Source organism: Leucoraja erinacea, chromosome 8 (genome assembly GCF_028641065.1).
Source record: "Leucoraja erinacea ecotype New England chromosome 8, Leri_hhj_1, whole genome shotgun sequence".
Classification (NCBI taxonomy): Eukaryota; Metazoa; Chordata; class Chondrichthyes; order Rajiformes; family Rajidae; genus Leucoraja; species Leucoraja erinaceus.
The window spans coordinates 24316425-24377372 of record NC_073384.1 but is presented as its reverse complement, the minus strand read 5'-3'; the positions used below and the strand labels follow the sequence as shown (position 1 = coordinate 24377372).

The following is a 60948-nucleotide window of genomic DNA, read 5'->3' as shown; positions in this document are numbered from 1 at the left end:
CCTTTTTCAGACTGATTGCAGGAGGAGGAGAAAGCTGGAAGAGAGATGAGGGCAGGACAAAGACTGGGCAGTAATAGATTAATTCTTCTAGCCGATAAAAAGGGGTGAAAGTGGGGGCGGATGAGTGAGCCAGAGCTGCCAAGCAGTAGGGCGAGGGGAGGTTTATTGGCAGATAGGTGGGATTCAAAAGGAGGGGGGATGTTGTTTGCAGGTTAGTTACCACCAACATTTGGAGAATTCAATACTCATACCATTGGGCTGTGAGCTACCCAAGCGGATTGATGTGCTGTTCTGACCACCCCTGTCCTATCTCTTAGTTCTATGTCTTCCCAGCCATTGTGACGCTCCACTAAGGTCAGCCATTGTCCTCCACCTGTTCCACCGTTGAGGTCTTGTTTGGATTGCTCTTTGTCAGAGACCTCCCCCTCGACCTTACCATCATGGGTGGCCCTGCCAGGAGCATAGCTCCAGACGGCATCGCTCTCAGGATCTCAGGTCCACACAAGCTTCTCCACCACAATAAGGTGACAATCAATGGAGAAGTCACGCTCATCTACATAAATCCACGCCTATCTACATATCAAAATGATACAGCTAGAAATATAGAGACAAAATACTATAATATACTAACAGTAACGAACTTTAGCATAAATGGCTCCTACACCTTCTTTACCGCCATATCTACTTATGCTGCCACCCTCAGTGGTCTATGGACTTGGACTCCAAGATCGCTCTGCACATCAAAAACGTTAAGGACCTTGCCTTTAACTGTATACTCCTTACATTGAACCTCGCAAAGTGAAATACCTCACACTTGCTCAGATTAAACTCCGCCTTTTCTCCACCCATTTATGGAGCTGATCACTATCCCGCTGTGTCTTCTGACAGTGATCCTTATTGTCTGCTTTTCCTCCAATTTTGGTGTCGCTATATATAGATATATATATATCTATATCTATCACAAACAGCAGAGGTCCCAGCTCAGATCCCTGCGGAACTCTTCTGGTCACAGACCTCCAGCCAGAATATCTACCTTCCACCACAACCTCTGTCTTCTATGAATAAGCCGGTTCTGAATCCATATCACAAAGTCATTGTGAATCCAGTATATCTGGATCACAACCTGTTGATATCTGTGAAGAGGAGAATATGCTATTACACCTTAGAGATGCCATAATAATGATCACATTCAAAAAAGGAGACAAAGCTAAAGTTTACCACAGGAAATGGATCGCGTGCAGGCTGGTTAACTTCATCATGTTTGGCAAAGATATTGTGAGCAAAGGTCTTGTTCCTGTGCTGTGCTCTTTCTATAGGGGGGTTGCACGTAAGGTCACTGGGTCAGAGGGCTCAACGCACGGAGCCGCTAAATCCAACTGGAAGACACCCGTCACTTCCGGTATATGTTATTAATGCTGGAAACGCGTACTTTCCTACCTGTTAAAAACCGCCAAAATGGTGAATTTATGCGCTGAAAAAATTTGTGGGAGTTGGGGTAAGTGTGAGAGGCATGTACCCAACTTTAGAATTCCAAACGTGAAGCGAAATGAAGGTATAGAGAAGCGAGAACTGAAGGGACTACAGCAGCTAAAAGTGCTTGGTAAACATTGAAAATATTGGGAATTATCGCGTTTGCTCACTGCATTTCATCAGGCAAGGCATTATTTGTGTTTTTTCTTGATTCCTTTGGTATCTAAAAATTCTCAGGTGATAAATCTGGCTGTAAATTTTTGTTCAGATGCGTTTTCATTTTGCATGTATAAACCCACGAGAGCCATGGGCGATTTAAAAAAATTACAGCCAGATTTATCACTTCTGAAACTTTTTAGATGCCAAAGGAATCAAGAAAAAACATAAAATAATGCCTTACAGTTGATGAAATGCAGTGAGCAAATAGCCAATGTTCGCCAAGCACTCTGGCTGTTGTTGTCCCTTCAGCTCTCGTTTCTATCTACCATAATTTCTCCTCACTTTTGGAATTCGGAAATATGCTAAATGTCTCACACGCTTATCCCGATTTCCATAATTATTTACAGCGCAAAAATGGACAATTTCAGCGGGTTTTAACGGGCCCGCTATGCTGGAAACAATGGTAAGTGCCTACCTGCAGTTCATCGCGTGTAATCCATTTGGAGTAGCGTAGCAACAGTACGGGTCATGGGTCGTGACCCGACTGCCGTGAAACCTCCCTATGGTCACAAAATGCTGGAGTAACTCAGCGGGACAGGGTCCCGACCCGAAACGTCATCCGTTCTTTCTATCCAGAGATGCTGGCTGTCCCGCTGAGTTACTCCAGCATTTTTTGTTTATCTTCGGTTTAAACCAGCATCTGCAGTCCCTTCCTACAACTATGCTGTTCTTTGTTCAAACTCAGCAGGCCAGACAGCAACTGTGGATGGAAAGGAACAGACGACGTGTCTCGACCCAAAACGTCACCTATTCTGCAAAGATACCTGTTAAGTTACTCATGCATTTTGTATCTATCTGCAGTTTCGTCCGACACATTTCAGTCGGGATCCTTCTTCAGTGAAAGAGGGGAGAAAGCTGGGAGAGACCTGGTGGACCCAATTGAGGCGGGATGATTTGCAGACAGCTGGTAATAGCAAACAGACTTAAGGTGGCGGAAGAACACAAATGCTGGAGAAATTCAGCGGCTCAGATCCACTGAATTAACCTACAGTTCATTCGGTCGACAAACAATGTGGGATCTGCTGAGTGAAAAGACGGAGAATGAAATCTGGAAACGGGGAGGAGAAAGTGCTTGGAGGAGAACGGAAGTTGGGAGAGGTGTCGTGGAAAAATAAATAGGCTCGGGATAAGGAGGGGAAAGCAAAGATCTTATATCGGAGTAAGATAACTGTGCCTCACGGTCACCCCGACTGGCACTCATTATTTACAGCTCAAAAACGGGCCGTTTTCGCGGTTTTTAACGGGTTTGAAAGTACGCGTTTTCAGCATCAATAACATGTACTGGAAGTGACGTTTGTACCCCAGTTAAATGTTGCGGTCACGTGGATGAGGATCTATGCTCCAGTGACCTTTCGTGAAATCACCCTATAGGATCTTTGGGGGAAAGGACATGGGCGATTTGCACCTTTGATGGCAAAATGTGGCGAGGTGTTTGACAGCTGTATTATCGAAATACCGGTTCCACCTATATGTTAAGGCAGATGGACAAATGTTTGCTTTTGAAGCAGAGTTTAAAGGACACGAGGTGTAATTTCGGGAGTGCACTTGATTCCTGGATTTGTAAGAGTGCAGCTATCTCCCTATATTTAATGCAAATATATTTTAACATGCCTCACTCTTGAAAATACACCTATGTGAAAACAAATAAGTTTGCGTTCACCTAATTGCCCTTTTTAATTCCAAATTAAAGCAGGGGACATTTTCAATTTTGGACCCAAGGGGTGGGAACAGATGGTGACTAGTGGGCCGACCATGATTGAGGTGCCCAAGCTCTGTCGCCCAGGGTATGGCTAATGGTCGGCCCACGAAATGTAAAAACAGTGCGGTAAAAATGGCTGCTGCGGTATCGTCGAGCCGTCTGTGTGACAGCAACCCGGCAACTCCAGGCGCGCAGTCCAGGTCCAGTCGGGTGAGTGGCGAGGGAAACGGTGCTGAGATCTCTTTGTTTTCCTCTTACTTCTTGGTCCGGACTTCTCCGTGACCTAGGCCAGTGGCCGTGACTCTATCCCGCTCTCGAACGGAGGCGAAGGTTATTGGGCGCCTGCCCACCTTCGGGAAGAAGAGCTGGATTGATTTCGTGTGTGGGCTCAACGAATCCGCCTGAAAACGACACGGGCGGTACAATACTTAACAAACCACTGGACATTAACGACCTGAAACATTAATTGTCTCCAACCACAGGGACCGTATGATTCACAAACTGCTTGTGGCATTCGCTACATTTCCATTCGCGTTTTTGTTTAGTAAAACAGAAGGAAGTCCATTCCAGCCACTATTTCCAACCATATCCGTATATTAAATGTTTTTTTTACCGGTATGACTAGAGAAAGAACTGTATTTGATTGTTTTGCTGGATGACCTAAAGTTTTGTACCCAATGCTATAATTTGAGGCGTATCACTCTTTGTATAGAGCAAGCTCTCACAGATGGTAATGTACCGACAGGAGGAAGAAATAGCGACGAGGGTAATGAAACCAATAATTAGGAAACAATTTAAGCGGTTTATCCCAAAAAGGATGAACAAGATAGCCTATTGAGGGGTTTTAATAATTTACATTTGTAATTGGTAGAAGAGTTTGAGATGTTGATTAGCATTTGAACGTAGATGCAACAGATCGCAGGCTCGAAGTGGGATTAGCCAAACCCTAAATAACACTTTTAAAAATCTTGGATATGTTGGACTTAATAGCTTTCCATGGTACATGCATAGAAAATTTATACTTGTATAGAATTACTAATAGAAGTAATTCATAACTTGTACGAGTTAATAACTTTCTCGCAACACAATATTTGGTGTCACGTTAAATACCTCAAAGTGATAACAGCAGCAACCAGCATATATGCAGCAATTTAGTAGTAATATGTTCGGAGGTATTTTACAAGAACATTTTCAACTATAATTTCAGAGCTGAAACCTTAGTCACAGAGGTTGACTTTCAAGGAATGTTAAAAAAAAACAAGGTTGAGAGAAATTCTAGAGCATTGTGCTCTTAGCAGTTGAAGCAACTCCTAATAGTGGAGTTGTTGGGCGGTATGTCTATCTGGGAAAATTCAGTGCTGGAGGAGCTTATGGAGTTGGGGAGCAATTACATTTTTAGTGATTACTATCTATACTAGAGAGATTTTAAAATGCTCTGGAATAGCAAGGAGCAGGTTAGGCGATGGGAGAACAGTGCAGCAGAGTTTTCTATGTGTTCTCCCATTCTTCTCTGCAGATCCTCTCAAGCTCAGTCAGGTTGGATGGGGAGTGTCGATGCACAGTTATTTTCAGGTCCCTCCAGAGATGTTCGATCGGGTACAAGTCCAGGCTCTGGCTGGGCCACTAACATTCACAGACTTGTCAGGAAGCCACTCCTGCATTGTCTTGGCTGTGTGCTTAGGGTGAACCTCCACCCCAGTCTGAGGTCCAGAGCGCTCTGGAGCAGGTTTTCCTCAAGGATCTCTCTGTACTTTGCTCCATTCATCTTTACCTCAATCCTGATTAGTATCCCAGTTCCTGCCGCTGAAAAACATCCCGACAGCATGATGCTGCCACCACCATGCTTCACCGTAGGTATGGTATTGGCCAGGTGATGAGCGGTGCCTCGTTTCCTCCAGACATGACGCTTGGCATTCAGGCCAAAAAGTTCAATCTTGGTTTCATCAGACCAGATAATCTTGTTTCTCATGGTCCGAGAATCCTTTAGATGCCTTTTGGCAAACTCCAAGTGGGCTGTCAGGTGCCTTTTACTGAGGAGTGGCTTCTGTCTGGCCACTCTACCATCAAGGCCTGATTGGTGGAGTGCTGCAGATATAGTTGTCCTTCTGGAAGGTTCTCCGATCTCTACAAAGGAACCCTGGAGCTCTGTCAGAGTGACCATCGAGTTCTTGGTCACCCCCCTGACCAAGGCCCTTCTCCCCCGATTGCTCAGTTTGGCCGAGCGGCCAGCTCTATGAAGGGTCCTGGTGGTTCCAGAGTTCTTCCATTTAAGAACAACAGAGGCCACTGTGCTCTGTCTCGTCTGGTCTACAGACAATTCCTTTGTCTTCATGGCTTGGTTTTTGCTCTGACATGCACTGTCAACTGTGGGACCTTATATAGGCAGGTGTGTGCCTTTCCAAATCATGTCCAATCAATTTAATTTACCACTGGTGAACCTAAGCTCAAGAGTAAAGTCAAGAGTGTTTTATTGTCATATGTCCCGGACGGGACAATGAAATTCATACTTGCTGCAGCACAACAGCTCATTTTTGAGTGTCATAGCAAAGGGTCTGAATAATGTAAATGTGATATTTCAGTTATTTCTTGTTAATTATTTTGCAAAAATTTCTAAACACCTGTTTTCGCTTCTTCATTCTGGGGTATTGTGTGTAGATTGATGATTTAAAAAAAAAAGAATTTAATCCATTATAAAATAAGGCTGTAAAATAACAAAATGTGGAAAAAGTGAAGGGGTCTGAATACTTTCTGAATGCACTGTAAATTGTCATTAGTGACTTCAATAAGAGTCAAAATGTCTTTGCACTGTATCTCAAAAACTAAATTTCTGTACAGTGCCAGGAATGAAATATGGCAAGAAGGGCTTTCAAACATGAGGCCTTGTACCCATGAGGACTACATCCCAGTAACAAATCAATTCTTTGAGCAGGAGTTGAAAAATGATGAAGAAGCAAGGAACTGCAGATGTTGGCCTTCAAATTAAGACACTGCTGGAGTAACTCAGCCAGTCGGGTAGCATCTCTGGCGAACATCGATAGGTGATGTTTTGGGTCAGGACCTTCTTCTGACTACTGAAGAAGGGTCCCAACCCAAAAGGTTACCTATACATGTTGAGTTACTCCAACACTTTGTATAAATGACAAACTAGACCTAACCATAATTCTTCTGAATTGGTTTTTGCAACTGAAGTCCCCCTTTTGGTGGAAACAGATCAATATTTCCGATGTGCAACTTGGAGTGTAACTTTGGACATAGTTAAAAAAAACACTTTGCCATTTTATTAAAATTAATCTATTAAAGAGGAATATTGAAATACAACAGTGAATGTAAGAAAACTAGTGTTCTCCATGCAACTCCACCACATATTTTTATAGCATAGTTAAGGTCGGTTTACATATATGCTTGATAAGCAGTGGGGAGCTGGGTAAAACATTACTACAGATGGAGCAGGAATGCAAAATTGAGCATGCATCCAGAAAGGAGGCAAATGACTGAGGTCATGGATAAGAGGTAAATGTTAAGCAGCGTCTTAAGAGGATTCTTAAATATACGATTGAGTTTGTGCGGTGTTTTATATTTGTATTCCTTGGTCCAGGAGGATGCAGAAGAGACTTCAAATGATGATGCCAGTCAGCCTGCCAAGCGGCGACGCATGGGATCTGGGGATAGTTCAAAAAGTAGCGACACCACACAAGACTTCAGGTACAGCATGAAAGAGATGTGAAAAATATGAAATTCCCACATCTTTCCCATGCCTCTTAGAAAAATCGAGTTGTTAATATTACATAAACTATCTATCAGAGTTTTGTCCAATAAAGTTAGGAACTGCATTTCAAGAGTTAAGTCAAGAGTGTTTTATTGTCATACGGCCTGGAACTGAACAATAATATTCTTACTTGCAGCAGCACAACATATATGTAAACATAGTACTCGGTAAACTCCATAATAAACAGCAAAAGTAAAGTTCAGTGCATTAAAAAACCCCCAATAATAATGCAGACAAAAACAATGTCCCCAAGTCTATGTTGGAGGTTGTAGTGATTAATGGCTTGGTGGTTATTGGGAAGAAGTTGCTCCTGACCCTGAACGTTAGTTTTCAGACTCCTATACCTTCTTCCCAATGGCATGAGTGAAATGAGAGCGTGGCCAGCGTGGTATGGGTTTTTGATGATGCTGGCTGCCATCTTGAGGTAGTGACGCCTGTAGATAGCCTTCAATGGTGGAGAGGTCAATACCTGGGGTGGATTGTATTCAGTCATTATTACTGAATACATACGGTCAGTGACGCAGCAGTTGAGTTGCTGCCTTACAGCGCCAGAGACCCGGGCTTGTTTCCGACTACGGGAGCTGTCTGTACAGAGTTTATACATTCTCCCCATGGGTTTTCTCCGAGATCTTTGGTTTTCTCCAACACTCCAAAGACATACAGACGTAATTGTCTTTTTATAAATGTAAATTGTCCCTAGTGTGTCGGATAGGGTTAATGTGTGGGGGTGTGGACCCGGTGGGCTGATGGGCCTGTTTCCGCGACGTGTCTCCAAACTGAACTAAACCAAACTAAATTACCTCTGAACTTCGTGTTTGTTTTCAATGGCCAGTTCCTGTAGGCTTCAAAGATCCCCAGCACTTCAGGCCTCCTGAGCATCTCTGATTTTAATAATTCTACTGTTGGTATTTACATCTTCAGATGCCAAATCCTAAGCATTGGCATAAACCTTTCTGTCTCTGTTTCCTTGTACTGTCTAAACCTTCCACTCTGACCATACTTTTGGCTGTTCTGATATTGTTTTAAATAATGGTATCATATTTTGTTTGACAATGCTCCCTGTAAAGTCCCTTGCAATATTGATGGTACTATTTAAAAAGATTGCAACAACAAACTTAAAGATTAATATTTGAACTATAATCAGTTGACCTATTAGAAGATTTGCTGTTTAAACTAAAAATCAACTGCACCAGAGGGATTTAAAATATTTTTTCTTCTCAGCTCAACCTATTTTCCAGCAGAAATGTTGACGGAGTATAAATGGCCAGGTGATGATACAGGGGAGTATTACATGCTACAGGAACAAGTTAGTGAATACTTGGGTGTGACTTCATTCAAGCGTAAATATCCAGGTAGGCTTTCTTGCTCGGCAATTTTTATTGTGCACTTCAATAATTTTTGTTTATTGAATTACATTTAATTGCTATTCCTAATTTTGAAAGTACCCAAATATTCAGTGCCAATCTGTAATGCCCTGGATTCTGCCAAGAAATGTCACCAATTTACCATTGCATGTGCATTTGATTTTAGTTTTAGAGAGAGCGCGCGGAAATAGGCCCTTCGGCTCATCGGGTCCACACCGGCCAGGGATCCCTGCATATTAACACTATCCTACACACACTAGGGCAATTTACACTTATACCAAACCAATTAACCTACAAAACTGTACGTCTTTGGAGTGTGGGAGGAAACCGAAGATCTGGGAGAAAACCCACGCAGGTCACGGGGAGAACGTCCAAACTCCGTATGGACAACACCCGTAGTTAGGATCGAACCATGGTCTCCGGCGCTGCAAGCACTGTAAGGCAGCAACTACAGCTGCGCCACAGTGCCGCCTTGGCCCTGGATTTCTTGAATTGCAAAGTTATGCTATGCTGTATGGCATCATTTTTCTGAATGCACGGTATTGGCTACTTGTGCAGACTGGACAGTGCAGGAAGTACACCAAGGCAAATTCCTTGTATGTGAATACTTGGCCATTAAACTTACTTACTTAATTTGAAAGGAGGCGACCAATTGCGAGTGGCTTAATTTACATCTTTGCATCTTTAAATTTCCAGTTATTTGGAACATTTTAACTGTTTTTAAATGTGAGATTTTGTTAATTTAATTTTGTGTTCTATTAATTTATTTATTTTATAATTTACGATAATTTAAATTGTTTTAAAATGCTGGAGACATTGGAGTGTTTGACAGCTTTGTCAGTTCTGCTAAGTTTGTGGTTTCCGCTTTGCCAGATGTCGACGGTTTAAATTTCTCTTTTTTTGTGGCTGGGGTTTGTTCTGTCCAGGGCAATCCGGTTACAGCATGGAAAGTCCTTGCTTTGCAACGAGGCCTTTGACCTTCTCTCCACAGCAGGGTGCAACTGTCTAGATTCTTCTTCGTAACCTTAGGATAAGTCGGAAGTCAGCAGCAAGTTATCTGCTGTCCTGGCCTGATGACATGCACCACATATTTGGCTGTTAACACACCATGATACAGTCATATATCTCAACTACACATTTTTACTAATGATTGTCCTTCATCATTTTCAATAACCCTACTAATAGTGTTACACATTCATTCAAATCACATTCCGTTATTTTTCTGAGTTCAATTTCTGTGTCATGGATTTGTCAGGTGCTAATGTAACAACCGAATTTGGGTACAGCATTGTTATACTGCTGTAGCTCTGAAATCCCTCTATGCTTTCCTCGCACCTCAAATCTTGAGCTCTGCAACACTAAATCTATATCTGTTTAGTCACAGGAGTTATACAGCATGGAAGCAGGCTCTCCAACCCAACTCATCCATACCAACCGTTGCCTAACCGAGCTAGTCCCATTCGCCTCCTTTTGGCTATAAACCTTTACTATTCATGTATCTGTCTAAGCCTCTGTGTGGAAAAAGTTCCCCTCAGGTTTTTTTTTTTAATCTTTCCCCTCTCACTCTTTGACCTCTAGTTCTTCACTATTCCAACCGTTGGAGGGGGGATGATCTTTACACTTCTCCAAATACCTCTGTACGGTCATTTTGTATTTTCATTCTGGGTATTGTGCAAAGTATATTCTGGCGGTGAGGATAAGACTCACCATCCAACTTTACACTTCTCATGGTTTTAAATACCTCTGTACGGTCATTTTGTATTTTCATTCTGGTTATTGTGCAAAGTATATTCTGTTGACCTCTAAAAGCATAACTACTAAAATAAGTGATATTGCAGACAAAGAAGATTGTTATCAAAAATTACAGTCGGATCTTGATCAGCTGGGCAGGTGGACCAAGGAATGACAGATGGAGTTTAATTCAGATAAATGTGAGGTATTGCAAGTCAAATGAGGGCAGGGCCTTCACAGAGCAGTAGGGGCCTGCAGAGAATTGTGAAGCAGACAGTTCTAGGAATACAAGTACAAAGTTCCTCGAAAGTGGTGTCGCAGGTAGATAGGGTAGTGAAAAAGACTTTTGGCATCCTTGTCTTCATCGGGCAGGGAACTGAATATAGAAGTTGTAGGTGTACAAAATGTTGGTGTGGCCACACCTTTGAACTATTGTGTTCAGCTTTGGTCACCCTGCTATGGGAAAGATGCCAAGATGGAAAGGGTTACATGGAAGATTTACGAGAATGTTGTCATTCACGAGGAGGGCTTGAGCCATAGGGAGAGGTTAGGCAGGCTGGCAATTTATTCCTTGGAGCATAGGAGGGTGATTATATAGCGGCACAAAATCATGTGGAGAACACATAGAGTAAATGCACAATGTGTTTTTCCCAGGGTTGGGAAATCAAGAACTAGAGTGTATAGGTTAAAAGTGAGAGGGGAAAGATTTAACAGGAACCAGAGGAGCAACTTTTTCACACAGAGGGTAGTGGGTATAGGGACTGGACATTTGGACAGGCATGGATTGGAAATGTTTAGAGGGATATGGGCCAACTGTGGGCAAACAGGACTGGTTTCGATGGGGCAAGGACATATTTCTGTATTCTGTTTCTTTTTTGAAAAGAAACAGTTTTTTAACTTGGAATGCTAGAAAGAGGTCAACCAAAAAGCAACAGTTTAACTCGGGAGATTGGTACTGGTTTATTATTGTCACATGTACTGAAATACAGTGAAGAAGTTTATTTTGCATGCTAACCAGTTAAATCATACCATATAAGAGTACAGCCATAAGAAAAGCAGAATGCAAAATACAGTAAAACCCTTGTTTTAATGGACCCCTTTGTTGCGGATTTTGGTTACAGCAGACGGACCTGCCGACAAACCGTCTCCCCGGCTGCCTTGAACCCCAGCTTCTGCACTGTAGCTCAAGTTGTAGCTCCTGGCGATAGCGCTTACTTCAGGCCGCCACAACTGACGGGCTTGTTCACCGTAGGGCTCTCTACCTTGGAATCGATGGGTGGGTGGGACCAAGTTGACCGAGCACATCCTGTCAGTGACAGCGGCCTGAAGAAAGCGCTGTCCCCAGGGGCTACAACATAACGCACAACAACAGCTGTGACAACTTGATTGAGCAGCAGCTGGTGAAGAAGGGCTCACTGGTGCAGACTGGTGACATTGGCACACATTTTAAGGTGAAACGACTCAGTGCTGGAGTAACTCAGCAGACTGAATCAATCTGAAGAAAGTCCCGACGTTACTTAGAAACATAGAAATTAGGTGCAGGAGTAGGCCATTCGGCCCTTCGAGCCTGCACCGCCATTCAATATGATCATGGCTGATCATCCAACTCAGTATCCCGTACCTGCCTTCTCTCCATACCCCCCTGATCCCCTTAGCCACAAGGGCCACATCTAACTCCCTCTTAAATATAGCCAATGAACTGGCCTCAACTACCCTCTGCGGCAGAGAGTTCCAGAGATTCACCACTCTTTGTGTGAAAAAAGTTCTTCTCATCTCAGTTTTAAAGGATTTCCCCCTTATCCTTAAGCTGTGACCCCTTGTCCTGGACTTCCCCAACATTTGGAGCAATCTTCCTGCATCTAGCCTGTCCAACCCCTTAAGAATTTTGTAAGTTTCTATAAGGTCCCCTCTCAATCTCCTAAATTCTAGAGAGTATAAACTTATTCATGTTCTCCAGCAATGCTGCCTGACCAGCCGAGTTACTCCAGCATTTTGTGTCCTTTTGTGTATTAACCACCATCTGCAGTTCTCTGTTTCAACTACATACAATGATAATACCTTACACGGTTATAAAAGAAAGTCGACAATAACGGACACCATTCTTCCACCCCATGGTCCTTTATAATGAGGGTTTACAGCTTTAATGAGGGTTTACTGTTACAGCTGCGGACAAATGCAGGTTAAAAAAGGTGCAGGTTTTACAACAAGATTTGTTTAGGCCCTTGGTTTATAAAAAGTCCATTCATTATTCTGATAACAGAAGAGAAGAAGCTGTCCTTGAATCTGGTGGTACAAGCCTTCAAGCATTTTACGCTTAAAATAAAGAGTTCTGGTCTTTTGTAGCGAGGATCCATGATGTTGTTAGCTTTTGCAGTTATTGTGAATCAATTCCATGGTCTTTCTTAAGTCCTTCGGCATTCTGATTTGAATACTCCCTTCTATGTTGAACAGCAATGTTTGCCTTTGATATCTCAAATCCCTGAATCAAAGTTGGATATCCTCCGATATTTTAATTCAGCATGGATGGAATGCGTTATTGACATTTCCAGCCTGGAACCCTAATTGACTATGGTGCCCCAACATTAAAACTTTTATTTTTGGCCCATTAGAAGTGACGAATGTCAAAGAGAGCACAACATGTTTGATCAATAACAACTCATTCTTGAGCTGTCAAGTGGCATGGAGTTGTTTATTATCTATTGCCAGCTTTTGTAGTTTAAAATATTCTGTGATTTATATGCAATAAACCATCTCCAAGTGCACATACGAATACTGATGTGAAAGGCTTTGATTATTGTCTGATTTGTTATTCATATTTTGATCTAAACTCAGCTAAATTTATTTGCATGTATTTAATAGATTTTGTTTCTCAAAGGTCACAATAACTTTCAAAATAATGATGAAACATTATTAACAAAATAATAATGATGGTGCTTTGACAGATCTGGAACGGCGTGATTTATCACACAAAGAGAAGCTTTATCTCAGAGAGATGAATGTTATCACTGAAACACAGTGCACCTTGGGTAAGCTGCCCCCCACCCTCTTGATGCTATTCAGTTTGTATGGATGTGACAGGAGGGGAGGTGGAGGGAGGGGGAGTGGGGCGTGGACGGGAGGATTGTGTGGGCGGGGGGGGGGGGGGGGAGTCTGGCGTTGTGGAGGGGCGCTTTGACGGGTGTATGGGAGGGGTATGTGTGGGCAGGTGGGGTTTTTGGGAGAGGGGCGTGTGGACAGGGGGAGGGTTGTGTGTGGGGGCAGAGAGCTCTGTGAAGAGACGGGGGAGAGTGCGGTATTACGGTGGAGGGGGGCATGAGCCAGCGAAGGGGACCAGAGGGGAAAGGGTTGGGGGTGCGATGGGGGACTCTCAGTGGGCACTGGTCGCTTTGCTGGCCACTTCGCTGGCCATTCTTTGCCGGGAGTCTCCGCTTTCCGTATGGCGACATCACCGTCATCTCCGACTGCGCTGGCTGGGCTGGGTCGGGCCATCCGGAGCCTCCCACAGCTGCAGTAAATGGGGGGGGGGGGTAAGAGATCTCTGGGTGTGTGTGGGCAGGGGGACAGTTGTGAGGGAAGTGTGGAAGGGAGGTGTGTGTGGGGGGGCAGTTGGTGTGTGGGGCAGGGGGGGGGGAGGAGAGAGAGCTCGGAGAATAGATGGGGAAGAGCCACGGGGGAGTGTGCAGTATTACGGGGGAGGGGGGCAGGATCCAGCAAGGGGGACCAGAGGGGAAGGGGTTGGGGGTGCGATGGGGACTCGCAGTTGGGCGCTGGTCACTTTGCTGGCCGCTTCGCTGGTCGTTCTCCTCCGCACGGCTTGCGGACTCAGTCAGCATGGCTTGAATACTCCCTTCGATGTTGAATAGCAATCTTTGCCTTTGATATCTCAAATCCCTGAATCAAAGTTGGATATCCTCCAATATTTTAATTCAGCATGGATGGAATGCGTTATTGACATTTCTAGCCTGGAACCCTAATTGATCTTCGCTCTTAGTGATCACACTAAGATCCCACGAAGATCTTATGAAGATCACACGAAGATCACAATTCGGAATGTCTGTTTTTATTATATTGTTAATTTTAGGTCTACTTTCAGTTTTAGACATGGTAATTTTAATTTGTTTTTAAAGCTCTATGTATTTTTATCCTTTTTTAAAAAATTTATACACTGAATGGAAACCGATCGAGCAACGTTTTTTTGTTTCCTCTGTGTATGCGAGTACTCAGTGAAAATTATATTAAAGAAATACTGAATATTGAATACAAGGCACAACAAATTTAAACAAGCTGTAGTTTTGTTTTAAAGCCATGTCCATCACAAAATGCAGTCCATATGTTAAAAAGTTTTAGAGCTGAGACTTGAATATAGAACTTACTATATTCACCCTGCTTCCTGTAAAGACTCTATCCCCTACTCCCAATTCCAAAAGCAAAAGCGGAAATGTTTGCGAAGTAATTAAAAATAAATAATAACTGAAATATCACATTTACATAAGTATTCAGACCCTTTACTCATGACTTTGTTGAGGCCCCTTTGGCAGCGATTATAGCCTCAAGTATTCTTGGGTATGACGCTACAAACTTGGCACACCTGTATTTTGGTAATTTCTCCCATTCTCTGCAGATCGTCTCAAGCTCTGTCAGGTTGGATGAGGAGCGTCGATGTACAGCTATTTTCAGGTCCCTCCAGAGATGTTCGATCGGGTTCAAGTCCGGGCTCTGGCTGGACCACTGAAGGACATTCACAGACTTCTCACAAAGCCACTTCTGGGTTATCTTTGCTGTGTGCTTAGGGTCGCTGTCCTGTTGGAAGGTGAACCTCCGCCCCAGTCTGAGGTCCAGAACGCTCTGGAGCAGGTTTTCATCAAGGATCTCGCTGTACTTTGTTCTGTTCATCTTTCCCTCGATCCTGACTAGTCTCACAGTTCCTGCCACTGAAAAACATCCCCACAGCATGATGCTGCCAACACCATGCTTCACCGTAGGTATGGTATTGGCCAGGTGATGAGCGGTGCCTGGTTTCCTCAAGACGTGACGCTTGGAAATCAGGCCAAAGAGTTCAATCTTAGTTTCATCAGACCAGCGAATCTTGTTTAGGTGCCTTTTGGCAAACCCCAAGCGGGCTGTCATGTGCCTTTTACTGCGGAATGGCTTCCATCTGGCGACTCTATCATAAAGGTCTGATTGGTGGAGTGCTGAAGATATAGTTGTCCTGGAAGGTTCTCCCATCTTCACAGAGGAACTCTGAAGCTCTGTCGGAGTGACCATCGGGTTCTTGGTTACCTACCTGACCAAGACCCTTCCCCGATTGCTCAGTTTGACCAGGCGGCCAGCTCTATGAAGAGTCCTTGTGATTTCAAAGTTCTTCCATTTAAGAATGACAGAGGCCACTGTCCTCTTCAGGCCCTGGAATGCTGCAGAAATTGTTTTATACCCTTCCCCGGATATGTGTCTCGACACAATCCTGTCTTGGAAGTCTAGGGACAATTCCTTTGTCTTCTTGGCTTGGTTTTTGCTCCGACAAATGTGGGACCTTATATAGACAAGTGTGTGCCTTTCCAAATCATGTCCAATCAATTTAATTTACCGCTGGAGGACTCCAATCAAGTTGTAGAAACATCTCAAGAATAATCAATGGAAACTAGGATGAACCCGTTCAATTTTGAGTGTCATAGCAAAGGGTCTGAATACATGTAAATATGTGATAACCACATAACAATTACAGCACGGAAACAGGCCATCTCGGCCCTACAAGTCCATGCCGAACAACTTTTTTTTCCCTTAGTCCCACCTGCCTGCACTCATACCATAACCCTCCATCCCCTTCTCATCCATATGCCTATCCAATTTATTTTTAAATGATACCAACGAACCTGCCTCCAACACCTTCCACTGGAGGCTCATTCCACACCGCTACCACTCTCTGAGTAAAAAAGTTCCCCCTCATGTTACCCCTAAACTTCTGTCCCTTAATTCTGAAGTCATGTCCTCTTGTTTGAATCTTCCCTATTCTCAAAGGGAAAAGCTTGTCCACATCAACTCTGTCTATCCCTCTCATCATTTTAAAGACCTCTATCGTCCCCCCTTAACCTTCTGCGCTCCAGAGAATAAAGACCTAACTTATTCAACCTATCTCTGTAACTTAGTTGTTGAAACCCAGGCAACATTCTAGTAAATCTCCTCTGTACTCTCTCTACTTTGTTGACATTCTTCCTATAATTGGGCGACCAAAATTGTACACCATACTCCAGATTTGGTCTCACCAATGCCTTGTACAATTTTAACATTACATCCCAGCTTCTATACTCAATGCTCTGATTTATGAAGGCTAGCATACCAAAAGCTTTCTTTACCACCCTATCTATATGAGATTGCACCTTCAAGGAACTATGCACGGTTATTCCCAGATCCCTCTGTTCAACTGTATTCTTCAATTCCCTACCATTTACCATGTACGTCCTATTTTGATTTGTCCTGCCAAGGTGTAGCACCTCACATTTATCAGCATTAAACTCCATCTGCCATCTTTCAGCCCATTTTTCCAAATGACCTAAATCACTCTGTAGACTTTGGAAATCCTCTTCATTATCCACAACACCCCCTATCTTGGTATCATCTGCATACTTACTAATCCAATTTACCACGCCTTCATCCAGATCATTGATGTACATGACAAACAACAAAGTACCCAACACAGATCCCTGAGGCACCCCACTAGTCACCTGCCTCCAACCCGATAAACAGCCATCCACCATTACCCTCTGGCTTCTCCCATTCAGCCACTGTTGAATCCATCTTGCTATTCCTGCATTTATACCCAACAGTTGAAACTTCTTAACCAACCTTCCATGAGGAACCTTGTCAAAGGCCTTACTAAAGTCCATATAGACAACATCCACTGCTTTACCCTAGTCAATTTCCCTAGTAACCTCTTCAAAAAATTCAAGAAGATTAGTCAAACATGACCTTCCAGGCACAAATCCATGTTGACTGTTCCTAATCAGACCCTGTTTATCCAGATGCTTATATATATTATCTCTAAGTATCTTTTCCATTAATTTGCCCACCACTGAAGTCAAACTAACAGGTCTATAATTGCTAGGTTTACTCTTAGAACCCTTTTTAAACAATGGAACAACATACGCAGTACGCCAATCCTCGGGGACTATTCCCGTTTCTAATGACATTTGAAATATTTCTGTCATAGCCCCGGCTATTTCCACACTAACTTCCCTCAATGTCCTAGGGAATATCCTGTCAGGACCTGGAGACTTATTCACTTTTATATTTTTCAAAAGTGTCAGTACTTCTTTTACTTTGAACCTCATAGTATCCATAGCTACTCTACTAGTTTCCCTTACCTTGCATAATTCAATATCCTTCGCCTTGGTGAATACCGAAGAAAAAAAATTGTTCAATATCTCCCCCATCTCTTTTGGCTCTGCAGATAGCTGTCCATTCTGTCTCTCCAATGGACCAATTTTATCCCTGGTTATCCTTTTGCTATTAATATAGCTGTAGAAACCCTTTGGATTTACTTTCAGTTATTTCAGGATATTTCAGTTATTTATTTTTAATTACTTAGCAAACATTTCTTAACACCAATTTTCGCTTCTTCACTCTGGGGTATTGTGTTTAGATTGATGATTGAAAAAAATAATAATTTATCCATTTTAAGCCACTTCTTAAAGATAGAAGACTGCTCTTCAGCAGGGAAACTGACAAACATTTTTTTGTACAAACCCAGAGCTCTTTTCCTCATCAAAGCTGTAATTATTAAGTCATTTGTAATTTTATTCGGTAATGCTAGCAAAGGAAATAAAGCAAAAGTATAGATCAATCATGGCGAACTGGTCTTGATGAATGACTATGTCATTGCCACGTGTAGTTAAATGTATGACAGGAAATGATTAGGAATCGTATACCATGAGCAAAAAATAATAAATTCCTGTTTCTAAGGATATTTAAATTGTAGGATCTGTTCATTCAATTATCAGTGAAGAGTTTGACATTTTTGTGGGAAAGCATCGGTTGAATGAGCATCCCTTGAGCAGAGGAATAAATTATATATAAAAGTTAGAAAGAATATCTTAGCAATAAACTAGATTTCTCTCCATTTAAAGCATAGTAGATTGGACTGTTCCACACTCTCCCCTCTGCTATACCTGCGGTGACACTAACCTTCAGTGGGCCTGCAGGTCAAATCGTGCTCCATGACAGCCAAGGCTGTCCTGCAAAAAACTTTGGTTGGCAAATCCTGAGGCCTTGCCCTTAATTGATGTCGCTGTCAAATCTTTTTTAACTGTTTCTCAATATCTTGAGGGTGTGGAAGTCGAGAATCAGCTGGGCTGTGCAGTGCAATTCACTACAAACCACTGGCTATTGTTCAGAACCATCTTGGCCATTGCCTACTGATTGTTGTACCGCTTAGAAAATTGGCTTAATATTTTAACCACAAAGTTATAACTGTGATAGAGAGGCATAGAATAACTTATATTTGACTGGACCTGCTTTGAAATGGTTATCCAGGCCTCAAATTAATATATATGTTCTTGAAGATATGGGGTGCTTGCTTTTGAGAATGATCTCGGGTTCAAGTGCTGGGGAATATCTCAAAAAGTGTGAGAAGACCTGCAATGGCCAATTTTGTTTGGATTTTCAATTGGTATGGGACCAGCAAGCCAGTCACGCTGTTAATTTGTATGGATTTATGACATTAAAATTCTTGTTTTAGGCTTAACTGCTCTAAGAAGTGATGAAGTTATTGATCTGATGATTAAAGAATATCCAACAAAGTATGCTGAATATGCAGTGGTTCTGCAGGAAAGGGAGCGGCAACAGATCACCGACCGATACAAGGAATATTCGGTCAGTACTGGGGGCAGAGTGACATTATAACTGGAGTTTCATTGTATTTTGTATATAGTTCTTTGTATATTACGCTTTATTCATTATCTGCTCCACCATGAGTTCATGATAAAAATATTTCTGTAATTAAATAAAAAATGGTGGAAGTACTGGACAAGTTAGACAGCATCTGCGGAGAGAGAAATCGAGCTAAGGTTTCAGGTCAAAGACCATTCATTAAATTACTTGAAAAATATGCATTACAAGAGAGGGTAGACCCTTCTTCAGACAACCTTAGATTTTTCCAGGATCTGCAGTTCTTTCTTAAGCATTACAAGAGAGGGATCTTTTGGTTACTCGTGTCTTTGCCGGTTCTTTGGCAAGTCCATTTGCAACCCCCGGCTTAGAATCCTGGAACAAGTATACATTAAACTTCCCTGCGACAGTTAACAGTATGGTCTGGAAATTCCAATGCCCTCTAAAGAGTGTGCAGGAATTATTTTAACTATTTTGATCACAATCCTGCAGCACAAATATATATTTTTTAATTAATCTATAGTTCTCATTCCTCGGCCTTACCTGGCCTTGATGTACACATTGGCAAGGGCATTGCAAGGGTTGGGGAAGAGGGGAGGGAATGGGGCTTGCATTGATGTGGTGGGAAGGGTATTTTTGTTTTATTCAAATTTTTGAGAGGTAGGTATCACGGGTAAGGCAAGTGATTTTTGCCCATCTCTAACTGTTACTAAATAGGGTGTCTCCTTGGCCATTTAGAATACATTTAAAAATCAACCACATCGCTCATTGTGCAACATTAGAGAAAATGTAGTTTGCAAATCAATTTCTAGGCACATATCTGTGATCTATTTTATCTATAAATTGCCCACTCTTAAATTTTAAACTCTGATTTCAAAATGTGTATACTTTCAAATCAGGGTTTGTATTGTTGCCAGGTAATTATCACTGCTGGGTAACAGAATATGAGAGTTGCTCCTTAGAGTGAGATTGCTAGTTTAAACTGAATTGTTGCCATGACTATATGGATTTGGGTTCAGTCACCGCTATCACCAAAATAACCTCAATCAGGATACTTGTAGAATGCTCCCATCCCTAAGTATTTGACATAAGCTACATATCTTTATTTTTTTAAATGGCTCTAATCTCAAAAAGCCTATAAAAGTAACAGAAAACTTGTGTCTTTTTCCTTCGCTCAGGAATGCTTGAAATACGAGGCCTGGTTTTACATGCGTTAGTCGTCATTTGCACTTGTGGCCAAGATCCACGATTGGCCTGCACTTGCCCTCTGTGTATTTGTAAAGAGGGATATGTTGGGGGTGAGGACCCTGGACACAATTGGTGAGGCTCTGAACTGAACCAGGGCCTCATCCAATGTAATCAACTCATATGATCAGAACAGGCCTTGCCCAAGGAGCTGCTAAGCAAACACTTGCTGGGTGACAAAGCTACACCCCGTTTGCCCACTGATCTGACTAGTGGGAGCATTGGGAAAACAGTTGGAAAACGAGAAAACATTTATTTTTAAAAGGCAAAAAAAACAAAATAATATGAAATGTCACTTTAAACATGGATAATTGAAAGATTTTAACTGCTGTGGTAATGACGTGGTTACATTACTGGGCGAGCATCCAGAATTATGGACCATTAATCAGAGTCTGTGGGGGAAATTATATTCTAGTAATTAAAATTTTACAATTGGAATTGAAAACTAGTAATGGTTATTATGAAGCAACTAGATTATTATAAAGCGCTTGGTACATTGCTGCTAATGCTAGGGCTGTTAGTAAATTTTGGATCCTATGAACAAATGAGAGAAAAAGCACATTATTACTTTTGTCCAACATAGCTTCTGAGCAGGGTCCATGAACAGATTCCGGAGCTGAGTTCATGGAATTCCCCAATACTTATGCACTCCATTGAATAGTGATAGTTTCACGAGCAAGAATCTATCGGCTGTGTTAATGAATCATCCAGTGCAGAAACAGACCCTTCGACCCACCATATCCATGCCAATTATTGTACTGATCTATACGAGTCCCATCCACCTGCATTTGGTGTGTTGCTTTCTATGGAAATGTTCTGGATGTATAGTCTCAAACCGGCCAGTAAATTGTGTAAATACCTTGTGATTCTTTATGCAGCAATTACAGTTACAGAACACACAAAAGGTTGAGCCCAGTAAAGTTCCCGAGTACATCAAAAAAGCTGCTAAGAAAGCCGCAGAGTTCAACAGCAATTTCAACAGAGAGCGGATGGAGGAAAGGCGGGCTTACTTTGACTTGCAGACACAGGTAAGGTTGATTCTGTACTTGTCATGGTCAGAGGTAATTATAAATGCTAAGTGTGATTTTTAAAATGCAACAGTGACAAACCAGACAACTTATTACACATTTATTTATCAACGCTTTAACTTCGTTGATCTGCATGTTAGTTGAATGATTGGAAGTTGCTTGCGAGACACAAGTACATAATTTAGTAACATTCTTTTCCCTGGAACACAGTACCAATGATGAAGCATTTATTGCTCACAAATACAGTAATCTGGGTTTGATCATGACCTTGGGTGCCATCTGCGTGGAGTTTGCACATTTTCCCTGTGACTGCATGGATTTCCTCCCAGTTTCTTAGATTATTCTCAAATGAACCAAAATATGTGCCCGTTGGGAGGTTAACTGGCTGCTGTTAAGTGCTCCTAATGTAGGGGGATAATAATGTTCATTTGGAAGAGAAACGATTACAGGGAATCAGTGGAAGAATGGTATTGCTTTTAAAGTCGGAATAGACTTGATGGGCCAAATGGCTTATGTCAATAGGAAATATAAAAATACGAGAGAAGAAATACATTTTCTGCAATGGTATACATTTATTGTAGATTATCTTTTAGATGAAGTAGGATAGAGACTACAGAAGATGAGGATTTTCACTCAGACCTTAAGTCTTAAAGCTTTTAAATTGAGATTCCATTCTGGTTGAAATATCCATACCTTTAATGTTGGCAAATAGTGGGGAGTGATTTGTCTTGTTGATCATCAGTAATTGGATTATGGGGCCTGGAAAAATCTGAGGCCTATACTCTTAAGTCTTTTATATGAATAACTTGTGGGGGCACAATGTTATTTTGGATCTGTGACCAAATGCGCAATTGCTAATAAACGAGGACTATGGTTTTGAGAGCAAAACAGAAAGTACTGGAGGAACTCAGTGGGTCAGGCAACATCTGTGAAGGGAATGGACAGACTAGGTTTTTGATTGGGATCTTTGTTCAGATTGAGTCTCTCTTCACACCTGGATGGTGCTGCCTGAGAGAGTGGTTGAAGCTGGGTTTCTGACAGCATTAAAAAGGTGCCTTGATGAGTTCTTATGGACCAAGTGCTGAGTGATAGGATTAATACAGAAGGATAGCCACTGGTTGTGTGGATATATGATTTGCATGTTGTATAATTCCTGCTCTGCTCTTCTACCAATCCCCCAACCACTGTGGCCCTCCCTTTAATGCCCTCTGGCCTTTATACCACTACCATTTTTGGAAATTGCCTCTTGGTTCACACATCAACGTCTGTATGATGTATGCCCACATTGCAAGCTACACCTAGCATATTTTATTATCCACAGAAATTGTTCTTAAATCAGCCCTTTTCTCTTGTATCATGTAAGTATTTATTTGATTCACAACTTATGTTCAAAGTTGCTGACATCATGGAAAAGGGAGTCATACTTCCATACTTTTCTTATTGCACTGCCCTCCTGTGCATAGCTTTAATTTGTTTTGCCTTTCTCTTCATTCAGCTAGGTGAGTGGCACCAGTGCATGCAAGACTGGACTGTTGTAACTTGGTTGTGAAATGTGAGCCTCCCTCCTCTGATAAACTTATATTGTGCAGAAAAATCTGAAAAATGAAAGAAATGCTTTACACATCTCTTTCGGGACATTCTAAAATGTGTTTATAACTTTAAGTGTAGTGACTGGAACAAACATTTAAGTGTAGTGACAGGAACAAACATCGGGCAACAAATTTACCTTTTGAAACCAGTAAGTGCTCCTGCTATCAGTGTTATATCTGTTTGGAATTTGTATTCCCTGTGTAAAAAAAACTTTTTTCCTATTCTGAGTGACACATAGAAAAGATTCTGCATATCTGCTATGTCTCTTTTTTTGTTTGTTGTTTTGGTGTCTCCTAATTCAGGTAATCCAAGTGCCACAGGGGAAATACAAAATTCTTCCCCCAGAGCGAACGAAGGTTGGTGCTTATCCTGTTGCTCTCATACCAGGCCAGTTTCAAGAATATTACAAAAGGTAAAAAGAGAACCAAAAAAAAACCCTCTGCCAATGAATGTATGGCAACTAAAACACTTTTTATTTCTAGTTGTACAACAGTGTCAAAAGTAAATAATATATGAAAAGTAAATAATATAGAAAAATAATATAATATCAGAGAACAATGGACTTGGACCCCAAGATCACTGTGTACATCAATGCTGCTAAGTCTCCTGCCAATAACTGTATAAAGTAGCCTCCAAGACCCATCGTTTATTTATTTGCCTCTGTATTCCACAATTTGGGATTTGTAATTTAAAAAAAATCACATGTGGTTAAAGTGCACATGAAGTTTTTATTAAAGGGTATTTGTATCCATCTTGTAGAAATTACAGTTGTCTTTATACAAAGTCCCACTGTTTCAGGGCACCATAATGTTTGAAACCCATGGCTTCACAGGTGTTTGTAATTGCTCAGGTGTGTTTAAATGCCTCCTTAATGCTGGTATAAGAGAGTTCTCAGCACCTAGTCTTTCATCCAGTCTTTCCATCACCTTTGGAAATTTTTATTGCTGTTTATCAACATGAGGACCAAAGTTGTGCCAATGAAAGTCAAAGAAGCCATTATGAGACTGAGAAACAAGAATAAAACTGTTAGAGATGTCAACCAAACCTTAGGATTACCAAAATCAACTGTTTGGAACATCTTTAAGAAGAAAGAGAGCACTAGTGAACTTACTAATTGCAAAAGGACAGGCAGACCAAGGAAGACCTCCACAGCTGATGACAGAAGAATTCTCTCTATAATAAAGAAAAATCCCCAAACATCTGTCCGACAGATCAAAAACACTCTTCAGGAGTCGGGTGAGGATTTATTCACGACCACTGTCCACAGAAGACTTCATGAACAGAAATACAGAGGCTACACTGCAAGATGCAAACCACTGGGTAGCCGCAAAAATAGGATAGTCAGGTTACAGTTTGCCAAGAAGTACTTAAAAGAGCAACCACAGTTCTGGAAAAGGGTCTTGTGGACAGATGAGACGAAGGTTAACATATCAGAGTGATGGCAAGAGCAAAGTATGGAGGAGAGAAGTAACTGCCCAAGATCCGAAGCATACCACCTCATCTGTGAAACATGGTGGTGGGGGTGTTATGGCCTGGGCATGTATGGCTGCTGAAGGCACTGGCTCACTTATCTTCATTGATGACAACTGCTGATGGTAGTAGCATAGTGGATTCTGAAGTGTATAGACACATCCTATCTGCTCAAGTTCAAACAAATGCCTCAAACCTCATTGACCGACGGTTCATTCTACAGCAAGACAATAATCCCAAACATACTGCTAAAGTAACAAAGCTAAAAAATGGTAAATTCTTGAGTGGCCAAGTCAATCACCCGATGTGAACCCAATTGAGCATGCCTTTTATATGCTGAGGAGAAAACTGAAGGGGACTAGCCCCCAAAACAAGCGTAAGCTAAAGATGGCTGCAATACAGGCCTGGCAGAGCATCACCAGAGAAGACACCCAGCAACTGTTGATGTCCATGAATCACAGACTTCAAGCATTCATTGCCTTCAAAGGATATGCAGCAAAATACTGCGCATAACTACTTTCATTTACATGACACTCCTGTGTCCCAAACATTATGGTGCTCTGAAATGGGGGGACTATGTATAAACACTGCTGTAATTTCTATACCGTGAAACCAAAATGTATAAAAACACTCTTTATTAAACTCTGGTAATGTGCGCTTTAACCACAAGTGATTTTTTTTTTCTATTACAAATCACAAATTGTGGAGTACAGCGGCAAATAAATAGTTGATGGGACTTTGTCCCAAACATTACGAAGGGCACTGTACCAAAATTCTTAAGGGGTTGGACAGGCTAGATGCAGGAAGATTGTTCCCGATGTTAGGGAAGTCCAGGACAAGGGGTCACAACTTAAGGATAAGGGGGAAATCCTTTAAAACTGAGATGAGAAGAACTTTTTTCACACAGAGAGTGGTGAATCTCTGGAACTCTCTGCCACAGAGGGTAGTTGAGGCCAGTTCATTGGCTATATTTAAGAGGGAGTTAGATGTGGCCCTTGTGGCTAAGGGGATCAGGGGGTATGGAGAGAAGGCAGGTACGGGATACTGAGTTGGATGATCAGCCATGATCATATTGAATGGCGGTGCAGGCTCGAAGGGCCGAATGGCCTACTCCTGCACCTAATTTCTATGTTTTCTATGTTTCCCATTACATTTGACATTCCAAAGTGCAATGCCTCACATTTGCTTGGATTTAACTGTATCTGCCATTGCTTTGCCTATATCCGTAACTGATCAATACCATGCTGGACCTTTTGACAGTTGCTTTCCCTGTCTGCAACTCCATCAATTTTTGTGTCATCTAACATTACGAATCAACCGATCTACATTTTCATCCAGGTCATTTGTATATATCATAAACAACATAGGTCTTGGGATTGATACGATGCCTGAACAGCACTACTGGTCACAGACCTTCATCTAGTCCAGCACCCTTCTACCACTAACCTCTTTCTTCTGTGGGTAATCCAGTTTTGAATCCAAACTACCAAGTCACCTTGGATCCCATGCATTGTAATTTTCTGGATCACTGTACTATGAGGGACTTTGGCAAATGCCTTATTTGTGTCTAAATATGAGTGAATCCTCTCCAATAGCATCCTTACTGCTGATGTGAGGCTCACCTGTCAATAATTTCCTGGATTTCTCCTATTTTCCTCAAACAATGAACTATTGGCTACACTCCTGTTCCCCAGCACCTTGCGTGTATGTCAAGAGAGGATACCAAGAACATTTTCAATGCCCCAGCAATTTTCTTTGTGCCTTTTGTCAAGAACCTGGGGTGTAAGGCCCCAGCAATCCTGTCTCTTGCCTGGGATGTTTAATTTATTTCTTATGATGACACAGAAGGCCACCATTGGGCCTATCACATTCATGCTGGCTCCTTGCAGATCAAACCGGTCGTTTACTTTTCCACCTCTTACAATTTGTTCTTTATTGCCTGCACATCATTTGTAATTTAGAATAGCCAATGAACCCACCACCCTGCCTTTGGGAAGAAACCAGAGTACAGCAAACATCAATATAGTCATAGATTAAATATGCAAACCCATACAGATAGCACGGAAAGTCAAAATCAAACTGATCTTGCTGTATTGTATCTCAAACCGCGTAAAGTAACGACAGGGCTTTCATCTTATGGTATAATTCATTTCAAAAGTTTGGTCGCAACCAAAAAACCAAAATAAATAAACTTTTCCCCAATGTCTCACCCACTTGTGATAAATGTAATTCACAAGAAGCTACCATAGCGCACTCTTTTGTTTTTTGTATAAAAATCCCAAAATTCTGGAACAAAATATTTGAAATCTTCACAAAATTAATTAAAATAAAACTTGTACCAAAAGCAGAATGGATCATTTTTGGAATATCGGAAGGTAACCCCGAACTAAACGTGTTTCAAAAGAACTTACTTAATTACGGGCTAATAATGGGAAAAAAGCTTATACTCAAATTCTGGAAAAACACTCCAATACCAACAATAAAAATGTGGATTTCAAACATGTTCGAAACATTACACCTGGAAGAGATGAGACTCCTCCTAGCAGGCAAAGCAGACCACTTCCAAAAGACGTGGTCTGCATTTATGGAACTATTACAAGCATAAGGTGCAATAGTAATTTAAAAAATAAATGGTACCAGGATCTGGTAACGGAGGGTAAAACAAAACAAAACACGGTTGGTATATCCTTTTTTGCGGAGTTTTGTGTTATAATAGAGCGATTGTTTCTCCTTTTTTTTCATTTCTTTCTAGGGTCTATTTCCTTTCTTTACTTCCTTCTCTAACTTCTTCTCTAAGGGGCTTACTTTTACCAACACTTTCCTGCACCTTCATGACTCTTGCTCACTTTCCTTACTTCTTTTATTCATACCTTTTTTAAAGCTCGAAAAATGAAGTGGTACAACAAATGTAATAAGATATATGTGATGTGTATTACTGTAATTTACTGTACTTCTAATAAAAATAAATAAAAAAAAAAAAAAAAGTTTGGTCGCAGTCTAAATGAGATCATTCTAGCACTGAAAAGCAAATTAGATTTATATTCAAGCGAGGTCTTCTGATGACTGACTTTATTTCTCAATTTATTTCTGCCTGATTGTTACCAGATTAAAATTTCATGCATGATGAAAAATGAAAATCACACTAAATGTTGAATATGAATTAAGGATAATTGTAATTGCATTTACCATATTAGGTACTCTCCCAATGAACTGCGTTACCTTCCTGTAAACACGGCCTTGTATGAACCACCTTTGGACCCAGAATTGCCAGCACCTGACAGTGATGGAGATTCCGATGATGCAGAAGATGGACGTGGGGAGGATGAGCGAAAAGAAGATAAAGGTTTTTCCGTAAGAAACCAGACAAACAGAAACTTGACTGTAGTTAAATATTGTAAATGTGATGAGAGCATGTCAAGTATCGTCTTGGCATATTATGACCTTCCAGACTCAAGCTTCAGGTCGTAAAACTGGAGAATTGTGTGCAGTTTTGGTCCCCTAATTTGAGGAAGGACATTCTTGCTATTGAGGGAGTGCAGCGTAGGTTTACAAGATTAATTCCCGGGATGGTGGGACTGTCATATGCTGAGAGAATGGAGCAGCTGGGCTTGACCACTCTGGAGTTTAGAAGGATGAGAGGTGATCTCATTGAAACATATAAGATTGTTAATGGCTTGGACACGCTAGAGGCAGGAAACATGTTCTTAATGTTGGGGGAGTCCAGAACCAGGGGCCACAGTTTAAGAATAAGGAATAAGCCATTTAGAACGGAGATGAGGAAACACTTTTTCTCTTATAGAGTGGTGAGTGTGTGGAATTCTCTGCCTCAGAGGCCAGTGGAGGCAGGCTCTCTGGATGCTTTCAAGAGAGAGCTAGATAGGGCTCTCAAAAACAGCGTAGTCAGAGGATATGGGGAGAAAGCAGGAACGAGGTACTGATTGGGGATGATTAGCCACGATCACATTGAATGGCGGTGCTAGCTCAAAGGGCCGAATGGCCTACTCCTGCACCTATTATCTATTGTAATCCTGCTCTTCCAATGTACAACCTGTTAGTTTTTGTGCCATTACATTTCTTGACCATATTTGTTCTCACTCTCACTACATCTTCAAACCTGTTTATCGCTAACTTTTTTAATTGACCTGAAACTGCTGAAAACATCCCTGATTTCCTGTTATTAGTTCAGACTTCCAGCATCTGCATCATTTTACTTTCATTTTTATATCTAGGTCTATTTATGTGTAGTAAAAATCCAGTTTGTTATTTGATTCAAGTGGTTTTTATGTGAATGGTCAAAAAGCAGAATCAAAATTAAATTCCATTACAATTCAATATTGTTTACTTCTGTGTCGTAACTAAGCATGTATTTGGGCTAAGTATACATAATGATGGTATTACTACAGATAATGAGTGATTAGGTCAGATTTGCCATTTTATTTGGGTCCAACGTTTAGCTGTCAGTGAAGTGATTGAACTTTGCATGGCAACATTGTTACATTTAATGGCACCAGCTTAGAAGTGGCAACTTAATATTTAGAACCATTGATAGTTTTTGTGTTACATGCGACTCAGATGTGGCAGAAGTGCTTTTTCATCTATTCAGCACTTTATTATCTTGCCACCTTTGAAGAAATAATTTAAATTTTCTTCGAGGATGACTTGCTCTTGTAAAAGTGATTTTCTATTAATTTTTCTTTACCTGCCTGAAGATTTAAAGATAACTTTCTTATAAAAGTGGCGTCTCATTAAAACAGCACCATTTACAAAATTAGTGTCATTTTTGACTAACCATGATGACTGATTCCATTAGTATCCAAAAATCTTTCAATCTCTACCATGGAGGAAATGACTGAGTATCCACACTGTTCTAGAGTTTAGAATGCAAAGCTGCCTGGGGAAAAAAATATCTCAAGCTCAATCCAAAATGGCAAACTCCTTATTCTGAGTCTGCAGCTCCCAGTTTTGGACCACAAATGTCTACGTATGTCCTGGGACACTGTCCAGTGGTTTCTGTTTGTCTCCTACTTACTTCCTTGAAAAACTAGCTACTCCGATTTGCAAGGGCTAACTTAAAATCTGAGGGACTCTAGATCTAAACCATTATTTTCACAATCTCTGTATTCGTTTAATGCCTCCAGTTAAATGGATTTTTGAATTCTTTATTTCCACTCTACCAGTCAATGGAAGAAATTATTTTAGTTTCACCTATGACCGCATTCTGGAGTTGTGCCACTCATTTCCGGCAGTGCTCTGCTGTTCTTGACGTTAAGTTTTTTAGCATGCACTCTGGCAGCAAAAATTGAGTACATTCGAAGTTAATAGATTTCCAATTTCTAAACACATTTTAATCTGCTTTTTGTTCCTACTCGTTCATGTTGTATTGTTTTTGAATGATTAAACTTGAATTACCAGCAAGAAATGTTTATTTTATTTTGGTCATGAATTAAATTCAAATATGTAAAATGATCTTGGGTTTTGGCATCCAACTGCATTATTTTCAATTTTTCCTCAGGATACATCTTCTGGGAGCACGACAGGCGGTGAAAGTCCTACTGAACATCAAGATGACTCATCACAGGGAAAGCAGACACCAAAAGAAAGAGGACCACGAGCATTGAAAGATGCAAAACGCAGTGTAACACCCAAATCAGTGACTGGGTACAAGGTAGAAGATAAAAGCCCCTGAGACATCCTTTCTGATGAACCTCTTGCTAATTTTTATTTTGTTCTGAGTAGAATTGGTCAGCCTGTACTAGCCAGCGTCCACTAATGCATCTCCTGCATTTATCTCCCTCTGCTTCCTTATCTTGCACTATTTTATTCCACCTGAGGCTTACTGGTGAAGCTGCCTGGATTCTTCCTCCTCCTGGAACTGTAGTAGGCTTGTGTTTTATCCCCTTGGAGCTTGCTTATACTCTCTCTGCTGAAGCCGCTGCTTTCTTAGTTCACATGTACTATTTGACACTTAATCACTATCTTGATTCTGTTGCTAAAGAGGGTCCTTTATCTTAAAGGTCAAAGATGTATTTTTTTGACAATTTTTGAAATTCAAATGTTTTTACATTGTTACATAGCTTGGCAGTGTTATATGTTTTTCTAGCTTCACTATTTTCCCTTGGGGCATTTAGGATGGTGTTCGTTTAGAACATAGAGTGAAATTGCAAAACCTAGACTTTTGGCACCGTCAGGTGGTACAATTCAGATTGAACGGTAATGGACAAAGACTAAAGCACGTTGCACACTGAAGTCCAATGGCCATAAATTCTAATTCAGCTTATGTTATGGTGAAACAATAATGGTTTGAACCTCCTTACTAAAATGTTATATTAAGATCATCCTTTTGAAACATTACAGGCCATTATATCTCAAAAGGAGAATTTTGCATTGTAATTACGACATGCATTGTAGTACTTTAAGTGAGGAACAAATTTGTGCTCAAATTTAATTGTTCACTGTAGTCATTGAGATTGATTGTGGTCTGTTGCAATGCCTGAAATTAAATCTACTTCATATGTTAATATCTCTTACTTAAAGCCAGGTTTAATTTGGAAAGCTGGTGTGATGTCCCTGAAAACTTTACAGAAGATTGAACATCACATCAACTTTGAGGTTCACAGAGAAAAGCAACAATTAAATCTGTGCAGGGTGATCACTTTTAGGTGCTGAAAGCCATTTTAAAGTGAAGCAAATTACCAAGCACTTCAAATGTTTTGGTATCAGTGTTGGATGCTGCTTTAGTTTTTGTTACATTTCAGCATATTAAGTGTTGAACATAAAATGGAAGACAATGAATGAGCCCAGGAATGGTCACCAGATATTTTCATTGCTGCATCCAGATTTTTTTTTAAATGTACCCATTATCTACAATATAGAAAAAGGCTACTTCCTGGAAATCCAAGGAGTATTATCTTTTTTGATGGTGCCAAGAGTAACATCAGTGATTTACAATGGATGGTTAACTGCTTTTAACGTTACTGTGTTTATTAATGGAAAAGGATAATCAAAAAGTGAATATATTATAACAAACTCTGGAACATTTCTTTTCAAGAAAAGATTATGTGAATCTGATAATATTTAACCTGGATTTTATCTTAAATACAGCTGGATTTCTGTCATGGTGAAATTGACCACGTCAGCATCTTACTGAGTTATACGTAGCTCCCTATACGTTGGTGGGGAGAGAGTGAGAGAGGAGAACGGGGGGACGAGCTAATCCAGGGAGTATGATGTGGCCAGAGGAGCCCAAAACCTGGACTTTAGATTCTAGCCTAACAATTAGCCTGGCCCAGTCATTTGTATGACTGTAACATGACATCCGATAGTAACGTTACCCAACCTTCTCCACTGTCCTAAATACCACCAATTTTGGTGTCATCTGCAGACTTACTCATTGTGCCACTTACATTCCTTTCCAAATCATTGATGCATGACAAACAAAAGAGGGTTTAGCACAGATCACCAATGGTTACATGTCTCCAATCTGGAAAACAATCCTACTGTATTCCACCGTATCACCTTCTGACTCTTACGAACAGCCAATTTTATATCAAATTTGCTACCTGAAAAGAAGATACAAAAATCTCTACCAGGGTTCTCGAAATCTTCTCCTTTCTTCCCCCAATGTCCCAGGATACACTTTGTCAGGATCTGCATTCATCCACCTTTTTGAGCTCCAAGACCACTACTACCTCTCTTCATAATGTCTTTGTGCTTCAGAATATCTTGTCCTTTGCTCTGAATCACAAGCTTCTATCCTTCTTTACTGTAAATGCAGATGCAAAGTATTCATTTAGGACCTTGCTTTTCTCTCAGGGCTCCACACATAATTACCACACTGACCCTTAAAATAACTTGCTCTCTCCCTAGTTACCCTTTTGGTCTTTGCATCCAGAATATTTTGGGATTTGTTTTACCTTCTGTGCCAGGGATATCTCCGGTCTCCTTTTTGCCCCCTTAATTTCCTTTTTAACATTGCTCCTATGTCTAATGTATTTGATCAGAGATGACTATACCTGACATGCCTAATTTTTCCTGACCAAAGCCTCAATATCCATCAACAACCAGGGTTCCCTATTATTGCCAGCCTTGCCCTTACCTTTAATAGGACAATGCTGGCCCTGAACTCTCCCTTTTAACAGTCTTCCAAGCAGAATGTCCCTCTACAGACACAAAATGCCTGAGTAACTCAGTGGGACAGGCAGCATCTCTGGAAAGAAAGAAGGGTCTTGATCTGAAACGACACCCATTCCTTCTCTCCAGAGATGCTGCCTGTCCCACTGAGTTACTCCAGCATTTTGTGTCTATCTTGTGTCAACTGGCATCTGCAGTTCCTTCCTACACGTAATGTTCCTTTACCCGCTTTCAGCCTCTCCCAGTCAACCTTTGGTTCATGCAGAATAAGATAATATTTTTGAGTGATGAGAAGGGAAGGTGGGGAAATTTCAGACTTTTGCTGTGCTTTTTTTTGCCAAAATCCAAACGATAATTGTCACAATTTGGCACAAGAATTAAGCAGTTTCCTATCCATTACTTTTGAAGAGGAATGAAAGTTAATATTTATTTTTGTTTTGATATAGGTTAGCATTTTACTCTTGAAGTGTTTTATTTTGACTACAATAATCTATGATTTTTTTTTCCTGTTAAGCTCAGTGTGAAATATTGTTTTTGGTGCTTAAATGTTTGTTTTAATATAAAACTGTTGACAAGATGCTATGTTTAAGCAAAGCTGTCCTATACTGAGATAATTTCACTCCTGATTAAGCATATTGCACAATAGAACAACTACATAGTAATTCTGACATTGTAAAAGCTCGTTCGTTGTTCTGATATTTAGCTTGGATCTGTTTAATAGTGTGTGACAAATTTGCTACCGACTTTGAGCCCAAGATTATCTTTATTGCTTTTTCTTTTGAGCCAATTCACTTCTACTAAAGGTGATAACTTTCAATTATCAAAATGCCTTGGAATTAGAATTGCCTGCCTCAAAACTATGGCAGGAAATGGTTTGAAATGGTGCCTTGTGTTAGTAATTTGTAGGCGTTATCACAGTTTTGCACCACTCTGTTCGTTTTCATTCATCACCATTGCTCCACAGAACAAGTTCAAGCCAAGAAGCCTGCTACTGACATCTCCATCTGTCTGAGGGGATGATTTTTTTTATTTTTTATGGGTGTAGCATTTGCCTAAACTTGGGTGTCCAGATTTTATAAACGTTTTATATTTAAGCCTTAATGTCCAGTGCAGAATAGAATGTTGCAAATTTGAATTTAAGTGTTGGATATTATGCATTTTTGATCACTGACACTAAATTCTTGAGTTCAGTCAAAGTGTGGAAATGAGTATAACACTAACCAAAACTCATCAGTGCATTTCATGCGAGCAGCCAACAACAATTTATTTTTCTCTCCCTGAATTGAAAATAGAAATTGGAACTTAACTTCATACCTTTTCCCCTTTGGCTGAGAAGTGAAGGAATACCATATTAATGGTATCTCGATGATATTATAAGCAATATTTTGAAATTGCTTAACCTATTTTACCAGTTGCTTATGAAATGCAATCAACAACAATAAGTTACATTTAAATGGCATCTTTAATGTAACAAAAAATATTCAAAGGCACTTCTCCGCAACACGATCCAATAAAGAAGGATTCATGTAAAATAAGTACTGATGACCTAAGTTGGTCAGATGGTAGTTTATTCCAACCGTTGCAGCAAAGGGACATAGAGGTTTGTGGAACAAATTCCAAAGCTTAGGTCTTTGGCAGCCTTCATTATAGAATGGTTAAATTCAGGAATTTGAGGATTCAGTTAAAATTAATTTTCTCAGAATCATTCCACTTTGACACAGGAAATGGTTATTGGACTTTACATCCTCATGTTCCTACTTGTGAGTTCTAGTTAATGTTGCATGCTGCTGTTCTTGAAGCAAAGAAATCCCAACAACAGATCTCTTCACTAATCCAGATAGATGGTTGGAAATTCTGGATATTTCAACTACCAAACAATTGGTATAGTATTGTATACTATATATGGTACACTATATATGGAATTGTTTCTATTGTTCTGTAGTTTTTTATAAGTAAAACCTGTAAGGAGATGTGGCTTTTTCTTCCACTAACAGCACCTAAGTTATCACTTTAATTTGGTGGTTGTCTTCTCACTACTTTCATAAGGTCATAGCTTCCAGACCCCTGCTTGGGCTGGAATGCATAACTTAGGTCATTGTAGAGGAGTGCTGTACTGTCTGAGATGCATAAAATGGTATCCTATGATGCAGTATTGTTTTCCACTTAAAATTTATGTTTTAAATATATTAACATCTCATTGACATGTCAGAGAGTACTGGTATGTCTCTTAGTATTCTGGTACTCTTAGTCAATAACAATTTTGGATGTATGAAGATTTGGAAAAACCGCACATTACGACTGGGTGGAGAGTGGAAACAGAACAGACGTTGGGAAGTCAATAACAAATTGCGGTTTAAAGCATAATGTAGTGATTAAATATCCAAAACTGATTTGGAGATACGAGTTGACCCTGAAACTACTAGATTGTTGTAAAAACAGATTTATTGTTTACTAAATTGAACTTTAATTCCCCAGCTGCCGTGCTGGGATTTCAGCTTGTATCTCCAAGTCAATTGCCTTTGGCTCCGGATACTCAATCACTACATTAACCTTCAATCCCCTGCTGATTTCCCAGGCTGTTCTTTTTCTACTCTCCTTCCAGTCCGAGTAGTTTCTCCATGCTCATGTACAGTCTGAGTTGTTGTTGTTGTGCAACGCAGTAAGGGACACATCTGAGTACTCTCCAACATTCTTCATGGAAGTAAAACTGCCACCTTTACAGAGTCTGTTCTGTGTGTATGTGTTGCCAGATCCACAGCGATGTGGAGTCCTTGCGACCCTCTGAAATGGCCTATTTCAGAGATAGTTAGGAATGGGTAATAAACGATGACCCAGATAGCAACACCTTAATCTTGTGAATTAATGCATTTGAAAAATGGTTGACAAATAGCTGGACGTTATTCAGTTTGCCCTGGCACACTTTAACCGTAGGTGGAAAATTTCTTGAACTCCAAGTCCTGAGCCAAATGGGAATATCCTGTTTGCTCTTGCTTGTTAAGTTTTGACAGAGGTGTTTGAGAATTTCAATTACGTATACAGTGCCCTCCATAAAGTTTGGGACAAAGACCTTTTATTTAATTATTTGCCTCTTTACTCCACAATTTGAGTTTTGTAATAGAAAAAAATCACATGTGGTTAAAGTGCACATTGTCAGATTTTAATAAAGGCCATTTATATACATTTTGGTTTCACCATGTAGAAATTACAGCTGTTTTTATACATCATATGCCCCGCTCGATCATGACTGACCATGGGTGATGCATCCTAGTTGTTGGCAGCTTGCTCCAAACCTCGGCTGGAGCAGCATCACTTGTGGCTGAAGAGACCAATGCGGGAGTGACAGTCTCTGTGGCAAAGGTCACATTTGTGTGTGGTCTCTGGTTTGTTGAAGTTGCTGTGCTCCTTTCTGCGTGCCCGCTTGTCTTCCGCAGCGTTCAACACTTTCTCTTCCCCCGTTTTGAGATGTTGGTTCAGGGTGCATCTCCACCTCGTGCGGTCAGCTGCAAGGCTCTCCCAGGACTCCACATCGATGTTGAGAGCCTTCATATCTCTCTTGCAGACATCCTTGTAACGTAGCTGGGGGCGGCCGATGATTCTCCTCCCAGATGTCGGCTCTCCATAGAGGATGTCTTTTGGAATACGGCCATCCTCCATGCGGTGGACATGGCCCAGCCACCGCCATCTGCGCTGCCTGAGTAGAGTGTACATACTGGGAAGGCCAGCGCGAGACAGGATCTTGGCGTTGGACACTGTCTTGCCAGGATATGCCCTGGATACGGCAGATGCTTCTCAGGTGCAAGGTGTTGAGTCTTCTCTCCTGCCTGGCACATGTAGTCTCACTGCCGCACAGCAGCGTGCTGATGACACAGGCGGTGTAGACTGCTAGCTTTGTCTTCACTGTCAGCTTTGGGTTGGTCCACACTCGAGTTGTGAGGCGAGCGAGAGTTGTAGCTGCCTTCCCGATCCTCTTAGCAATCTCTGTGTCCAAGGAGAGGTTGTCGGTGATGGTGGAGCCGAGGTACGTGAACTGATGGACGGCATCAAGTTCGTAGTCGTCGATGGTGATGACAGGCGGCACCTCTGTATCCTGCCCCAAAACGTTTATTTTCTTCACGCTGATGGTCAGCCCGAAGTCCTTGCATGCCCGATAGAAGCAGTCCATCAGTGACTGTAGTTCCTGCTGGGTGTGGGACATAACTGCTGCGTCGTCGGCAAACCACATGTCTCTGATGAGAGCTTCACGTACTTTTGTCTTTGCTCTGAGGCGGGTGAGGTTGAAGAGCCTGCCAACTGATCTAGTACGAGGGTAGATCCCCTCTGTTGCAGTGCCGAAGGCATGTTTCAGGAGCAGAGCATAGAAAATCCCAAAGAGTGTGGGAGCGAGGACGCAGCCTTATTTGACGCCACTGCGGATGTCGAAGGGCTCGGAGAAACTGCCATTGAACTGCACTGTCCCCTTTGTTGATGTGGAAGGGTTCTATCATGCTCTGCAGTTTTGGTGTGCAACAATCTTTGGCAGAGCCTCAAATAGGCCATCTCTGCTGACGAGGTCGAACGTGAGGTCAATGAAAGCAACATACAGGGGCATCCGCTGTTTTCTGCACCTCCTAGAGCTGGCGAAGGGAGAAGACCATGTCTACCGTTGACCTTCCAGCTCGGAAACCGCACTGTGACTCTGGGTAGACACGTTCTGCCAGCTTCTAGAGGCCGATCAAGATGACCCGAGCAAAGACCTTGCCGATGATGTTGAGGAGGGAGATGCTTCTGTAGTTGCAGTCACTTCTCTAGCCCCCCCCCCCCCCATTTCAGGACACCATAATGTTTGGGACACAGCAATGTCATGTAAATGAAAGTAGTCATGTTTAGTATTTTGTTGCATATCCTTTACATACAATGACTGCTTGAAGTCTGCGATTCATAACATCATCAGTTGCTGGGTATCTTCTCTGGTAATGCTCTGCCAGGCCTGTATTGCATCTTTAGCTTATGCTTATTTTGGGGGCTAGTCCCCTTCAATTTTCTCTTCAGCATATAAAAGGCATGTTCAATTGGGTTCAGATCGGGGGATTGACTTGGCCACTCAAGAATTGGCCACTTTTTAGCTTTGAAAAACTCTTTGAAAAATTGCTTTAGCAATGTGTTTGGGATCATTATCTTGCTGTAGAATGAACTGCCGGCCAATGAGTATTGTGGCATTTGTTTGAACTTGAGCAGGTAGGATGTGTTTATACACTTCAGAACTCGTTATGTTACGACCATCAGCAGTTGTATCATCACTGAAGATAAGTGAGCCAGTACCTTCAGCAGCCCAAGCCATAACACCCTCACCACTGTATTTCACAGATGAGGTGGTATGCTTTAGATCTTGGGCAGTTCCTTCTCTCCTCCATACTTTTCTCTTGCCATCACTCTGATATACAAGTTAATCTTCGTCTCATCTGTCCACAAGACCTTTTTTCAGAACTGTGGTTGCTCTTTTAAGTACTATTTGGTAAACTGTAACGTGGCCATCCTATTTTTGCAGCTAACCAGTGGTTTGCATCTTGCAGTGTAACCTCTGTATTTCTATTCATGAAGTCTTCTGCCGACAATGGTCATTGACAAATCCACACTTGACTCCTGAAGAGTGTTTCTGATCTGTCTGACAGGTGTTTGGGGAATTTTCTTTATTATAGAGAGAATTCTTCTGTCATCAGCTGTGGAGGTCTTCCTTGACCTGCCATTCCCTTTGCGATTAGTAAGGTCACCAGAGCTCTCTTTCTTCTTAATGATGTTCCAAACAGTTGATTTTGGTAAGCCTAAGGGTTGGCTGATGTCTCTAACAGTTTTATTCTTGTTTCTCAGTCTCATAATGGCTTCTTTGACTTTCATTGGCACAACTTTGGTCCTCATGTTGTTAAACAGCAATAAAAGTTTCCAAAGGTGATAGAAAGACTGGAGGAAAGACTAGGTGCTGAGAGCTCTCTTATACCTGCATTAAGGAGACAATTATTACGCACCTGAGCAATTACAAACACCTGTAAAGCCATGTGTCCCAAACATTATGGTGCCCTGACATGGGCGGGACTATGTATAAACACTGCTGTAATTTCTACATGGTCAAATCAAAATGTATAAAAATGGCCTTTATTAAAATCTGACAATGTGCGCTTTATCCACAAGATTTTGTCTATTACAAATCTCAAATTGTGGAGTACAGAGAAAAACAAACAAATCATCTTCTTTTCGTGTCCATCTTGTTACAAATGTTGACCTCGCTGTCATCGTCCGTACTGAAAGAGACACAGGCTTCCGGCGACAATCAGTGGAAGCCATCACTTGTCGCAATAGATGATGGTGGGAGCAGAATTAGCTCGGGATTCTTCCAGTTTCCAGTCCCGCTAAATAAATAAATGATGGGTCTTTGTCCCAAACATTATGGAGGGCATTGTATATATCAAGTGCCAGTGTGTTAAAATGTACAGCATAACATTTAGTTTGTGGCCATTGTAACTGCAGTATTAGTAAGCTACAAGAAGATGACATTAACTTTCTGAAACAAAATATAGGCGCAAAATAACATTTCGCATGGCCAACCATCAAACTACTTTTTAACCGACTACATAAACAACACAGATACAGAATAGTTTAACATCTTGCATCCTATGCATACAAGCACTTTTTTAAAACATATATGTAGCTGTTCGTGTCTTTATTAATTGTTGTAGGATGATCGTAATTTATTGAGTGGATGATACACACTTTCTCCTAAAATTGCAGAACACGGAAAGAAACTGAGAGGGTTGAAACCAATCTGAACTGTTCTTTCTAATATCTCTGAGGGCTTCTGCTCCAGGGATCAGTGCAGTTAATCGTACAATGTTAAATGTTCAGACATTTTTTTAATGTTAGTTTTCTGAAAAACAATGAAGAAGAGTAATCAGAACTGTAAAAATAGTTAAAATGCTTCTTTGTTTGAATAGTTTCTAAGCTGTAGAATTATTTTATAGTATGTTATTTGAGAGGTGTTGTGTTTCAGTTCCACAGCCTCTAGTTGTTACAACATTTTTGATGTAAACTTTTAACATCTGAATTACTTTTTTAAAATAAAATATGAAGCCGATTTTAAGAGTGACTTTGTCATCTTTTAGAGAGTGAAAAGTGAATAAGCCTAACGTAGACTGTCAGCAGTCCAGAATCTATTATTTTGGGTAACATGTTAGTGCTGAGATGACAGCAGCACTTAGAGGGAACTAGTATGTGAATTATTTAATGCAAGTTATTTGATTTAACTTGGAGTTTATTTGTGAAATTAGTTTAATGATTTCTATTTTATGTATCTTTACATTTTCTGTTGGCAAAAGGCAATTTTTTTTAAAAGGTCACTGTTGAAAACTCTTAGCCAATGAGTTGGATGCATCATGGGTTGTATGTCTAACTGACAGCAAACTTCCATTGTTTAGAAGGAACACATGAAATGCTCACAATTTCTGAGTGGGACGTTATTTTTCTCCAGAAGCAATGAATGCAGGATAATTATACACATTATGTTCTTCAGTTTTCAGTCACTTATAACAATGGGATTACCAAGCTTCATGGATGACATGATTACCAATCGTGTAGACTGAATTGAAACAGCATGATCAAACACTTTTAAAAAATGTAAAACTAATCTTGAAAATTCAAAAAGATGATCTAACGATACAAGCTTCAACTGTTTTTCATTTGTTACAAGCAGGAGTTGGCCATTCAACCTCTCGCACATAATCTATCATTCAATATCAAAGCTCAACTTACTACTGTCTACATATTCCCCTGAGTCCTTGACTGAATTCTCTTCATTTTAATGCAATTGCTTCTTACTCATCTAAACTTTTGGGAATATATACATTTTCACTTTTTCTCTTGGGAATTAATCTAAAACTAGTGTATCCTGCTTTTAGTATGTGCACAGTGCTCCATTTGTGTCTCATCAAAACCTTTCAAATTGCATCAATTTCTTGCTCTGCAACCCTATGCAATAAATGTAAAAATACAATGCTGAAGTAACTCAGCGGGACAGGCAGCATCTCTGGAGAGAAAAATACAATGTGTTTAACTAATTGCTTGGTGTTTGCATTTTTGACTTGGCAACGTGTGTATAAAGATGCCCAAAATCCCTCTGAATGTTAGCATTTCTTAATCCCATACTTTTTAATGGGAGAAATTAATCTGTCGGGTCCCTGGTTAGTACCTAGTCAAGCAGACTTGAGACCTGTTTGCACTTGAATGGGAGACCACTCAGCCATTCTAGGTGCAGTTGGGGAAAATACATGATCCAACCACAATATTTATATCCAAACATGAATCTTACAGTGCATGTGTTTTTAAAATAATATAATTTCAGATTTTCCCTGTATACCTGCCAAAGTGAATATTTTCGTACATCCCTATATACTATACATTTTGTCATAATCTTGCCATTAACTGTTTTACATCTTTTTTTCTTTGTTATATCTCCTTCCAGCTTTAGATAGGTTACCCTTAACCCCATATTTTTGGTTGATATAGGCTGTGAATAACAGCAAACTCAGCTCCGATTCTTGCAACAGTATGGCAGTTACTCCTTACCATCCTGAATATAATCTGTTCATTTCTACTGTTTTTTTTTTATCCCTGAACATCTGTGTAACCGAACATATTAATCATGAACACTTAACTTGTGTAACAATCTTTAATGTTCTGGATTAAGAATAATAAAATATGTGGAGAAGTAATGATTAATCATTCTACTTGTAATAAAATTATCTGTAATATAGGTCAATTTGTTGGAGGAAGGAGAATAAACCGTATGCATTTTATCAAGTTCTTCAAGAACGTTAGACTGTCCAATGATGACATTCACAATTGGTTGATCACTGTTTTATAAGAGATGTTATATCGCATATTGTTGCTGCTAAAGTGATTAGACTGTTTCTTTTATATAAACTACCTCTGTAAGACCACATGAATTCTTATAAATACATACATTTTCTATTTACTGTTGGTGAGAGACGTTTGTTGAACAAACACACGCATATAGGCTTTTGTTTCATGGTTGTAAATAAAAGCCTTGCTTTTTATTATAAAAACGATGCAAACATGAAGGATGCATGATATTTGGTATACTGATGAAATTTGTATATTTATGTACATTTGTATCCTTTAGAAAATTGTAGGTTGGAAACAAATTGCTTCCAGGTATATGAATTTGGTTTCAATATGTTTCTAAAATTCCTAATTTTTCTGCACTGATTCCAAATCAACCCATATTATCTGAATTCCAGTTGTTCATTTGTTTTATTAATTATGGTTTGCTATAGCGCGTGCTGTTTAGTGTTTCCTCAATTTATCCTTGCCAAGATTGTGTGGGTTATACATATTATTCTATCTATGCATGCTATACATATACTATTTATTATTATTATGTATTTTGGTATGTGCCTTGATGTAGTTATTAATATGTTTAAGGTGGATCCACTGATTTAAGTTAGATTGCTGGTTTGTATTTTGCATCCAGAAGAAAGAAAATCTTTTAAAGCCTGGATTCTCTTTGCACCTGCTGAGCCCTTACTCTATGTTCTGGACTCCTAGGTTCAAGTGACATAATTTTTACAGTGCTGTTCTAACTATTGCCCTTCCAGCCTAAAATCATTCCAAATGCAATATGTGGGATTTGTCTAAAGGGTAGAGAATCCAACAAGAAAAACAAACCTGAAGCACTGATACACTGCTCCCAGTGTGACAACAGTGGTAAGTTGGCCTGAAGCAACCATTGAAAAAAAAAAAATTCTTGAATGTAACATGTTCTGTGTTTGGGAAATGACATGATAGTGAACTGGATATGTACCATTGTGATAACAGAGAATTGATACTTAAGATTACTCTTGATAAATCATTGTTATCCTATATCAGTACATGCACACAAATATCATCTTGCTTCCAGATTTGGGGAAATTGTGAGAGTGGGCATGATGATGTGTTAGCATTTTGTATATTTGCTTAAGGAACTGGTATTGCATTGAAGATGATCAGATCATTCCAAAAATAATAATCGCACCGCAATCCTTTTGATAAACTTAAGTGTATTGTCGGGTCGCTCTATCATTAGACTACCAGAGATCTTTAATGTTGCAAATATATTTTGTAGTGTAGCTCCAGGAAATATATTTTAACTTGTGGCAAGTCCATTACCAAGCCCCCTGAAAATCTTGCTGTTAAATCCTACATTGAATTTAGGAGAGACCTCTCGGAGAGTAGTTAAAATATGGATCTTACTAAATGACCACCTCCACACCCCTCCCCTGCCACAAGGTGGTTAAAGTGAATAGCACAGCTACTATTAGATGGAACCCCTGGTGTGTATGTGCAAAAAAAGCATTTACAAGCATTGGGCAGCACAAGGTAGCAGATCAGAGTTGGCATAAGTATCTCAATAAATGTTCTCATGGTTCCAGTGAACTGAGGTCAAAAGTAAACTCTTGGTAATGTCTGTGACTGATTGGATTTCCTCCATGTGCTCTGCTTTCTTCCACATGCCAAAGGTTTGTGGGGTAGGTGAATTGGACAGTATGCATTGTCCCTCGTCTGACTGGTAAATCTTGGGGCGAGTTCATGAAAATGTGGACAGATTTAAAATAAGATTAGTGTAGGATCAGTGCAAATGCTTGCTTGATGGGCGGTGGAAATTGGGTGGGCTGAAGGCCTGTTTCCATGCTGTGTGACTCTGGGAGACCCTTCTGGACTTTGGCATAGATTTGTTGGGTTGAATGGCCTCTTTTGTTCCTTAAATCCTGCATACATTTTAAAATGTGCTGGATAAGCTTGCTAGTTGTAGCTATCAGAATCATAAAGCTTTGGTCATTCTAACTTAAGTCGCATGTTTGCTGATTTTGTTTTTTGAAAGATATTTACTTTTTGAATGGATAACATGCTGATGCTTCTCATAGGACATCCATCCTGTCTGGATATGTTTTCCGAGTTAGTGGCTGTAATAAAAACCTATCCGTGGCAGTGTATGGAATGCAAGACGTGCATTGTGTGTGGCCAGCCACATCATGAGGAGGAGATGATGTTCTGCGATAAGTGCGACCGTGGGTATCACACCTTCTGTGTGGGAGTCACTGCCATCCCCTCAGGTAAATTGTATTTTAAAAACAGAGTGTAGCAACTATTGATGTGCATATATTGCTATAAATTACTTTCTTGTAATGTGCCTAGTCACATGTGACAATAAAGTATTCCATTCTATTCCAAATTATATAATTGTGAATGCCTGACTGAAGAAGTCAGAAGACCGAATGCATTTTGTTGTCTCTGTACTGTACACTGACAATGACAATTAAAATTGAATCTGAATCTGAAGAAGTGACAGATGCGATTGTTCAATATGAGAAACCTACTTTAAATTTTTGATTGGTACATGTTGCGGGCGCCGCTATTGAGGGTGCAGCGTAGGTTCACCAGGTTAATTCCCAGGATGCCGGGACTGACGTATGATGAAAGAATGGGTCGACTGGGCTTATATTCGCAGTAATTTAGAAGGAGGGGAGGGGATCTCATAGAAACATATAAAATTCTTAGAGGATTGGACAGGGTAGATACAGGAATAATGTTTCTGATGTTGGGGGAGTCCAGAGTCAGGGGTCACAGTTGAAGAATAAGGAATGAGATGAGGGAAAACTTTTTCACCCAGGGAGTTGTGAATCTGTGGGCTAAGGGAATCTCTTAGGGCTAAAGGAATCAAGGGATATGGGGGAAAAGCCGGAACGGGGTGCTGATTTTGGATGATTAGCCTTGGCCATATTGAATGGGAGTGCTGGCTTGAAGGGCCGAATGGTCTACTCCTGCACTTGTTTTCTATGTTTCTATGTCCACAACATTGTTCATAGTGACTTTATAACAAAGGCAGAATTGTTTTATTGTGGAATACACAATTCCTGTGTCTATACAACTTAGTCTTGATTGTTGTGTGCACTTGTACTACGAATAACCAATGATATTTGTTAAATAATATAAGCAACATATCAGAAAAGACTTTGGTGTTTTTAAAAATTCCACTTAAGATTTATATTTAGCATTTGGCCTCTTATTTAGTATCTTTATTGGTATTCAATAATTTGTATGGAAGCCGAATTGTATAAGTGGTGAAATAGAATAGTCTCAGCTTGTTATTGGCAACTTGTTTACAGATTGCTCCCACTGATCTCGGCACTCCTGGGTCAGTGTGTTGTATTGTCAACATTATCCAATTTACATTCTTTCAAACAATTTTCAGGTCGTTGGATCTGTGATTGCTGTTCAAATATCGCTTCCACAACCAAGAAAGGGTCACGTAGAGGAAAGAGCACCAAAGAAGGCTAAAGATAGGGTCATTTGAAGAATGTTGGCCATCTTAAAGTCCCCAATTCAGCACTGGTCAGCTATTAATGGAAGGTGCTTTCATAACATGTGTTTTTTTAAATTGTGCTTTGTATGGAAATTATTTTGAACTAAATAAATGGCTGGCTGAAATGATGCCAGGCAGTTGTGAATTTATTTTGTGTGTGATTGCGCTAACTGGATTTTTCAGCCAATTCTCCACGAACTAGATGAATTGGTCCCAATAATAGGAAATCTGAAGCAGGCCATTTGCTCTCTTGCATCTACTTTATCAGTAAGACAGTAGACAATCTCTACCTCAGCACCACTTCACCTGTATATTTTTCATGCTAATCTTTCAGTCTTGGAAGTTCCAATTATTTAAGGCATATAGTACGCTTCTCCCCATTGGTCAGGGCAGAGAGTACAAGAGTAAGGAAGTCATGATGCAACTTTGTAGGACTTTGGCTGGGCTGCAATTGAAGAATTGCATGCAGTTCTGTTTGCCCCATTATAGGAAGTTGTGAAGGTTCTGGAGAGGGTGCAGAAGTGGTTTACTAAAATTATGCCTATTAAGGGTTTTGGCAACAAAAAGTTGGACATACTTGGATTGTTTTCCCTGGAACACTGGAGGTTGTCGGAGAGACCTGATAGAAGTACATAAAATTATGAGAGGCCAAGATAGTGTAGACAGTCTGATCCTATTTCCCAGAATGGAAATATCAAATACAAGAGAGCAGAGCTTTAACATGAAGAAGTTTCAGGCAAGTTTTTTTTGTTTTTTTTACAAGTTGGTGAGTGCCTGGATTGCACTGCCAGGATTGGTGGTGGAGGCAGTTACGATAATGTGATTTGAAATACATTTGTATAAAAACATGGATATGCAGAGAATGGAGGGAGAAGCAGACAGATAAGGGTTGGTCTTGGCATCTTGTTTGGCACAGGCACTGTAGGAAGAAGGGCCTATTCCTGTCCTATGTTCATGTGTCAGAAAGGTAGGTATGTTTCTACCATTCTTGCCTATACCTCTACCCACTTTTCCACGGAGTAAGTAACTTTTCCCCCACTGTGTATCCATGTTATTAACCTGTTATTGATTTAAACATCTCAACTATCTTAACTGAAATAATGACATAGAACATAGAATTTTTCCAGCATCTGCAATACCTTCTTAAACAATAGAACATATAATAGTACAGCGCAGAAGTAGGCCCTTCATTTAAAATGATTCCAACTAATCTCCTCTGCCTTCACATGGTCCTTTTTCCCCCATCTCCTGCAGATTTATTTACCAGTATTGTACCTGCCCCACAGCACCCATGTAGCGCAGTCCAGGCATCCAGCACTATTTTGGCACAAACTTGCCCCACGCATCTCCTTTAAATTTTGCCCCTCCTACCTTAGCTATGACCCTTAAGTGACAGTTATACCCTGGGTAAAATATTTTGACTTCACTCTATGCCTACCATAATTTTATATACTTTTATCAGCTTCTGATACTCCACAGTAAACAATCCAATCTTGTCTAACCCCTCCTTATAGGTAATACCCTCTAATACAGGTGACACTGATCAACCAGAATGCACCCATCCATATTGGACAATTCCTCTTGAACTTACTAGTTCATGAGGTAACTTCATGATCCTCCTCAAATTCTAGCTCTTTGCTCAAAGGCTCAATACTCATTGCTTGATCCTCCAATTTACAAATCACCTGAAGGTGGTACTGTTGGCTGTGAATTGCAAATAGATTTACTGTTGTAAATGTGGTTATCCCCAATTATTCTAAAACCAGAGCAACAAATAGTTTAAGGGACGGGATTATGCTCTTTGATTATTCTGTCTGTTCCACTCCATTCCTTTTCCTGTGGCAAGATGTGCTTTGTACATATAAGGTATCAAAAGACCTAAGTGTTATTGCCCACATGAGGAAAACTTAGATCGGGTCAATATTGCAGGCTGAATAGATCCATAACTTGAGCACAAATCTGAAGACCGAAGCCATCTCAATCCTGAATGTTTGCATCAGACATCAACAAAAAGCTTCTGACTTTCCACTACCTCTCTCAGGCTCTGTAAGTGGTATGAATCTAAGAACAGGCTATTGAGCAAATGGATTGTGAATTTTATAACGGACTAGACTAAGTGGGACCCGTTCTCCCAAGGTAATATTCCAACACTGACCCTTAGTCCCCAACTGCGCAGGCACGGCTGATGGGTTCCCGTTGTGACGCCCTGGAATAATGTGGTTGACCTAAGTGCAATAGAGAGAGGCTCAATTGCAATCGCAAAAAGAAGCAGAGACAATGGGCAGCCTTGACGAGTGCCGCGTGTTAATGGAAAGTAATCAGATCGCAAATAATTTGCCTGCATACATGCTAAGGGTGAATGATGTAATAGCTTAACCCAGGCTACAAATTTTTTGCCGAATCCAAATCTCTCCAAGACTCTGAACAAATATGGCCACTCCACTCGATCGAATGCCTTCTCCACGTCCAAAGAGATAACAACCTCTGGGCGTGGAGAAGCACCAGGCTAATAGACCACACTGGCCAGTCGGCAGATATTAGAAAAGGAATGACAATTTTTAATGAAACCCGTTTGATCTTCTGAGATTATTTTGGGAAGTTGGCATTCTAAACGGCAAGCCAGCGCCTTCGCCAAAATGTTTACATCTACATTCAAAAGTGAGATGGTGCGGTATGATCCACATTGAGTCGGATCCTTGTCTTTTTTAAGAAGAAGTGAAATAGATGCCTGTGAAAGGGTGAAGGGTGGGGGGGGGGGGGGGGGGGGTAATGAAACTTTTTCCAACGATTCTTGAAACATTTCTAAAAGAACAGGTGTGAGCTTATCCTTATATTTCTTATAAAATTCTAATGGGTAGCCGTCAGGGCCAGGGGTTTTACCACTCAGCATCGCCATAATGATGATTATTATTCTCTTCCTGCCCAAGGGCTTGGTCTAGATCTTCTGCCTCCTCTAATTCCAGAGTGGGTATTTCCAAATCGCCTTAAGAAATTTTCCATTTTCATTGTATCTAAGGGGAATTCTGAGGTGTAAAGAGAAGAATAAAAGGCTGTGAAAGTATTGTTTTTAATTTCTTTTGGATTGCTTGTTATGTCTTGGTGTATGTTTCTTATCTGAGGAATAAGTCGTGATGCGGATTGACGCTTCAGCTGGTGAGCCATAAGCCGGCTCGCCTTATCACTGTATTCATCACTGTATTCATAATAAAGACCACGAGTCCTAAGAATTAGTTGTTCTGTTTGATTAGTAGATAGAAATTTGAATTTTGTTTGTAAATCAGCACGGCTTTTATATAATTGGGCGGTGGGTGCTTCAGAATATTGCCTATCCAGAGCCAAGATGGATTGTAGTGTTCAAGAAGGAACTGCAGATGCTGGAAAATCGAAGGTATCGAAGGAAAATCAAGATGGATTGTAACAGGGTTTGCATTTCCTTTTTACATTCTTTATTGGCGTATAAGATATGATTTGACATCTTAAGTAGGCTTTTAAAGTTTCCCAAATTAAAGAGCAGCATACGGACTCAGTTTTATTAATTTTGAGGAATGTGTCTATGTTAGCCGATACAAAACTGCAAAATTTTTTATTGGAAAGCAAAAGGAGGTTGATTTTCCAGAGAAGTTGTTCTCTAATGTTTAAAGGAAAGCCTAGGTCCAGTATCACAAGCGAGTGATCTGATATTACTACAGCAGTATATTCAATTTTCTTAACCCTAGGAATGAAGGGGCTGTCTATAAAAAAAAAAAAGTCTATTCTGGAAAAAGAACAGTGAACATGAGGAAAAAAAAGAGAATTGTCTAGCAGTTGGGTTCAGGAATCTCCAGGGGTCCACATAACCATTTTGTTGCATAAACAGTGAGAAGGTCTTTGCCATACCAGAAGGTGTCCCCTTAGAACTAGACTTATCAAGCAGTAGATCAATAGCACAGTTCAGGTCTCCCGAAAAAATTAGCTGGTGCGTGTTCAGATCAGGTATTAATGACAACACCTTATTTGAACCTTCTCTGTGCTCCAGACTGATTCCTGGGATGTCAGGACTTTCATATGAAGAAAGACTGGATAAACTCGGCTTGTGCTCGCTAGAATTTAGAAGATTGAGGGGGGATCTTATAGAAACTTACAAAATTATACAAAATAGACTCAAAAACTTCTTTGCCTTAGACAATTAAAACAAAATGCTCGAACATGTTAACAATTTGAGCAATGAAGTGATGCCCAAATGCTATTAAACCAAACGTTATTCATAAAGACAAATGCATTAGCCCAAACATCAGAGTTGGAAGATGGCAGAAGAAAGCATGACACAAAACAAAGGAATGATTATTCCACTGAAGTAAATCAACATTGATGCTTGGCCACCAAGTATGTTATTCCCTTGCTGGAGTCAAAGGAAGGGAATGACTGAGTTACAATAATATGTCGGCAAGAGGGATTATATGAGAAATGATACTGACAGAAGAATCAGCATGCCTAAAAATGTGAGATTTTATAATCTGTTGATTATAAACCTGTGAGCAACATCTTCCTTGGATACAAGGCAACTTATACCAGACTAATATTGCCAGGATGCAGCTGGAATAAGCAGGATGAAAATCTGTTCATTCTAATGACTGATGATCTAAGATAAATGTGTTTGCACAGTATTAGCCTGATTGCATTTGGACATGGGCTATTATGAATGATAAACACAAATTGAACTAAATTTTGAAGCATTTATAGATAGGACAAAAGTGTGCTCTTGGCAAAGCAGCATCTGACACAAATAGAAATCCATCAGGTTTTAAGTATCCAGATTCTATACAGGTACTCTTATCTATTTGATAAAGAATGCAGATAAACTTTTGATGGAAATCTACTTATTCAAAAGCAAAACACTGAACACTGAAAATCTGAAATAAAAACTGAAAATGATTTTGTTAGTAAATCAGCATGGCTTTTATATAATTGGGCGGTGGGTGCTTCAGAATATTGCCTATCCAGAGCCAAGATGCATTGTAACAGGGTTTGCATTTCCTTTTTACGTTCTTTATTGGCGTATAAGATATGATTTGACATCTTAAGTAGGCTTTAAAAGTATCCCAAATTCCCTCATACCTCATTAAAAGCTGCGGGGGAGGGTGAGCTGAATACAAAACTAACAGACCAGCAATGGGACTCTGCCTTGGATTTGATCCATTCTTCCTCCATATGTGCCCGTCATGGCCTAATCCAATGCAAAGTCCTTCACAAAGTCCACTACACAAATGCAAGATTATCTAGAATTTACCCCGCTGTTAGGGACACCTGCAACAGATGTAATCAATCTCCTGCCAACCATAGCCATATGTTTTGGTCTTGCCCTAAGCTAGCAGCCTTTTGGAGGAGTGCTTTCGACTTGATAAGCAGAGCCTATGGCCAGACTATTCCTCCAAACCCACTGTCAGCTATTTTCGGTACCCCTCCCAACACTAACCTCTCTATTGCGGTGAAACGGGTTCTAGCTTTTACAACCTTGTTAGCCTGGAGACTGATCTTGCTTAACTGGAGGCTCACCTGTCCCCTGACACACTCCCACTGGATTAAGGAGGTGCTTTACAATTTAAAGCTTGAAAAACTTAGGTTCTCTCTCAAAGGCTCTACCAAGACATTCCTAGATACATGGAACCCTTTCTTGGAACTTGTTAACTCTCTCAACTTGTGTCCGGACTCGGAAGAGGACTGAGTGTTCTCCACCATTGTTCTGCTCTACTGCAGCTGCTCTCCCTTTAACCCCCTCCCCACACTTATTTATTTAATTACTTACTTATTTACTGTTATTAGTGACCCTTTTTGGTTTTTTTTCGTTTTTTTAATGTTTTTTTTAGTATTTTTTGTTTCGTTTATCTTACCACATTTGTGTGGATGTGTATGTATGTGAGTTGTTTGTCCCCGTTTGGTTCCGACCTGATTCAGGTGGATTGAAGGTGGGTAAGGGTAAGGGCTTTGAGGGTCGCTTACATACTGTTGCACAATTATGCCTTGACTGTCACTGTCTGTTATCATTGTATGTATGCAAATTGCTGTGAAATTCAAATAAAAAGATTTAAATCGAAAAACTGAAAATGATGGAGGTATTCATCGGGTCATGCAGCATCTGTGGAGAAATTGGGGTTTCTGGTCGATGACCTTTCATCACACTGAAAGCTAATTGACCTAAAATTCCAATGCTATTTGTTTTTCCACTGTAACTGCTAGAGTTTCTAAACTGTGTTTTCATTTAATAGTTTTGGCTAATCCTCAGTGAAGCTTGCATATAGGAATAATGCTTAGATGTAAACCTGGTAAAACATTGCAGTTTAATCTTGCCTTTCCAGGGCCTTGCCTAAAGCTGCCACCATTTACTTCAACAGGCATAAATTTATAATAAAATCAAACTGAACTGAAGGGGGCTCCCTTGTACAGTTTTTGGGACCAATTATGATGGAGGCTGCAGATTGCGGGAAAAAAAGCTAAAACCAACAACCAGATAAAAGGCTTCTGCATTTCTTTGAGGGATGGGCTGATTTGATTTGTCTACTTTTTTTATTCAAATCTATTCGTCCATGAAAACCTATCCAAGTGTCATTCCCATGTATGGAGATTTTAGCATAATTCAAAGGTGGGATGCCTTTCAAATAAAAATAAACAGCAATTTACATTAAATAAGATTCAACAACAATGTGAGATAAATGAATGGTTAATCTGTTTTTGATTCATTGGTAAATATTTTCATGTTCATAAGTGATAGGATAGCCCATCAAGTATACACTATTCATTCATGGCTGATCTATCTCTCCCTCCTAACTCCATTCTCCTGCCTTCTCCCCATAACCCCTGACACCCACACTAATAAAGAATTTATCTGTGCCTTAAAAATATTCATTGACTTGGTCTCACCAGCCTTCTGTGGCAATGAATTCCACAGATTCACCACCCTCTGACTAAATAAATTCCTCCTCATCTCCTCCCGAAAGGAACATCCATTAATTTTGAGGCTCTGACCTCTGGTCCTAGACTCTCCCACTGGCTGAAACATCCTCTCAACATCCACTCTATCCAGGCCTTTCATTATTTTGTAAGTTTCAATGAGGTCACCCTCATCCTTCTGAACTCCAGCGAGTAGAGGCCCAGTGCTGTCAAACGATCATCATATGTGACCCCACTCATGCCTGGGATCATTCTCGTAAACCTCCTCTGGACCCTCTTCAAGGCCAGCAAAGTCAGATATGAGGCCCAACATTGCTCTCAATAATCCAAATGCAGCCTGACCAGCGCTTTATAGAGCCTCCGCATTACATCCCTGTTTTTGTATTCTAGTCATCTTGAAATAAATGCTGGCATTGCGTTTGCCTTCCTTTCTATCGATTCGACTTGCAAATTAACTTTTTGGGAATCCTGCACCAGAACTCCCAAGTTCATTTGCACCTCTGATATCTGGATTCTCTCTCCATTTAGAATATAGTCTAGAATATATTCCTACTACTGAAATGCATGACTCCACACTTTGTTATTCTGTATTTTCTCTGCCCACTCTCCCAACCTGTCCAAGTCCTTCTGCAGAATCCCTGCTTCCTCTACTCCATCTGCCCCTCCACCTATTTTCGTATCATCTACAAACTTAGCCACAAAGCCGCCAATCCCCTCATACAAATCATTAATATACAACGTAAAGAGTTGCGATCCCAGCACTGACCCCTGCGGAACGCCGCTTGTCACTGGCAGCCATCCGAAAAAAGCCCCCTTTATGGTCACTTTTTGCCTTCTGCCATACAGCCAACCCACTATCCATGCTATTATCTGCCCTTTGATACCACGGGCTCACATTTTCTTTAGCAGGCTCACGTGCGGCACCTTATTAAAGGCTTTCTGAAAATCTAGGTAAATAACATCCACTGACTCTCCTTTGTCTGTCCTGCTATTTACTTCCTCAAAGAATTCCAGCAGATTTGTCAGGCAGACCTCCACAAAGCTCTGAAGAAGGGTTTCGGCCCGAAACGTTGCCTATTTCCTTCGCTCCATAGATGCTGCTGCACCCGCTGAGTTTCTCCAGCTTTTTTGTGTAACCTCCACAAAGCTCTGCTGACTTTGATCTATTTTATCATGAACTACAAAGTACTCTGTAATCTCATCATTTAAAATGGACTCTTAAAATTTTACCAACCACTGAAGTCAGGCTATTCTGAAAGCAGAATAGTTTTCTTTCTTCTGCTTTGCTTCCTTTTAGTACAGCGGGTAATATTTGCAGTTTTCCAAGTATTAGTAGGTCTGGGGGGGGAAATCGCAGCTTATTTTTGAATGTTGCTGTCATTATAAATTAGATTAATTTGAACAGAGCTTCAAGTTAGCATTGTATTGGAATGAGGCAATCTCTGAATTGCAGCACTCTATCAAGGAATACAATGCCAAGTGACAGAATTGGTTATTTGCTCAGGACTTGAGGTGTGAGGCCTGCACCTATGGCCTTCTGACTCAGAAGATCTGTGAGCTGATCAGACCTTTCATCTGGAAGGGTCTTAAGTTAACATTGTTGCAGTTTTTTATGGGGCAAAATGAAAAACCACTATGTTCCCATAGTGCGTTCGGCTGAACGCATTACACTCTGCAGAGCCTTCTTATCCTGGGCAGAGCAGTTCCCAAACCAAATCGTTTTTTATTGAGATATTTGACTGAAAATATGTAGTGTTATATGTAACATGATGGGTAAGCAACCACTGTGATAGGTACTTTTCCATCTGATTGATATATAGGAAATAAAAATGCTAGAAACACTAAACAGCTCATCTGTGTGAAGGGAAAGAAATATAAAGTTGCATGTGGCAAATCTTTTAACCTTCTGATCTGGCGCATGGAGCTGTGGCGCTAAAATGAATGATTTACAAAATAAAAGCACATTTGCTGATCTTATCAAATATTTTTCTTTTTTTTTTCTGCTGTAGTCGTTGCAGTCTCCGCATGCAAGTCTCCCATTCCTGGGTCGTCTCGTTTTTGCATTCTCTGAAAGCCATTCACATAATTCCTGACGTACCCAAAATTAGGCTGATGTATCCAAAACTAGGCACAATAACTCCATTTGTGCCTGAACCAGTTTCCAGGATCACATTTTTAAACCAGGCATTGCAGAGAAGAGGTCAACCCTGCAGATACCATTCTGTTGCGACCTTTTAAAAGTCTCGGAAGAAAGCATGCAGGAACATTTTGTGCTGTTAAAAGAACAACATTATGGCGTTTTGGAATCAGTCATCCTGTACTAGATGTGGAGTTTGTTCAAAAACCGTTAGGAAATATAGCCAGAATGATCACAAGCTTGGTGATTCATCCAATCTACAGAGAGAGTTTGCAATATAGGAAAAAATACGTTGGGTTGGGCAAATACTCAGCATTGTCAAGTAACTTTGAAGTAAAATTTAGGAAATAAAGCTTTGGTTTGACAACCATGATGCTATATAGTTTTAATGTCATCAATTCAATGTGCATGAGAGACTATAGCAGTGCTAAATATTGTTAGTGTTGCTTCTAATGTCACTAAGGTCAGAAAGATCCCAAGTTATTTAAATCTAATCAGTTAGATAAAATCTCTTGACATTTCTCAGAATATAAAAGTGAATACTTAGAAAATGGAATTCATCCTTTTTACGTGCACTGAACAAGCTCTACAGGGTGTTGCTCAAATGGATGATCTGCAAAAAATAAGTACATTTACTGAAAAGGCAGTTTAACGGTTTAAAGTGCAAAATCTTTACCTGTGCATTTCTGTATAGCAGCTGCTTGCAGAGCTCAAGTGGATGTCGGCGCCAATTAAATATCTCGGCACCCCACTCACCTTGTTCACCAAGCTACTGCAAGCTACAGGGTATGCAGGAAGCCAGTGGTCACTGAATTCAATTCACAGGTGTCTTTAGAAAAGTCTATGATTGTTCAAGAGAGTCCTGAGAAGCATGTAACATAATGCTGACTTGGAAAATCAGGATAGGAGATTGTGATAAGTGATTATGCAATGGTATAAATTGGTATTGCATACCTGCCAACATTTGAAAATGAAAAATCTTAAGAGTGCGCGGGTTGACAGAGTGCGCCCATTACGGGTGGGATCCATGCCTTAGCTCCTGGATTTTTTTAGTAGTTAGCAGATATCACGATATATTCAGAGCTGCCAAGTTTTGTCAGAGCATTTCAGTATTCTAGTACCTGAAAATCAGTATTTTGCTGAGGAAATCAGTATTTTCACGCGGTGCCATTTTGCTGAATTTTTTAATATTTTTTTATGTGCGGTCATACCCATGTAAGAGTACAAGAATGCATAACTTGTTTATTGTGTATTTGTAATACAGTTTATTGTGTATTATATGTCATAGCTGCTTTCTTGCATTTGTCCAGAAGTTTATCTGGGGAAACATTAAGGGGCTGGATGGAAGGAAGGAAAGAATCTCTCTCTCGCCCTTGGAGACAGCGGCTGATTGGACGGGAATTTTATGGGAAGCTGGTCTAGTGATTGGACACAACCCCCTGAGAGACAACGGTTGATTGGCCTTTTTTCCCCCCTCATTTCAAAGTCGTACTGTTCAAATTTTTCACTTTAACTTATAAATCGGAACAAATACGATAAAATCGGACTAGTTGGTAGGTATGGTATTGATTTGATTCATTACCGTCAGGAGACACAGTGAAATCATTTTGTGCATGCCTTTCAGTCAAATCATACACTATACGAGAGCAATCAAGCCATACACAAGTATAACAGGCCATGTAAAGAGAAAAATACCAGAGTGCAGAATATAGGGTGATTTCACTAAAGGTCACTGGAGCGTAGATCCACACCCACGTGACCAAAAATCTCAAGTGGAGGATATTCTAGAGTTCCGGTACATGTTAGTGGATGGGAAAACACGCACTTTCCCACCCGTTAAAAACATAGAAAATGGCCAGGTTTTGATCTGCAATTTATTGTGCCAGTCGGGGTGACCGTGAGGCACAGCTACCTAGATTTACAGGGAAAAAAAAAGATAGAAACTAAGGTAAATTAAAGAGGGAGCTGAAGGTGCCAATCCAGCGGAAGTGAACAGCCGACATTTGCCGTGGAGATTTAAAGGTAGTGGCGTAGGGTGGCTTTTGAGCGCCCGGGGCAGTTTAAAGTTTTGCGCCTCCTCATTAGCTGGGGGGGGGGGGTTGCGGCGGCGGTGGCTGGGACGGCGGCAGAGGCAGCGGCGGCCTGGCCACGGAGCTGGGGCGGCGACCTGGCCTCGGAGCGGGGACAGCGACAGCGGCGGCCTGGCCTCGGAGCAAATTTTTTTGCGCCCCTAAAAATTTAGCGCCCAGGGCAACCGCCCCACTGGCCCCCCCCCCCCACGCTACGCCACTGTTTAAAGGTCCAAAATATCGGGAATTATCGCGTTTGCTCGCTGAATTTCATCAAAAGTAAGGTATTATTGACTTACTTTTGATGAAATTCAGCGAGCTAACGCGATAATTCCTGATATTTTGGACCTTTAAATCTCCACGGCAAATGTCAGCTGTTCACTTCCGCTGGATTGGTACCTTCAGCTCCCTCTTTAATTTACCTTAGTTTCTATCTTTTTTTTTTTCCTGTAAATCTAGGTAGCTGTGCCTCACGGTCACCCCGACTGGCACAATAAATTGCAGATCAAAACCTGGCCGTTTTCTATGTTTTTAACGGGTGGGAAAGTGCGTGTTTTCCCATCCACTAACATGTACCGGAACTCTAGAATGTCCTCCACTTGAGATTTTTGGTCACGTGGGTGCGGATCTATGCTCCAGTGACCTTTAGTGAAATCACCCTATAGTATTACAATGTTATACTTATAGCAAAAGAGTAGATTTTTTTAAAGTGCAAAGGCCGCTATTAGGTAGGTTGGGGGATTGTGACACACCCTTAGCTCCTGTAATCTGATAAATCCATATTACGTTTATTGATTCTTTCAGTAGCCTGATAATGGGGAAGAAGCTGTTCCTGAATTTAGTGATATGTGCTCTCAACCTTTCGCATCTTCTGCCCAACTGTAGTCAGGAAAAGAAGAATTGACTAGGATATAGATGTTCCTATACTATGTTGGCTGCTTTCCCGAGGCAACATGAAGTATAGATGGAGCTGAAGGAGAGGGGTGTGGTTTGTTTGCTTGAATGGGCTACATCCATAATTCTCTGCAATTCCTTCTGGTCCAGGTCAGGGAGCTAGAACTTAAAAAATAGAACATGGAACAATACAGCCCATAATGTCTGTGCTGAACATAATGCGAAGACCAACTCTTATCTGCTTGCACAAAATCTATATGCCTCCAATGCCTGCATATCCATATACCTAACCAAATGTCATTATCGTTTGTGCCTTAATCACCACCCCCGGCAGCGTGTTCCCGGCAGCACTCACCACCCTCGATATTAAAAAAAAACTGTCTCATGCATCTCCTTTAAACTTTGCCCCTCCCACCTTAAAACTATGCAATTTAAAGTACTCAATGTTATTAAAATGCCTGGAAATTTTAATAAAAGTGATCCCAAAATTACTAGATTATTTAAAAAAAATCATGAATTTCCCGTAGGGAAGGAAATCTGCATCTCACCCAAAATGCCAATATGTAACTCCAGTTCCACATTAACCTGGTTGCTTACTAGTTGGCAAAGCCAAAAATATATATTAGGGGATAAAAAGAATATATTGATTGAGTGAATCGAAAGAAGATGGGAAGATGCTCATGCAGAATATAACCACAGGCATGGACATGTCAGACATATATTATGTTTCTGTGCTGTAAATTTTATACAATGCTAAGTTGCTCCAGCAAGCTACTCAGTGGCATCAAAACCTTTCTAAAGCCTACCACCACCACCACATACCTCAGAGGGAGAATCTATTAATAAAGGCTTTCTCTGCAATTACTACATCCAAAGTGTAATTTACAAATAAAACTTAACGATGGATGTAGGGTCCTTAAACTGTGCGAACAACAGTCATGTATCTGGAGATAGACACAAAATGCTGAAGTAACAACATCTCTGGATAGCATCTCTAGATAGAAGGAATGGGTGACGTTTCGGGTCAAGACCCTTCTTCAGACTGAGCATGAGGGGAGAGGGAGTTACAGAGATAAGGAAGTGTAAGCGATCAAAAGAGAAGAAGCTCAAAGAAAATGTAGAATAGGCCATTGTTAGCTAGGAGGTACCAACAAAGCAAACAGAGATTCAATGTAATCAGGGGGACAGTCAGACTGGTCAGAGAACTAGGGAGGGATGAAGAGAGGGAAAGCAAGGGTTACTTGAAGTTAGATAAGTCAATATTCATACCGCTGGGGTGTAAGCAAAATACGAGGCGCTGTTCCTCCAACTGGGCCTCACTCTGACAATGGAGGAGGTCCAAAGCAGAAAGGTCAGTGTGGGAATGGGAGTGGTGATTAAAGTGTTTAGCAACCGGGAGATCGGGTAGGTTTAGGCGGACTGTATCTGGATCAGGTGCTGCTGGCATTATGGTACAATGAAAATCTTGCTTGCAGTAGCATCACAGGCACATAGACTCCGATCACAAAAATATAAATTGTACATAAATATGACTGATCTTGGAATTATACAAAAAGCAGTAAGCTCCAAATTCTTCCACAATTGACCTGGAACCATATTCAGTGCAGCTTCCAGGAATCCCTTTAGACCCTTTTGGTTAGCCTACTCAAGAGCTGGCAATACCAGTCAAAGTCTTCACTTTAGGATATAAAAAATACCTTGTATGTTCAGAAATGAACATAGAGCTTCTTGTTGACAGTCCAAGCCTCTAAAATGCATAGCCAATCCAGATTTGCAATGTACTGATTACCTGTGTTAGCTTTTAAAAAACTGCCACAGGTTTCGCGGAGCTGCCACGAAAGCTACTGGACAGGGCCGCGCCAACTTTTTTTTTCTCCCCTGTATCATTCTTAACTGTCACGTTGTCACCTGCAGGCAGAGAACCAAGGCAAATTCCTTGTATGTGAATACTTGATGGCAAATAAACTTATTAATGCATTCATTCATTCATTCATTCATTCATTCATTCATTCATTCAATCATAGTTTAAATTAAGAAAAAACTGATGGTGCATCAAATGAACAGAAGATTTGAAATTTGCTTCCAAAAGTAGTCACAATTGGTCAAAATATCCTACCTATAGTTACCTAAAACATTGGGATAGCAGAACAGATAAATATATTCATTTCATGCATCGAATGAGCTGTTTAAACCGTTTCATATTTCAACACATTTTCTGTATTCCTTGGTACAGATTGGCAATGCATTTATTTATATACAGTGCCCTCCATTATGTTTGGGACAAAGACTCATCATTTATTTATTTACCCCTGTACTCCACAATTTGAGATTTGTAATAGAAAAAAAATCACATGTGGTTAAAGTGCACATTGTCAGATTTTATTAAAGATTATTTTTATACATTTTGGTTTCACCATAGTAAACTTTGTATGAAGGGGTATTAAGAAGCCTATATACCTTTAATTGTTTGTACCTTATTTTTACATTAAAAGGGGCTTCTTAATACCCCTTTATACAAAGTTTACTGTAGCGAGTAGTTCATTTTGGGCTCTTTATATCCCGCAGTATTTTTCTGGGCATTTGAGGGCACTAATCCTATAGTTACATTGTGAACATTCTAAATCAGCGCGTTCACAGGAACCCACTAGAAAGCTGATTTAAAATGGACTTTAATTCACAGCAATTGAACACTAAGTTGTTTAGATGTTTAGATCCGGTAATTGAAGTTTGAAATTAGCTACAATTGGGTAACTAACTAATTATATGCTTTAATTTCAGGTCATCCAAGTAAGATTATTTTATATTTGTTTCAGAATGGTTCAATCTATGATAACTGAAAATTTCATTCAGTTCTCTTAATTTTTAAGAAGGTTATGGGCTTTTGACTGTCCATGATCACAGCTTTTTTGTTATGTCCATAGAAAATCAATAGGGAACAAGATGCTAATTTCCGAGTATGAAAATGGCCATAACTTTTTTATTACTTGAGATATGAAAGTGAATTAGGTGTCAAATTAAACTTATTTTTATGCTTTATCTGATGGGATAAATTGCAGACTTGATTTTTTAAATCTCAAAATTTTGTAACATTGCTAACTGGTGAGCTTACTAATCGCAAAGGGACCGACAGGCCAAGGAAGACCTCCACAGCTCATGACAGAAAAATTCTCTCTATAATAAAGAAAAATCCCCAAACACCTGTCTGACAGATCAGGAACACTCTTCAGGAGTCAGGTGTGGATATGTCAATGACCATTGTCCGCAGAAGACTTCATGAACAGAAATACAGAGGCTACACTGCAAGATGCAAACCATTGTGTTAGCTGCAAAAATAGGATGGCCAGGTTGCAGTTTTCCAAGAAGTACTTAAAAGAGCAACCACCGTTCTGGATGTGGATAGATGAGATGAAGATTAACTTATATCAGTGTGATGGCAAGAGCAAAGTATGGAGGGGAAAAAGAACTGCCCAAGATCAAAGCATACCACATCATCTTTGAAACACAGTGGTGGGGGTGTTATGGCCTGGGCATGTATGGCTGCTAAAGGTACCGGCTCACTTATCTTCATTGATGATACAACTGCTGATGGTAGAAGCATAATGAATTCTGAAGTGTATAGACACATCCTATCTGCTCAAGTTCAAACAAATGCCTCAAAACACATTAGCTGGCAGTTCATTCTACAGCAAGAGAATGATCCCAAACATACTGCTAAATCAACAAAGGAGTTTTTCAAAGCTAAAAAATGGTCAATTCTTGCGTGGCCAAGTCAATCACCTGATGTGAACCCAAATGAGCATGCCTTTTATATGCTGAAGAGAAAACTGAAGGGGACTAACCCCCAAAACAAGCATAAGCTAAAGATGACTGCAATACAGGTCTGGCAGAGCACCAGAGAAGACATCCAGCAACTGGTGATGTCCATGAATTGCAGACTTCAAGCAGTC

The 60948-nt window shown here is 40.4% G+C and overlaps 1 protein-coding gene across 3 annotated transcripts; it reads left to right on the top strand.

The window, feature by feature from the left end:
* Positions 1-3445: 3445 nt before the first annotated feature.
* Positions 3446-45122, top strand: phf10 (PHD finger protein 10). Of its 3 annotated transcripts, none has more exons than XM_055639238.1 (12): positions 3446-3598; positions 6984-7090; positions 8376-8506; positions 13192-13275; positions 18981-19114; positions 21262-21402; positions 23295-23404; positions 27657-27813; positions 29975-30127; positions 42234-42342; positions 43539-43727; positions 44867-45122. In XM_055639238.1, exons 1-12 carry the CDS (start codon positions 3476-3478, stop codon positions 44950-44952), a joined length of 1524 nt encoding a protein of 507 aa, XP_055495213.1. In that variant the 5' UTR covers positions 3446-3475; the 3' UTR covers positions 44953-45122. The 3 variants fall into 3 exon arrangements, with proteins under 3 accessions (XP_055495213.1, XP_055495212.1, XP_055495214.1); XM_055639237.1 differs by having other exon boundaries at positions 21253-21402; XM_055639239.1 differs by lacking the exon at positions 3446-3598 and adding an exon at positions 3974-4003 and having other exon boundaries at positions 21253-21402.
* The last annotated feature ends 15826 nt before the right edge of the window (positions 45123-60948 follow it).

Coding starts and splice junctions, on each gene's coding strand:
- phf10 (XM_055639237.1), top strand. CDS start 3,476: ATGGCTAATGGTCGGCCCACGAAATGTAAAAACAGTGCGGTAAAAATG. Junction 8,507..13,191: donor ATTCAAGCGTAAATATCCAG/GTAGGCTTTCTT, acceptor GTGCTTTGACAG/ATCTGGAACGGCGTGATTTA. Junction 30,128..42,233: donor AATCAGTGACTGGGTACAAG/GTAGAAGATAAA, acceptor TTGCCCTTCCAG/CCTAAAATCATTCCAAATGC.